The sequence below is a fragment of the Rattus norvegicus genome, chromosome 9 (genome assembly GCF_021556685.1).
Source record: "Rattus norvegicus strain SHRSP/BbbUtx chromosome 9, alternate assembly SHRSP_T2T, whole genome shotgun sequence".
NCBI classification, from domain to species: Eukaryota; Metazoa; Chordata; class Mammalia; order Rodentia; family Muridae; genus Rattus; species Rattus norvegicus.
The window spans coordinates 22750297-22822385 of NC_141542.1; the positions used below are offsets into that span (position 1 = coordinate 22750297).

The 72089-nt window shown below is 42.0% G+C and overlaps 2 protein-coding genes and 2 pseudogenes across 3 annotated transcripts; all 4 read right to left on the bottom strand.

The window, feature by feature from the left end:
* Positions 1 to 7855: 7855 nt before the first annotated feature.
* LOC148003515 (uncharacterized) lies at positions 7856 to 11324 on the bottom strand. The gene is made up of 3 exons (XM_087567919.1): positions 10985 to 11324; positions 9917 to 10042; positions 7856 to 8064 (listed from the first exon to the last, which is right to left on the bottom strand). Exons 1-3 carry the CDS (start codon positions 11322 to 11324, stop codon positions 7856 to 7858), a joined length of 675 nt encoding a protein of 224 aa, XP_087424045.1.
* A 12911-nt stretch (positions 11325 to 24235) lies between these two features.
* Positions 24236 to 32524, bottom strand: LOC148003516 (disks large homolog 5-like). The gene is made up of 5 exons (XM_087568798.1): positions 32375 to 32524; positions 31488 to 31647; positions 30026 to 30157; positions 29174 to 29357; positions 24236 to 25033 (listed from the first exon to the last, which is right to left on the bottom strand). The coding sequence occupies exons 1-5, from the start codon at positions 32502 to 32504 to the stop codon at positions 25028 to 25030; spliced, it is 612 nt and encodes a 203-aa protein (XP_087424924.1). The 5' UTR covers positions 32505 to 32524; the 3' UTR covers positions 24236 to 25027.
* Positions 32525 to 39922: 7398 nt separating this feature from the next.
* On the bottom strand, positions 39923 to 50920 carry LOC148003517 (reticulocalbin-1 pseudogene; annotated as a pseudogene).
* Positions 50921 to 62116: 11196 nt separating this feature from the next.
* LOC148003518 (disks large homolog 5-like) lies at positions 62117 to 70275 on the bottom strand (annotated as a pseudogene). Its single transcript, XR_015629378.1, has 5 exons — positions 70060 to 70275; positions 69183 to 69342; positions 68062 to 68193; positions 67211 to 67394; positions 62117 to 62903 (listed from the first exon to the last, which is right to left on the bottom strand). The product of XR_015629378.1 is annotated as a disks large homolog 5-like (transcript).
* Positions 70276 to 72089: the final 1814 nt, after the last annotated feature.

The window sequence follows — 72089 nt, forward strand, 5'->3', positions numbered from 1 at the left end:
AGGCAGTTTTTTCTTAAAAGTAAATCTACTACCTGAGACAATGCATGTGACACACATTTCGATTCCTAAGCTTTTCCCTTTTTCTGGAGGCCAATATGTTTCTTCTATACCTCTGAATATATAAAACCAAGAAATAGTTGATTAGTGTGCAGTCCTTGACAGCTGACATTGTTTCCAATTACATAGCCATGTATTTCACAAAATCAATGGTATATAATCCTATTTTTTTGCAATAAAAACTCCTTTTTCTTGGGAACATAGGGACCAACTACAGGGCATATATAAAATAATAAATTTCTTTCCCTTTTATATATAAAGTAGGGCATCCTCCCTTTCTCAAATATAACAAGAAAATTAAATTGGACATCAGTGAGCAAATGTCAACTTGGAGCTTGTGTTACTACATTGTAACCACATAGCCATCACTTCTCCAATATCATTCTTCCTGAATAGGCAAGTCTAGGCATGAGAATATTGGGGGCTGCAACATATTCCTTTACTCCTACCAAACATAAGAATCAGGAGGATGGGAAGGGAGTGGAATGGCCTGAGTTCAGGTTGAACCTCAATTTTAATGGGTCCATAAGTTGAGGAGGGAGTCCATTTGGCATTGTGATATATGGATTCTGTCTTCTTATCCTTGGTGTTATAATTCCACCTGAATGTGTGCTATAATGCCACCCCACCTCACAGATATAAGAGTGAAAATCATGTTTGACCTTTCTGGGAAGAGCTCTGCCTTTTACTACCATCTACAGTTATACAACATCACTTTACAAAGCTCAGAAGAGAGTGGTGCAGATGTGCACCCCTTAGAAGTTGAGGATCTTTTCTTCTAATTAAGGCACTTGTTTTTCCTATGTAATTTTTCCCTTGCTCTTTTAGTAATGGTGGCTGACTTCTTTCCTGGCCTGAGGTAAACTAGAGTCCAATCTTTTGGATTACTGAACCTTCTATTTTTGAGATGACAGGCCCACCAAGGGTCCTAATGCATACAGAAGGTATGAATAAGTCTCATGGGCTGGAGTAAGTTAAAAAGGTCTGTGACAACAAAGAACTGATTAAGAAAACAAGAGACCAGCTGCTCATCAAGATCACAGTTGTATGATAGTAAGAAAATGTGAATAGGCATCAGGTGAAAAGGTAAATTAATTAGGAGGTCATAGACCTAGAAGGGTTATCCTTTGCTCTCAGTGGAGGTGCCATTCTCTCTGCCATTCCTCGCCCTCTGCCACAGGACCAGAGACTTCCCCAAACAACTGGCTGGCCTTGTCAAAGACCTGGCAGGGCTTCTCCCTGTAGAATAGGACACTTAGAGTCCTTGTGGACTCACCAAGAGGTCTCCTCCACACAGGTTCCTTGTTGTCAAAGGGAAATGTTCCTGCAGAATCCTGCCATGGCAGCAGGAATTTCAACCTGGCTGCTCTTGGTCCAGCTCACTGGATGCAGGCCTGAGGCCCAGGGGTATCTGGGGAAAGAAGCAGCAGGCACTACCTCACAGCTCTCTCTTTGTTGGATGCAACTGCTAGGACTGTGATGGGATTTTTGTTTCTTTGTGTGTTTATTAGAAATACCTACAAAGCTGATTAAAGTTGTAACATGCTTTCATACCCAGCGTGCAGAATGTTTTTAAATCATTGTTGTTCCTGTTTTATGTTTGGATTTTGTTTTTTAATCCCCTCAGGAAATTTCCCTGTGCTTAGAATGTTAAGCATGTGCTTGGGAGGGATCGATTATTTAAGTTAGGCAAAGCTTTTGTTCTCACCATCCACTCCACAGATGATGCCATTTCTTACTTTCAAATAAGAAAACAGTCATAGAGAAGTAAATTAACCTGTAAGCTATCACAGAAGAAACACATCGTGATTGTGGCGTGGCACCCGAGTATTTTGTATTTCCTAAGTTATTTTTATTTTAAACTTTTTTTCTTTTTCTTTTTTTTTCTTTGTTTTTTTTTTTTTTCTTTTTTTTTCCGAGCTGGGGACCGAACCCAGGGCATTTCGCTCGCTAGGAAAGCACTCTACCGCTGAGCTAAATCCCCAACCCCTATTTTAAACTTTTTTATTGGATTTTTTGGGTACATTTCATTTTTTTTAAATCCTTAAAGGTATCTTTTATTCCTCTCCTCCCATTTACAAGGTGGAATTTCACATGTAATTGTTAGTCCAGATAGTTTGGTCAATGGCTTAGATATCACCTTGGCCTAGTTTCCTTGGCATAAGCTGTGTTAGAAGCAGACTCAAAGGTTCAGGACCAACAAATAATGAATTCCACTACATCTGGATCCCTAGCCTCACAGCCAGGAAGGGACTGGATTTCCATTCAGTATTTAAAAAAAAGATGCAGTTCATTAACATGTAAAAATATTTCTCACGTATATTAATGTGTTTACCATGATCATACAGTTTTTCAAATACCTGGCATTCATCTTTTTCCAAATCCTAAAATTTCTTTCTTATTCACATTTTCTTTTTTTGATTATTTCTTAGTATTATTATCATATTTTTAAATTTTATTTTTTTAATAGATATATACTTTTTATTTACATTTCAAACCTATTCCCTTTCCCAGCTTTTGGTCCATAAGCCACCCTGCCGTGCCCTCTCCCATATGTATGGTCCCCCAATCCATGCCACTTAGAAACCCCTTCCTAGACATTTCCCTGCAGTCAGGGTCCCACCTTGTTAAGAACAAGGGCTTCCCCTTCCACAGGTGCCCCAACAAGGCTATTCTCTCCTATATATGCAGTTGGACCCCTGGGTCAGTCCATGTATAGTCTTTTGCTAGTGGTTTATTTGGTTGGCATAGAGTTCTTATGGAGTTCAAGCCCTTCAGCTATTTGAATCCTTCTTCTAATTCCCATAAAGGGCGTCCTGTTCTCAGTTCAGTAGTTTACTGCTAGCACTGACCTCTTTATTTGATATGCTCTGGATGTGTCTGGAGATATATATCCGGTCCCTTTCAGTAATCACTTTTTAGCTTCATCAATCTTACCTAGTTTTGGTGGCTGTATATATATGGGCCACATGTGGGGCAGGCTCTGAATGGCTGTTCCTTCAGTTTCTGCTTTAGATTTGGCCTCCATATCCCCCCCTATGGATATTTTTGTTCCCCATTTTAAGAAGGAGTGGGAGCATCTGCACTTTGGTCATCCTTCTTCTTGAGTTTCCTGAGATCTGCAGATTGTATCTTGGGTAATTCGAGGTTTTGGTCAATATCCACTTATCAATGAGTGCATACTGTCAACGAGGGGTGCTGAGTACCTGGAAGAGAATGAGGGACAAGAGATGCGAAGAAGGACTCCAAGACAAGATTCTGATCAAGGCGACAATTTTATTTTTCCCCAAGGCTGAATTTGTACCATAAAATGGGTAACAGAGAGAGGAGAGAAGTAAGAAACATTTACGCACGCCAAGGACACAATATTCATGTGGTCAGGGAATCCGCTGATGTTGACAGGTTGTCAGAAAGGTCACAGGTTTGTCATATCTATTAGTCAGCAGGCTGTTGGTTTTTCAGAGAGGTTACAGGTCATGACATTTGGTATCTTAACGTCACACGTTATCATATGATTATTCATCTTGACCACCACATTTGTATTAGTCTTCTGCACCTGGCTGGGGATTTTCCATGAACCCAGACAAACTTAATGCTAACCATAATAATAACATCAATAATGGAGGGCTTCAAGGCCATCGCTCCCAACAGCATACCAAGTGTGTTTTTCTGTGATTGGATTACTGCACTGTGGATGATATTTTCTAGTTCTTTCCATTTGCCTATTTATTGAACGTAGTCATTATTTTTGATAGCTGAGTGGTACTCCATTGTTTAGATGTACCACATTTTTCAAATCCATTCCTCTGTTGAAGGACATCGGGGTTCATTCCAGCTTCTGGCTATTATGAATAAGGCTGCTATGAACTTAGTGCAGCATGTGTGTTGTTGTATGTTGGAGCATCTTTTGGATATATGCCCAGGACAGGTATAGCTCTATGCTCAGGTAGTGGAATATTCAATTTTCTGAGGAACCTTCAGACTGATTTCCAGAGTGCTTGTACCAGCTTGCAATCACAGCAACAATGGAGGAGTGTTCCTCTTTCTCCACATCCTTGCCAGCATCTGTTGTTGCCTGAGTTTTTGATCTTAGCCATCCTGACTGGTGTGAGGTGGATTCTTAGGGTTGTTTTGATTTGCATTTCCGTGACGACTAAGTATGTTAAGGATTTCTTTAGGTGCTTTCCAGCTGTCAGATATTCCTCAGCTGAGAATGTTTTCTTTAGCTCTGAACCCCATTTATTAACAGGGGTGTTTGGCTCTCTGTTCTCTAACTTCTTGTGTTTTGTGTATACTTTGGATATTACCGTCCATCAGAAGCAGGATTGGTAAAGATTTTTTTCCCAATCTGTTGGTTGCCTTTTTGTCCTAATGACACTGTCCTTTGCCTTACAGAAGCTTTTCAGTTTTAGGAGGTCCCATTTGTCGATTCTTGATCTTAAAGCATAAGCCATTGGTATTTGTTCAGGAAATTTTCCTTAGTGCTCATGTTTTCGAGACTCTTCCCTACTTTTTTTCTATTAATTTTAGTGTATCTGGTTTGATGTGGAGGCCCTTGATCCACTTGGATTTAAGCTTTGTACAGGGTAATAAGCATGGGTCAACTTGCATTCTTCTACATGCTGACCTCCAGTTGAACCAGCAACATGTGTTAAAATTCCTATCTTTCTTCCATTGGATGTTTTAACTCCTTTGTCAAAGATCAAATGACCATAGGTGTGTGGGTTGATTTCTGTGTCTTCAATTATGTTCCCCTGATCTGCCTGTGTGTATGCCAATACCATACAAACTATTGCTCTGTAATACTGCTTGAGGTCAGAGATGGTGATTCCCCCAGAAGTTCTTTTATTGTTGAGTATAGTTTTTGCTATCCTGAGTTTTATGTTATACCAAATGACGGCAAATTACCATATTCATCCTGCCAATCTATGAGCATGGGAGATCTTTCCATCTTCTGAGATATTCAATTTTTTCAGAGATTTGAAGTTCTTGTCACACAGATTTTTTACTTGCTTGGTTCAAGTAACAGCAAGTTATTTTATATTATTTGGGACTATTGTGAAGGGTGTCATTTCCTTAATTTCTTTCTCAGCCTGTTTACCCTTTGAGTAGAGGAAGGCTACTGAATTGTTTGAGTTAATTTTATACTCCGCCAGTTTGCTGAAGTTGTTGATCAGGTTAAGTAGTTCTCTGGTGGAATTTTGGTGTTGCTTAAGTAGACTATCATATCATCTTCAAATATTAGTGTTTTGATATCATCCCTTCTATTTTTTATCCCTTTGACCTACTTTCATTGTTTGATTGCTATGGCTAGGACTTTAAGTACCATATTGAAAAAGTAAGGAAAGAGTGGGCAGCCTTGTCTAGTCCCTGATTTTAGTGGGATTCCTTCAATTTTCTCAGTTTAGTTTGATATTAGCTACTGGTTGGATGTATTTTGCCTTTTCCTATATTTAGATATGGGCCTTGAATTCCTGATCTTTCCAGGACTTTATTAATAAAAGGTTACTGAATTTTGTCAAATGATTTCTCAGCATCTAATGAAATGATCATGTGGGTTTTTTTCCTTTGAGTTTGTTTATATGGTGAATTTTGTTGATGGATTTCTGTATAATAAACCATCCCTGCATCCTTGCCATGAGGCCTACTTGATCATGATGGATGATTGTTTGGATGTGTTCTTGGACTCAGTTTGCAAGAATTTTATTGAGCATTTTTTTCATCAATATTCATAAATCAAATGGTCTGAATTACTCTATCTTTGTTGTATCTTTGTGTTGTTTAGGTATAAGAGTAATTGTGGCTTTATAGAAGGAATTTGGTAGTGCTCTGTCTGTTTCTATTTTGCGGAATAATTTGGGCAGTATTGGTATGAAGTCTTCTATGAAGTTCTGATAGAATTCTGCACTAAATCCATCTGGTTCTGGGCTCCTTTTGGATGGGAGATGTTTACTAACAGTTTCTATTTCTTTATGAGTTATGGGGTTGTTTAGATGGTTTATTTGTTCCTGATTTCACTGTGGTACCTGGTATCTGTATAGAAAATTGTCCATTTCCTCCACATTTTCCAGTTTTGTTGAATATATGTTTTTGTAGTAGGATCTGATGATCTTTTTAATTTCTTCAGAATTTGTTGTTATGTCTCCCTTTTATTTCTGATTTTATTAATTTGGATATATTCTCTGTGACCTCTGGTTAGTATGGCTAAGTGTTTATTTATCTTGTTGATTTTCTCAAAGAACCAGTTCCTGGGTTTGCTGATTCTTTTGATCCTCGGTTTTGTTTCTTCTTGTTTGATTTCAGCCCTGAGTTTGATTATTTCCTGCCTTCTACTCCTCTAGGGTTTATTTAATTGTTTTCTAGAGCTTTGAGGTGTGCTGTCAAGCTGCTGAGATATGCTCTCTCTTGTTTCTTTTTGCAGGCACGCAGAGCTATGAGTTTTCCTCTTAGCGCTGCTTTTATTGTGTCCCATAAGTTTGGGTATGTTGTATCTTCATTTTCATTAAATTCTAAGAAATCTTTAATTTCTTTCTGATGTCTCCAATGACCAAGTTGTCATTGACTTCAACTTCCACGTATATGTGGGCTTTCTGTCCTATTTGTTGTTATTGATCAGCAGCCTTACTGCGTGGTTTTTTGAAAGGATGCATGGGATTATTTCTATCTTCCTGTACATGTTGAGGCTTCTTTTGTGACCGATAATATGGTCAATTTTGGAGAAGGTACCATGAGATGCAGAGAAGAAGGTATATCCTTTGGTTTTAGGGTGGAATGTTCTATAAATATATGTTAAATTCATTTGTTTCATAACTTCTGTTAGTCTTTCTATGTCTCTGTTTAATTTCTGTTTCCCTGATCTGTCCATTGATGAAAGTAGGGTGTTTAAATCTCCTACTATTATTGTTTGGTGCAATTTATGATTTTTTTAGAAAGGTTTCTCATTGTTTAGGGACACAACTGCTATATACTTGACAAATACAGCAATAACCCAGAACATCCGCAGGAAGCCTGTGACCGTTGGCCACATGAGGATGACTGTCTTTCAAAATTCATCATGATTTTTGGTAAGATCTTCCATGTCAGTGGCTTGGCTTCCCACAAACATGGTCCAGTTGTCTAGAATCTACTCCATGGACAGCATCTCATGCTTGTTTTTGTCTGACTCATACACCAGATGCCGGGCTTCAGCCTTTGCCTGGTCATAGTCCTGAGGAAGGATCCAATGGTGAATCTCATCCTAGTCCAGCTTCCCATCCTTGTTCAGATCTGGGAAATCATTGAACTGCTCCCCAGACAAAACCCAGTCTGTCTCAGGGCAATTGTCCTCGTGAGAAAAAGATGTCCACAATGTACTCATCCTGGTCCACAAAACCATCCCCGTTCTTGTCGATATCCACCAGGGTTTCCAGAACTACAATCTCCTTCATATGTTCTAAATCCTCTTAGTGCAGAAAAGCAATGAACCAGTCCTGAGTAGCTGTCAGGTCACCTTCAAGGCCTTAAACCTCCTCTCGACTCGTGGAGGCATCTTTTTAAAGTTGTGATCATCACAGCCGTCTTGGAAATCAGCAAGGTGTCCCAGGGAGTAGCCATAGGTGGCCTGCTTGTATTTTTCCCAGGAGATTTTACAACTATGTCCCTATCATAATCCTTACAGGGTTTAGCCACATTATGGTAGATGTATCTTTTTTGTACCTGTTTGATCCAAACTTTCAGGTCTTCAGTAGTAACAATGCCACGTCCATCACTGTCAATTGGGTCAACAATTTTCCCCAGCCTCTCCTGCTCTCATCCAGGCTTAGCTATCAAAGGTCTTGGAGTCCTCCTTGCCCAGGAAGACCTCATGATCGTACATGATGCTGTGCTTGTCATCTGGTGGCCACTGGCCCAGCTCTGAATCCGGACAAACCATGTGCTCCTTGCTCATCATGCTCTTGGCCCTGAACGCCAAGTCCAGTGCCAGGAGCAGCCCATGGAGAGTCCCAGGCTGACACCATGCACCACTGTCTGGATCAAAGGGAGGCAGCAGGGAAGTAGGGGCTCAGAGCAGCTTATCCGCTGTCCCTTCCCCAGAGAGGGCTTTTGTTACATTTCAAATGTTATCCCTTTTCCTGGTTTCCCATCCACAAAACCCCTTATTAATACCTCCTCCCCCTTCTACTATGAGGGTGTTACCACCCACCCAACCACCCAGGCCTACCTGCCTCCCTGTTCTGATTTCCCCTACACTGGGGCATCAAGCCTTGACAAGACCAAGGGCTTCTCCTCCCATTTGTGCCCAAGAAGGCCATCCTCTTCTTCATATGCAGCTGTAGCCATGGGTCTGTCTGTCCATGTGTACACATTGGATGGTGGTTTCAGTCCTGGGAGCTCTGGGTGTTTCTTATTGTTGTTCTTATGGGGCTGTACACCCCTTCAGCTCCCTCAATCCTTTCTCTTACTCCTCCATTGGGGACCCTGCTCTCAGCCAAAAAAATGGTTGGCTGCAAGCATCTGCCTCTGTATTTGTCAAGCTCTTTACCCCACTCTTTTGAGCAGATCACCACAGAGCAATGAAGATGTATTGTCTTGGCGTGATGATGTACAGACAAATAGATGATTTCTTAATTCTTAATGATGGTTCTATAAGAATTCCTAAGATTAGATTAGTATTTTAAGTTTTTAAAATAGGACTGCTATTATGTTTCTCTGGTAATCAAAATTGCATTGAGAACCCTGCCATTCTTAAAGTGTCATGAGTGAATCGCTTCTGCAATACCAAGCAGGCATCTACAAATTATAGCCCATCCTAAGAGGGTATAAACCAATTAACCAAAGTTCATAAAAAGAGAACTAATGATTTACTATAGGTACAAGGACTTAACATAATTGACTGGATTTGCCTATAGGTAATGTTCCTTATTCTTTTCTCATAAAAATTACAGCTTTTAACTCTCCATGAACGTGCAGAACTAGTGACAGATGGTGATGATTTATCCTGATGATTACTCTTCATGGATATGCATGTAAACATTCCCTGTCATAAACTGATTATCCAACTTATGATTTGAATTCCTGTGCAAACTTGTGGTGAACTTTTCACCATGTGATGCTGTGTTCAGAAAGATATACAAATGCTGAGGACAAAGAGAGAGAAGCTTTTTAGACAGAACTGAACTGAAGAGAACAGAACTCAAGAAGAACTTAGAAGTAAAGGCATAGCGTTGAGAGTAAGGCATTGAGAGTAAGGAAATTATTGTGTCATAAGAGCAAGAGGAAAGGAGATAAGAAGAAGAGAGCAAGGAGAACTTTTTAAGCCATACTTTATGGAGGCAAACTTTTGTCTTTTAGGAAAACTGAAGAACTTAGAAATAAAGGTTAAAATCACTGCTCTTCAGCCTTCAGCCTGGCTCACTGGCTAGCCTCTGCTCTTCAGTCAGGCTCAGGGGCTAGCCTCTGCTCTTCAGTCAGGCTCACTGGCTAGCCTCTGCTCTTCATTCAGGCTCACTGGCTAGCCTCTGCTCTTCAGTCAGGCTCACTGGCTAGCCTCTGCTCTTCAGTCAGGCTCACTGGCTAGCCTCTGCTCTTCAGTCAGGTTCACTGTCTAGCCTCTGCTCTTCAGTCAGGATCACTGGCTAACCTCTGCTCTTCAGTCCAGCTCACTGGCTAGCCTCTGCTCTTCAGTCAGGCTCACTGTCTAGCCTCTGCTCTTCAGCTGGGCTCACTGGCTAGCCTCTGCTCTTCAGTCAGGCTCACTGGCTAGCCTCTGCTCTTCAGTCAGGCTCACTGGCTAGCCTCTGCTCTTCAGTCAGGCTCACTGGCTAGCCTCTGCTCTTCAGTCAGGCTCACTGGCTAGCCTCTGTTCTTCAGACTGGCTCACTGGCTAGCCTCTGCTCTTCAGTGAGGCTCACTGGCCTATGGGGCCCTAGCACATCGCTTAACCATCTGCTCATGACTGCCTGACCACACTGACCACCTGACCGCCCTGACTTCTTAAAGTTGTCCTCTAGAAAGAGGAGAAGAAACCAAAGAGAAACACCACAGGGACCTTTTCCAATGGGCTTTTTTCAACCTTTAGTACTTTCGTTATTTCTTTAAAAAAGTGAAATATAATTTCTGCTATTCATATGGCCAAGAGAGCTGTGCAGTAGTCATTGCTTTATGGAATTTGGTGCTAAATCAAAAGATTCCTTTATTCTATTACGATGTTATCTGTTTGCTGTACGATGTATGTTTAGAAAACACAACACTAAAATCCTAAAATCTAGATGTTTTAAGACATCGGCTCATGGACAAACATAACTGCTTACCTATCTAGACTGGCCTTTTTTGCTATACTGCAGGTACAATCAATTTTCCACACTACTTCCATGATTTTCAAGAATGATTAAGAGTAAAATAAGTTGAACATAATGGCCAGAAAGGGGGTTCTGTCAAGTTGTCTTATATTGGACAAGATACCAAACTTTGACTGGTAAGCCTAAAACCACCTGTTCCCAAAACTAACAGAACTTACAGAAAATACATACTTTCTTATCATTCCTCCTCCCCAATGGTCAGTGATTTATTGAGCACCTACTACAATCCTAGCACTGTGCATCTAAGGGTGTAATGGTGAATAAAAACTTAATAAAAAGCCTCATTAAGGAATAAAGAAAAAGGAAACATAACTTTGAAACTCAGAATTCAATATAAGCAAAACCACCATTTCTTTAACTGGTGATTTCTGAAAACTTCATCATATTTTCCATGGGCTTCTACAGTAATGATACTCAGTCTTGATTTTGTAAGTCACAAAAAGCAAGTCACACTTCTTTCTTGGCTCCCTTAACTATCATTTAGAACAGAACTGTCACTGTCCATTTTGCATTGCCTCCTTCTGCCACTGCTTTCCCAGGGCGGGGGAGAGGGACCAGAAGGAGCCTAAGGACGGACGCGGGTCTCCTACCTACCTTGATTCTGCTGCTCTGGCGGTGCAGCCCGCCCTGCTTGCTGCTTGCTGTCCCTGGGGTCCAGACCCGAGGTCGGGCAAGGGGTCCACGCAAGCGGCAGGCCTCGAGGTCCCCTGGCAGGGCTGGCCTGGGCTTTGTCCTTGGACACTGGGAGGCTGCAGTCTCCGTTGGAAACGCCGCCGCTATCATAGCGCGCCCTCCCGTGGCGGAGGTGACCCCCAACGCCGCTAAGGCCCCCTTCCCTGGCCGCTTCTTCTGCTTTTTCTTTTCTTTTCTTCTTTCTCTTTTTGTTCGCGATGTGGCGCGTGAAGAGCTCGCCTCCAGCAAGGAGGACATCGTGCAGGCAGAATCACCTCTGGGCCCTGCGGGGTCGGAGAGGGAGAGAGAGGAGTCAGCTTGGGCGTCTGCGCCCTGGCTGCCGGCACCTGCGGAAGGAAAACTAGCCCAGGCACAGCTCTGCTGCCGGCACCGAATATAATGATAGAAATATTCTATATCTGCGGTGTTTCTGGCTATGGATTCTGGCTGGCTGTTTGCCTCCTGGTTTGCCTGCTGTGACTAAAGAGGCAGATTTTAGTTCTAAGTTTAGTTCATCTCAAATAGCCATGTGTGACCAGTGGGTGCCATTTGGAAAGTGTAGCCACAGAAAACTGAAGCAGTGTAACCAAAGACTCACCTAGGAGTCAGTTGACCTCCTAGAAGTGACTTGGGAAAATGTTGGCAATGATAGCCTCTTGGGGAGCTCACCTTCACCAAAAACAAACTGTGAATCCTTACTCTTCTGCAATAGTCAGAATGCAACTGGTCTCACACCCACCCCAACCCTCACCAAAGACACTTGAGAGGGAGCTAAACCCACTGTGTGCTTTAGATTTCAGTGTAGAAAGTACTTCCTTCAAAGTGGAGCAGACTGAGATTGCCAAGTCCTTTGTGTGGCTCCAGGGACTTGGGCCTGACATGGGTGAGGAGGAAATGAAGAATGACATTGAACACACATACATGGGGAAGGCTGGGTCCATGGGCTGGAGAAAATGCAGCATCCCAGAAGCTCAGCATGTTTATTATATAGAGTTGGCCAGGAAGCAGGGCTGTTGCACAGGGCAGCAAGGAGGTGGGCATTACATGCAGATAAACAAGGAGGGGAGGACTATGCATATGTAACTGACAAGGGGCAGATTTAGCTAATCTCAGTAGGAGCAGTCTCTGCAGGGAGCAGTCTTCAGGCTTTAAATGTCCAGATGGGGCCAGGGAGAAAGGTAGAGTAGACTTTTTCTGCACACACTATCAACACCATCCTGAGAAGGCTTTGTCATGTCTCTGAGGCTCAAGGGGCATGGGGGCCTTTCCGTTTTCCCCATGGATAAATGGCTTTGGGTCCTTGGCATGGTCATATCATGTTTACAGCACACATCCACTCAGGGCTGCACTTCCTCAGGGCTTCCTCTGTTCCCACAGTGAGATCTCAAAAGAAAAACAGAAACCAAACAAACAAAAAATGTGCTTAGTAAACTGGTTAATTCCCTAAACTGTACAGATCCAGTGTCCTAAGTATAGGACTTCCTCAAAGGCTACAGAAAATCCTGTGGACCTAAAATAAGCAAAAAACAAACAAACAAAAGAACCCAAAAAAAACAAAAACCAAACAAAGACTCTTGCCCCCCACAAAAAATGAATAGGAGAAAAAATTATTAAAGGTTTTCATAGAAAATTGTTTAAGAAAACCACATGGGAATTGTACTTATAGAGTTAGTGTGCTGAGATGTGAGGCCCACTCACAGCATGCAGCATTTGGAAGTCTCAGACAACTTAACAGAAGAGCACACCTAATTATTCTTTGTGACCACTCTCCACATACTACTCACAGCTTAATACTAACCTTCATAATTGAGTTGGGGACAGTATTCACCATAGCAGATAATTGAAGCATTAGTGCACACAGACACAGACACAGACACATACACACTCATACACACAGTCACACACACACACAAAACACACACACTCACATGCATACACACACACTCACACATACAAGCACACACTCACACACATACACACATAGACACACAGACACACACACAAGCACACACACATACACACACACATACATACAAAACACATACAAAACACACTCAGTAGCACACAAAAGAGAAATGTATATTCTATGAAGTTTCTTGGCATATTTTATTTGTAAGACTCAATGCTGGAGTATTCTTGGTTTTGCAAAAAGTGGGGGGAAAAGTCAGGCTTCATTTTCCCCCTTTTGAAATGACAGATATCTGTGTGTTAAACATACTCTGATGGCTGTCCAGGCTGCCTCGGCCTGTTTGACAGCATCCAGGTCACCTTGGTCAGGACAGTGTTTGCTCTTCTTATTGGCAGCTGGTTTGCATCACAAGAGATTTTCACATCCTTATCAATGTTAGAAGTTTGGTGACACAAGCAGCTTGACAAACAGTAAAATTATTGTGGTTTTGCCTTTCTGGAGGACATTAAAATTTACAAGTTTTGCATATGGCTTTTTTTCTTAGCATTTAGTCCTGCTTTAGTGCTGTTCAAATGTGGCCATGCAGCCAGCATCCCCTTGCTCCAGGCTCTCAGCACCCCATTCCTGTCACTGATCTGATACATACTTGGTCCCAGAGATGGGCAGCAGAGGTATTTGACACACAGCGTCCACTCTGCTCCACTGCTTTGCTTTTTGTAAATTCTTTACAATGGCTATTTCATGATTTATTATTACTACAAACTTGACTTGACTTGATATTTTGAGATAGGATCTTATTACGCAGCCCAGGGTGGCCTTGATTTCCCAATTCTCTGGCCTTAGTCTTCCACCATTCCCTGATTCTCAGTTTGTTTTTAGAGGTAGTTGAATGGCCCCATTTCCAAATCAAATGTTCTTCTGGCTTCATTATTTTGCCCTTTCCACAGACTTTTATTAATTATGCAAAGTAGATGGTGTTTCATGTTTAAATACTAGATATATTGACTCATCAGTCCCAAAGACAACTCTGTGAATTAAACACTCCTTATCATCCTCACTGTGCAGATAAGGGAATTGAGTCACACAAAGGTAAAATAACTTCTCCACAGTTGAACATCCAATGGGTGTGAGAGCCAAGCTTTGAGTCCAACTACAAAGTAGATTGGCCTATAATGTGTCTACTGCTGCTGTATATTCAAATGCTAAATTCTGTACCTTAAGGTCTGGTTGCTCCAAGACAAGGAGATCCTCATGTATACCAGATTTTCTTTTCTTTTTTTTTTTTTGGCCTCCTAAGTTATCCCTGATTGGTTAATAAAATCCTTACAACAAGGGCTGGTCAGAAGAGAGGGGACAGAGCAAAGTTTCCCTGGGCCTGGGGACTCAGGCAGGGTCCACAAGGAGAGGGAAAAGACATGGAGGAGAAGGAAGGAGACAGCACCCCATAGGGTAGGTGGATCGTGAGTGTATTACCATGAGGGCTAACCTGTCAGAACAGGAGTGGCCCAGGCAGAGCATGGCAAGCAATACCTCGGGGTTATTGACAGGGAAGCAGAAAAAATAGCACAGAAGGTTGATGTCTGCCCAGCTCTAATACTTTAAGGCTTATTCTAAATCTAAAAGTTTTGTGTCTTTTATTTGGGAACTAAATGATCTACGGTGGGGGAGAAACCCCCTAATAATATTTACTGTAGCAATGGCCACTCAATTATTGTGGTATTTTAAATATAACACACATTGAATTTCACAATTCAGATGCAAGGCTTTTTATATTTCCAATGTGACTGTACACCTGAGGTCATGTCTAGGTATAGAGACATAACATGGCAGAAAAACCTAGTTCATTATAAGGTCATCACACCGACCAAATGAAAGCCACAGGCTATACAGACTATGATGGATGAGGAGAAGGCTTAGTGCTCTCTGGGAGTCCCCTTCCCTAGACTTGGGATAAGACTTCCAGTAAGCGAAGACCATATTCCTCTTTCATTTCTCAAGGAGCCAGGGGTAGACCCACATATATGATTTCTTTGCCTGCAGGGTTTTTTTCCAAGCACTGCCCTGTTTGAGGACTTGGCAAAGGTAACCACCATCAGAGGAAGGCCAGCATATGAATTCTGTATAACTCTGCTCTGACAGCATATAGCACAATCCTATCAAGTACTGGAAGCCTTGCTGGAAAGATTAATCAACCTCTAGGATCAAAAGGAAACAACCCGAGGGCCATATGGCTGTAAATCAAGTCTGAAACCATAGCCCAGTATGGAAGTTCAGCCTTGGATCTTACATCAAACAGCGTTAGCATCCAAAAGAAAAACGAAAATGAAATGGCAAGGTGACTGGTAATGACCTCATGGCAAGGATATCTAAGTCATGTGGAAAGATCCCAGTGCAAAGACACATGTCCAGGAAGCTTTCACCAAGAATCCCTATTCTGTGTTCTACAACATTATATATATATATATATACACACACACAAAGAATACTCATTTATGTTCAGCTATGGGGATTGATTCTCTGGGAATCTGACTTTGAGATTGACATAGATGTATAAAGGTGTTTGACAAGTGCTCTTGGGGACCATGGCTGTGACAAAGAGGAGAGAAGAGGACAGGGTGGAGAGCACTCTGGCTCTAATGCAGTCACAAGGGTATGCAGGCAGCCGTGTGTGGGGCTCAGGAGCTGGCCTGACCCTCAAGTCTTAGCCTGCACTGGAACAAGCAGGAGGCCCGGCTTTAAAGTCCCCATTGGCTAAGGACAAGGTTCCTGGTCAGAACCTGAAAGAATAAAAAAATGCAGCTAAGAAGTCAGAAGTTTAAAAAAGCCCTAATTACCTCAAATTCCAAACCCTGCCCTCTACATGTACTAGGTGACCATAAAGTTAGATTAAAATCTCAGAGAATAATTTTGAGAAGCAGGAAGCTTATCCTTGTGATTTTTCACTGGTATTCTCGACATTTTCCAATGACGCCCTCCCTACCCGCTGGGGTTGAGGTTTCTTCCTTTAAATTCCCCTTGTGTTAGTTACTGGGCGTCGAACTCCACTGCCCCTGCGTGGGATACAAGTCTCGACCCCAGTGCACTGGTTCCTATCAATAAACCTCATGTTTATTACAGCAAGGACGGTTTCATGTGAGTTCTTGGGGGGTCGCATCATCCCGAGACTTGAGTGAGGGTCTCCCTGCTCTGGGGGTCTTTCAAACCTAGATACCACATTGTAACCACATTGCCATCCCTTCTCCAATATCGTTCTGTAGAACTAGAGTTTTTAAAAAGGTTACTCATTGTCAGAGTCCGGATGTGCAGGGCCGGACTTGCCTGAGGGAGAGCCAGAGATAGGACTTGCCAAACCAGCTATCAGCCCCAAGGACATTGACCATCTGTAGCCATCCCCTCCCCTTCCTTCACGCCCCTGACTGAGATGAGCCACCCTACCTGCCTGCCAAGCTGCTAGAGAGCACGTACTCCTTGCTGATGTAATTTTGCGCCCAAAAGTAACTGTGCACCATTTGAATTGACCAATCATGTGTCACCTCGTGAATGCTCCTATATAAACCACCGAGTTTGGAAGCTCGGGGTCGATTCCTCTGTCTCCTGTGTGAGATACGTGTCGACCTAGGATCTCGCTAAGACACGGGATCTCGTTAATAAAGCTACCTCTTGCTGTTACATCAGGAATGGCTACTCGTGATTCCTGGGGGCACCCCACCCCGCGATCGGAGCAAGAGACACGGCTCCCCATTTTTGGGGTACACTCTTTCAGTTCTTCCTGAATTTCCATCAAATCATGAGGATATTTGGGGCTACACTCTGATCTTTTACTCAGAGCCAACATAGAAATCAGGCGGATGGGCAGGGAGTGGAATGGCCTAAGGTTAGGCTAAACCTCAATTTTAATGGGTCCATAAGTTCAGGAGGGAGTCCATTTGGCATTGTCATCTGTGGCTTCTGTGTCCTTATCCCGGGTGTGCTGACTCTGTGAAACGATGCCACCTCACCTCACAGATGTCAGGGTGAAAATCATGTATGAGTTTTCTGGGAAGAACTCTGCCTTTTACTACCATCTGGAGTTATACAACATCACTATGCACAGCTCAGAAGAGAGGGGTGGAGATTGTGGAGGCCTTAGAAGTTGAGGATCTTTTCTGATTAAGGCACATATTTTTTCCTATGTAATTTTCCCCTTGCTCTTTCCCTAATGATGGCTGACTTCATTCCTGGCCTGAAGTAAACTGGATTCCAAGGTTTTGGATTAGGGAATCCCCTCTTTTTGAGATGACAGGTCCAGCAAGGGATCCCACAGCATACAGGTTCCTATTTCCAAGGAAGTTGTCGCTGCAGAATCACAGCATGGGGCCAGCAGCACAGAATATCTCCCAGCTTTCTCTCCTGCACTTGCAGCACTTTTAATAAGGCTGTTTGTTTGTTTGCTTGCTTTTTATTGGAAATGCCTACAAAGCTCGTCAAAATTAATACAAGCCTTAAATTCCAACACCCACAAACTATTGTTGTTTTTGCTTTTGTTTATGTTTTATTTCATTTCATTATTTCTGTAATTGTTGTTAGGATTCTTATTGTTTTCCTTGGTAATTCCCTCTCCCTATTCAATTTGCAAGTAGAATGTAAAGCCATGCTCTGCATGGTCCTCTTATTCATGTTAAGGATTTTATTCTTACCACCAAGACCATAGATGAGCACAATATTTACTTTCAAATCAGGAAAACAGGCAGAAAGAAGAGAGCTATGTTGTTTGGTCTCAGGTAACCAAACAATGAGGAGTGTAGGATGGCTTCCCAATGTTTTGGATTAGATAAGATTCTGTTATTGAGATGAAAGGCCTCTGCTGAAACCTTCGGTTGAGTAACAGAGAGCCTGAAAAGGCTGAAAGAGTGGTTGTACCTTGAAGGTGAAGGCTGGCCCTTCAGTGCGTCTGCAGCCTGAGGCAGAGTTCTACTGGGAACAGAAGAGCACTTGGCCAGAGATCATAGGGGACAGCATTTTGGTTGAACCATGAGACCTGGATGAGCAGAGGCCTCCACAGTTGTGACAAAGGGAAGCAGAGTCACATAGATGAGAGGGAACAATGGATCTTTGATCTGCCTGTTCTCTGCTACATTAATCTTTGCTGTATACATAGTATATGTAAATGACAAGGGCATTCTACTTTATCACATCTAGTCTCTCTAGATGTTAAAGCATGTGCAAGTGTAAACAGAGTAGAGTTAGTTCAGCAATACATTGTGTTCCATTTTGTTAAAGACATTTATTTTATTTCCATTTATATATTTTTTTCTTTTTCTTCACTACTGATACCTAATTACTCTCACACAATCCTTCCCCAATTCTCCTGGCACAGTCTTCTCTGAGTGTATGAGGGCCAACTTTCTCAGTATCTCCCTACTTTTACCAAAGCCTTTTCTGGTGGCATTGGTGAGGATGCTGGTTTTGAATGCCTTGGACTTGGCTTTCTTCGTGCTCCAGTTTGCTGGCTTTGGAAAGTTGGTGAATAACTGTCTGTGAACTTGGTACTTTATCCAGATGGTACACAAGAGGCAATGGTTTGTTAATATTCTTGAGAGTATATTAAATCAAACCTTTCCTACTAATATCCTAACAATAATAAAGGTAATAGGAGGCTATACATCTATTCCATTAGTTTTCAGTTCTTCTCAGATCTGCAATGTAGAAGCCCACAAAGCTGGCAAAGTGAAGTGAGGTCACGCAGGGTTCCTAAGAGCACAGTCCTACTTTCTTAGAGTAACTCCTACGGACTTACCATATCCATACACCCATAGCTCTATATGCACTGGACCCCAAGGAAGTGCTCAACATTCATTGCTTTTGTCACTCAGTTTGCCACAAATGTTAGAAATCTGAAAAGTTCAGGAAACTTGAAGGTGTGAATAAGTCCCAGTGACTGGAGTAAGCTCAAACAGTCTGTGACAACAAAGAAAAGATTGAGCATCCAAGAGACAAGACGCTCACCAGGACCACAGTTGTATCCCAGTAAGAAAATTTTAACATTAAGGCTTCAGGTGAAAAGATAAATTAGGAGTTCTAGGCCGAAAACTTTTATCCTCTGGCCTCAGGGTTGCAGCCATTCTTTCAGACTTTCCTGGCCTCTCACAGGATCAGAGTTCTCACCTGGAAGCAGGAATATCTGGAAGGTGCACAATACATATCCACAGACTCCTCTTGGGTACAAACTGATAGGCAATTTCAAGGCTTAAGTCATTCTCTCTGTCTCTTTCTCTGTCTGTCTGTCTCTCTCTCTCTTTCTTTCTCTCTCTCTCACAGTTTGCTGCTGCATACACACTGCATTCTTTTGTGCACTCTGCCTTTTTTATTGCAGTTTTCTCTTTTCAAACTCCCACAATCATGCACACGTCTGTTCATTACCCTTTCACTCACACACACAATCTTCATACACAGCTCATACATATCTCACACACACCACATGCACTCTCCTGTCATACACACACACAATCTTCATACACACCTCATACATATCTCTCACACACACCACATGCACTCTCCTGTCACGCACACACACACTCTTCATACACACCTCATACATATCTGACAGACACCACATGCACTCTCCTGTCACGCACACACACAGTCTTCATACACACCTCATACATATCTCACACACACCACATGCACTCTCCTGTCACGCACACACACACTCTTCATACACACCTCACACATATCTCACACACACCACATGCACTCTCCTGTCACGCACACACACAATCTTCACACACACCTCACATTCTCTCCTCACTCATTCTCACATGCTCTCCTCATGCTCTCTCCCTGGCTCTCACATTTGTTCTCAGACTCGCTCTCTCATTAGCTCCCTCATTCACTCTCCACATTCTCTCTCCACTCACTCTCCACTCACTCTTCACATGCTCTTCTCATGCTCTCTCATTTGCTCTCACATTTGTTCTTACATTTGCTCTGTCATTTACTCTCTCATTCACTCCCTCATGCTCTCTCTCATTTACTCTTCACATGTTCTGTAGCCTTTCTCTTGCCCCAGTCCTTTATTCATGATGCAAAAGTGGGTAGAAAAATGACATTTTTTAATCATTGCCAAATCAGATGCAAAGAATGACTACATCTCACCAAGAACTTAGAACTACAACTGTTCCCCAAAGTTTCAGGCTTCCCCTATACCCAGGCCTGTGGCCAATATAATAATAATTGTAAACTTATCATTATTTAAACTTTAATTCTTTACTTTTATACTTCAGAGTCCAAAGCTACGAGGTCAGCTAATTGCATTTTCCTGAGACTCTCTAATGATAAATGACATAGGCAAAACTGCCAGGCAGTGGCCAGAAAGAATCAAGGTAACCCTTAGCACACTAATTCCACTAGCGTTCTGTTCCTTGCACACAATGACTCTCATAAGAGTTCCAGTAGTTTGACTTAGTTTACTAGTATATAATTTTATATATTCTATACTTCCTTAACTAGTCTGTAATGTTATATAAGACTTATTTCCCAACTTCAATAACTTCCTTTCCTAGTGCCCGATTGTTGACTCTAATGCATTTTCTCTTATTTTCTTCAAGCTGTCTTTGCAAGTCAAACCTTAATCTGGAACTTCAATTGTGCAGTTATTACATTTTTTTCCAAGATAAGAATACATAATATGCACCTGGGCCGTTAGGGCTATGCTGTGCTGTGCCCCTATTCATCAATTTCCAATTGTCTAAGAACCATAACCTCAAGGAACATCTAGTTTCTCAGAATTCACCAGAAAGACGTAGGAAAGTCAGACATAATAGAATAATTGTACACACCAAGGCCACCTGATAGGCAGTCACACACAAATGAAATCTATACAGCCGTTGTCCAGGGCTAAGGTTTGGAGAAATGGAAACAACCAGTTTTTAAGAAGAGCTACTGCGGGCTACTGAGATGTCTCCATCCCGAACTGCTGCAGGCAGCCTCTTATTTCAGATGGTGGGTTCATGGAGAGATGTGTCTCCTGCTTCTCAGGTTTCCAGAAGCCACCCTACTTCACAAGGAGCGGCTGCAGGCTTCTGAGATGTTTCCATCCCGGCCTACTGCCTGCAGTCCCAGTCATTGTATGTTGTCCCCAGAATTAGCCAGAGCAATCAGACAAAAAGAGGAGATCAAAGGGATACAGATTGGAAAGGAGGAAGTCAAAATATCACTATTGCAGACGACAGAAGAGTACACTTGATTCACCCCAAAAGTTACACCAGAGAACTCCTAAGCCTGATAAACAACTTCAGCAAGTGCCTGGGTGTAAAATTAACTCAAACAAAGAAGTAGCCTTCCTCTACACAAAAGATAAAGAAGCTGCGAAAGAAATTAGGGAAATGACACCTTTCATAACAGTCCCAAATAATATAAAAATACCTCATTGTGACTTTTATCGAACAAGTGAAAGATCTGTGTGACAAGAACTTCATGATCTGAAGAATGAAATTGAAGAAGATATCAGAAAATGGAAAGATCTTCTATGCTCATGGCTTGGCAGGATGAAGATAGTAAAAATGGCCATTTTACCCAAAGTGACCTACAGATTCAATGCAATCCCCATCAAAATTCCAATCCAATTCTTCATAGGGTTAGACAGAACAATTTGCAAATTCACTTGGAATAACAAAAGAACCCAGGATCACTAAAACTATCCCCAACAATAAAGGACTTCCCTGGGAATCACCATCCCTGAACTCAAGCAGTATTACAGAGCATTAGTGATAAAAACTGTATGGTATTGGTACAGAGACAGACAGATAGACCAGTGGAATAGAACTGCAGACCCAGAAATGAACCCACACACCTATCTATGGGCACTTGATTTTTGACAAAGGAGACAAAACAATCCAGTGGAAAAAATATACTTTTTCAGCAAATGGTGCTGGTTCAACTGGAGGTCAGCATATGGAAGAGGACAAATCATCCCCTTCTTATTGCCCTGGACAAAGCTTAAGTCCAAGTGGATCAAGGACCTCTACATCAAACCAGATACACTCAAACGAAGAGAAGCAAAAGTGGGGAAGAATCTTGAACACATGGACACTGGAAAAAATTTCCTTAACAAATATGAATGGCTTATGCTCTAAGATCAAGAGTAGACAAATGGGATCTCATAAAACTGCAAAGCTTCTGTAAGGCAAAGGACACTGTGGTTAGGACAAAACACCAATCAACAGATTGGGAACAGACCTTTACTAATCCTACAACTGATAAAGGGCTAATATCCAAAATATACAAAGAACTCATGAAGTTGGACTGCAGGGAGACTAATAAACCTATTAAAAATTGAGGTTCAGAGCTGAACAAGAATTCATAGCTGAGGAATAGGGAATGGCTGAGAAGCACCAAAAGAAATGTTCAACATCTTTAGTTATAAGGGAAATGCAAATCAAAACAACCCTGAGATTTCACCTCACACCAGTCTGAAGGCCTAAGATCAAACACTCAGGCGACAGAAGACGCTTGCACGGATGTGAGAAAGAGGAACACTCCTCCATTGTTGGTGAGATTACAGACTGGTACAACCATTCTGGATATCAGTCTGGAGGTTCCTCAGAAAATTAGACATTGCACTAGCTGAGGACCCAGCTGTACCTCTCTTGCACATATACCCAAAAGATGCTCCAACATACAACAAGGCACATGCTCCAGTATGTTCATAGCAGCCTTACTTATAATAGTCAGAAAATGAAAAGATCCCAGATGCCCTTCAACAGAGGAATGGAAACAGAAAGTGTGGTACATCTACACAATGGAGTACTACAGTGATATCAAAAACAATGACTTCATGAAATTCATAGGCAAATAGAATGAACTAGAAAATATCATCCTGAGTGAGTTAACACAATATAAAACACACACATGGTATGCACTCATTGACAAGTGGATATTACCCCAAATGCTCGAATTCCCCAAGATTCACAGACCAAATCAAATTCAGGAAGGATGACCAAAGTGTTGATGCTTCACTCCTGCCTTTAAAGGAGAAGAAGAAACACTATTGAAGGGATGGGGAGGCAAAGTTTACCACAGCGCCTGGAGGAATGGCCATTCAGAGTCTACCCCACATGTGACCTATACATATACAGCCTTCAAACTAGATAACGTGGATGAAGCTAAGAGGTGTAGGCTGATAGGAACTAGATATAGATGTCTCCTGAGAGGCACAGCCAGAGCATGTCAAATACAGTGGCGAATGTTAGCAACAAACCATTGAACTGAGAACTAGACCTCAGTTGGAGGAATTACAGAAAGATTGAAAGAGCTGAAGGGACTTGCAACCCCATAAGGACAACCATGCCTGCCAAGCAGAGATCCCAGAGACTAAACCACTACCCAATCACTATACAGGGACTGTGCCATGGCCTCATCTGCATGTGTATCAGAGGATGGTCTTCTTGGGCACAAATGGAATGAGCAGCCCTTGGTCCTGCCTAGGCTGGGAAAGTGGATGGCTGGTGAAGGGAATACTTTTATAGCAGAGGTGGAGGGCGATGGTATTCAGACTTATTTCTGGAAAACAAGGAAGGAATAACATTTGAATTCGAAATGAAAAATATCCAACTAAAAATCAACAACAACAAAATGGTATTTTGAGCTTTGAATCAAAATAAGCCACAGTCAGGAAACAGAGAATTGTATGCCTATGGTTTTCTTCAAATATGCTCAGGGCCCAGGTAGGTTCTGGGTCCAGGCTGGACCAAGTAGGTTCCTGCCACTGACTGCTCTTCTATTCCTGTTTCCAGAGGCACCATGCAGATTAATATTGGACCAGAGATGTGGGCAGAGCTGGTCAGCAGTGGCTTTCTTTCCTGTGGTCTCAGGATTATCTGCATTCCTGGGTGTTCAGCATTTTCTGCCCCGGGATTTGGGTGCAGGATTCCCGATGGCTTTAAACTCCCTTATACCATGTTTATATGTCCTGGGAGGTGTTACAGAAAAATTAATGTTTATCCTATTAATTTGGTCAAAACTCTCATCGACAGAGTATAATTTAGAGGTAACTATATATTTGACAGCAAGCATACACAGTGGGTAATGTATGCATGATGAAGTTGAAATTCAGAGTTGGAAACACAGTGCACAGTGACTGTATAAATGCCTGTGAATCTCAGTCTGACTGGGAAGTGATTTGATGCCCAGTCCCCATGAGAATTCAGAGATCCATCCATCCCTGATAGCTGTGGGACTTCAGATGTTGACACTAATGATCAATAAAGAAGGTTCTTAAGAGTGAAGAGTTTGAGATTACTCCTTTATTGACCAGAATACATCCAATTTACTTGATAGTAACCAGATGCAGGTAGTCAATATATACAGTCTATATCCTTATCAAAATAGAAAAGCAAATGAACAAAACAACAACAACAGATTAATAACAAATCTTCAAATGAATAGAAGGAAAACCAAATAACCAAAACAATTAAAAATTAACCAAACTTTAAATAGAAGAATTGCGCTAATCATTCTTTTGCTGCTCCTTTTGCAGAATAGACTTATAGCCTGTGGCTTGCCTTGGAGACATAGTATACAAGCAGTTAGTGATGGTAACAATCTTTTCGAGAGGAGTGGAAGTAGGTCTGTTTTGTTGGAGTGGAGGTATTAAGGAAAAAGCCTACCAATACTGAGTATAAATGATATTACAGACTTTGTCACAAAGTCTTTCCAATATTGTGAACTGATCTCCACGAAACTCTTCTGGATGACCCATCAGGACAAGTACAAATTTACACGTGCACAGTCTTTCTGGATGACCAGCAGCTCTTGATTGATGTGCATCAGCACTTCTCTGAGTCCCTCAAAAAGTGCACACTTGTTGAAGAGGCTGAGGTGAAAGTACGGCCTATTCAATCCAAAGAAGTTAAACTAAAGGAGGAAAATGCAGTCCACAATTGCTATGGACACTACAGATGAGACGCAATAGTGGTGTATTTGCTGTGCACACTTAGTTCTCCTCCTGTAGCTCTTCTCTCCAAGGGAGATCTTGTCCTGGTCCGTGTCATGTTCGAGTTTCTGCTGGAGAATTTCAGACCTAGCAGAGCAATGGAATAAAGATTTATTGAGTGGTTGTCAATTCAGCTCTCCCTCTTACATCAGCTCTATTCAGTTGGACAATCCAGCATGACCCGTCAGCTGAGGTCAGTCCCTGCATCCCCAAGTGAAATAGAGTACCTACGCTTGGATTTATATCTCAGCTTTTAACACTGCTAGAATTTCAACTGTGGACTATGCACTGTGCTGGGATTAAGAGAAAAATGAGCATTTTTCCCCACTGGTCCAGGTATATGACATTGAATAATAACATTGTAGCTGGGTCGGAATCTGAGTTCAAGAGAGGTATGAGCAACCTAGAATACCATGTGGATTCCTTCTGGAGAACATGCCCAGAATTGAGGTAAAATTTCTGATTATGTTAGCACTGAAGGAACCTGTCTAGTTTCCATTTGTAACCACTGTATCTGCAAATACACAGAGAAGCCATCTCACATCAAATCCATGGGAATTGCATAGATCCTGTAATCACTGAGAATGTGCTCCATGCAAATCTTCCCAGCGTACACATGGACATTAAAGGTGCTTGTGATGTAGAAACAGAATAGCCCCCCTGTAAGTCTATGGCTAGTGTAAGGCAATTTGTGAGAGGACAGAAGAGAAAATGTCCTCAGATCTTTCCTGAGAGATCATAGGAAGAAAGGAGTAGAACATAGCAAGAAATACAGAGGATCATATATATTGTTTCATGGGCAAAATTCACATGAACTGTACCAGAACAATACTCTGAGTAGCTCCTTAGCTGCCTGAGGCTGAAATCCAGGTGGGGTGGTCATCCACCCAAAAAGGGTATTTATTTGGGAAGGATATTCAAATGGCTTCTTCCAGCCTGTGTTCCTACCTGAACATTAATGCTTAATGTAAAGATTCCCCAGGATTCGCTGGAGGTATAAAAACAAATGTTGAGTGTGATATGTACATAGTGGCCAGACCTATAGACAGCTCAGTCAGTGATGTGCTGTCCTCCCATAAACTGTCATAGACTCAGGGTTCTTTCCCCATTAACAATCTGGCTTAGCAAGTCCCAAAGGCTGTGTAGAGCTGTCTTGTTGCTGAGCAAAGGATCATATGTTGGTGGTGGACTAGACTCTTGTTCTTGTTCACTCTTTCAGACTTTCCCCAAAGTGTGCAACTTCTTCTAATCGGAGCTGTCTTTACCATAGCCTGAGTGACTTCATGCCCAAAGCTAGAATCATAGGAAATCTCCATAACCAGGATCCAAATCAACAAATTTTCTCCCCGTAATGTGATTGTTCCAGAGATAATTTGAATAAGTAAGTAAAAGCTTGCATGGATTATCTAACACTGAATCAGAATCTATGGAAGGGCTCCATCGTATGGTACACTTTTACTCCTTGGCTGATGGACGTCTGGATAGATTCTCCTTCAAGGTTACTCTGGGACCACTACAACATTGATGCTCCCTAGTTGCAATGGCAATACCTACTCCTTGTTGTGGAATCACTGGGTTAACTAAAACTTCTGTTCCACTTTCTGAACATGGCTTCTCATAGGGCTACCTGTTCTTACACTGTCAGACCCATTTGAAGCTCATCATTACTCCTAACCCATTGAGGCTGAAATTAACTGAGAGAAAATGATGTTGATCGACAGCACTTGCAGAATGCTACACAGATAACATAGAGGAGCGCTTTGGATTAACTGTGCACCTAAAGGGGTTCCTGAAACTGCCCTGTTCTTGCACCACAGCATAGCTATGGGACTTTTTCTGGATGACGATACAATTCCAAGCAACTCAAATTCTCAATGAATAAAATCCAAGCCAAACTCCTAGGGGAAGTTGTAGTGTGCCAAGGTAGCTCGAAAGAAATGGTAGCAGACAATGTGGAAAGCAACCTTGGAGAAGACACAGTGAGTGACATAAGCTTCCAGTGGGCTTTCACAATTCACAAAGAACAGAGAAGCAGAATAAACTCATGGATTTTATAGAGAAGCCTTGCCCTTACCTTCCAGTACTCCATTCCTTTGATGTGCTCCAAAGGATTTCAATGCAGATCAGTAGTTTTGCCCCTAATCACTTGAAAATCTAACTTTACAGGTGTTTTTGTGTCCTCTTTTTGGGGGTTGCATTTCTAAAGGATTGTAGTGTCCTGTTTCTACACCATAACAAAAAGGGACCTGCAAGCTCTAGGCCTGCAATTTGTTACCCCTGTGAAACAGGACTCACTTGAACATATTTCCACTCCTCCCCCAGACTTCACAAGATAATTCTGTTCTGAAATTTTTGGAAATAGAATAAATTAGTAATTTAAGAGTCCTTTTGCTGTACAGAGCTAGATGGAGATGCCAAATGACTGGGCCGCTCTATTTCATGTTTCATGGATGTAAAGTGAACGCTTAGAGTACTTTTCTCATGAAACTTGGAAATAGAGGGAAACACACGTTCACTACTGCAAACACACACACACACACACACACACACACACATATATATACCCACACACACACCACACACACACACACACACAAACACAGACACACAGATACATTCTCGCATGCACAAATGAAAACTTTGCTCTTATGCAGCACATTTCCTGTTGAGTGAGGAATTAGTGGGAACAATGCTGTGTACAAGTCTCTTAGACTCAACAAGATGTGCTGCCCTGGCCTGTACTCATTTCCACTTCAGGAAACCTTTCTATGCAGATACTTGCTGGTCCGACAAGTAAGTTACATGTTCTGCACAGATAGCCTAAACAACACAACATCAAATCCCCAAGAGAGAGATTTCTAGGAAAAGACTCCATCGAGCTCTATGCTGACTCATCATAGGCCCCTCACTAAAACTACCCTGTTTCCTTCATAGAAGACTTTGGAAGCATCAGAGAAGACAGTAACTCATGGTCAGTTACCAGGAACATTTCATCACATTAGAGTTCCTGTGTTATTAAAACAACCTCAGTGTCAGTCAGAAAACGGCTAAATAAATAACATACAGTGAATTTTCTGAAATGCAGCACTGTGTACAATATTGAGAGGGAATCTATCCTGAAAGAATGCAGTGCCCATGATATAGTCAGCAAAGCAATGTCAGCAGAGGGTTGCACTCTAGGATTCCATGCAATATCATGGTGAAGCCAATAAGACAATCCAGAATCTTCCCGGGGGATAACTCTGTTCAGGTAAAGTGAAGAAATCTAATCCTTATTTTTAAAATAGCTGAATGGTTTAAGAATGTGTTGAGACAAATAAGAGAGGGGGCTCCACTTGACACTGGACGAATGATGCAAAGACTGCTGGCCAGCACAAAACAGGAAGCTTCATGTTTGTTGAGAGAACTAGGCTTAAAGGACTAAGTTAGATAATGACTGGACAAAACTGCATGTCATGAACTGGCCTCCCCGCATGCTCCCTAAGATGCAGGTCAGCACAGCAATGCAACTTTCTTGGTGAGAATTGGGGGTACATACAGATAACTTTGTTCTTGAAGTCTCAAGTCTCTCATGCCAACCCTCAGCCTTTGAGAAACCTTTTCCACGTCCTTGCTCTTCTAACCAGCTTCAGGTTGTAAGGCCCAGTTATGAACTCTCCAGGAGCACTCAAATAAGACAGGACTGACATGCTGATACATAGGCTTTGTAGTTACCCAAGATCTATGAAGCATGAAGACACCATCTTCATATACAGGGACATGAGGGGAGGAAGAACAAAAGCCACCACAAATGACAATGAGAACCATTTCTTTGGCATTTCCACCAGGCTCTCCTCCTTGAAAACTACTTACTTCCTGAGTCTCACACCATCCCTGAAAAGAAAATGAGCTCCAGGCTTTTGCTTCATCCCTCAAAGCCCTGTTCTAGTCTAAAAGGGACTCACACATAGCACCCTCCATACATAATGGCTTGTAGTGCTGTGCTGTGTGATCAACCTATCTCCCTTAATAAACTGCAGATTCTCGAAGAGCAGGAGCATTTGCTTTCCAAACATGCAGTTTCTTGAAAAGGGGCTATCTCCACAGAAAGCCTTGTAAACCATCACATGAATGAACACTTGGATGAGACCTAGGACAGGACATGGATTAGTCAATAGACAGTTACATTGGTTTGTCTATGGTTATGGTAAGACCTGAGGACAACCTGACCCTGAGCCCTAACCCTACCTGCTGTTGCTTGGCTCTGGGGTCACAGATGTTCATTCCGGCCTCTTCACAGAACCTCTTTGTCTCCACAGAGGATGCTGGCAGTTCAGTCTGCTCCACCAGCAGTTCTCTCTTCTCATTCAGCAAAATCTGTATATTGTTCTTCAATTGAGCTTGTTCACGCAGGAGCTGGGAGTGCCTCACGCTGAACCACAAACAAAAAATGGTAAATCCCAGCCAGCTTCTATTTGCCTGTCACTCATGCAAGTCTAGTCATCCCTTCAAGTGTCCTCATCCTCAGAAATCCCCAGAATAGAGCCACACTATACAGGTTAGCACCAATTAGAGGAGGTCAAATCCAGAATCCACATTCCACATGAATCAAAGTACTTCTGAAAATCCTGACACTAAGACGGTTTATATGAATCAAGGAAGAAGAGATGGTCCATAAGGGAGCTCGTATGTCCATGGTATGGTGAAACCATCTTCACGTTGTGGGGAAAGCTCCTCTGAGGGGTAGTTGATGACCCAATAGCTGTACAATCTTTCCATGTGTTTCTCATGGATCACAGATATTTAAATCTCCTGTCAGAGTCCTAGAGATTCAGAATTGATTGATATTCCCATCATGGTGCAAACCTTTTCTATCTAGAGGATCTTTAACGGGGAAAATAACAATTGGAGGGTCTTCGGCACCCTTCACATGTACAACAACTGAGTCCAAGAGCTACAAATCCAAGACTCTTGCCAGGAGGCAGGCTTCTTGTTAAGAGTCAGACACTACAGAACCAGAGCCCTGACTTTTGTTAAAGTCATACAGGACAGAAGCATTCCCTGCCTAGTGCTGGTTTCTCATCTCTGTCAGCGACTCACCGGTAGGAACTGTTCACTTGTATGAGCTCCTTGTACCTCTCCATGGCATCACTTATTGAGTTGGTCATCATTTGCATAGCCATCATTCTCATCTCATGTTCGGATTGAAGGACTGGCAATTCGACGTGCAGCCTGGGTTAGGTCATGGCCAAAGGAACAAATAATGTTTTGAACTCACGATTTCAGAATTAGGTGAAATGTAAATAAAAATGTATAATAAAAAATTTCAAATTCAAGGAATGTTGGAAGGGAAGAAAATGGCAAAGTCAAAAACCAGACCAAAACCCAACAGTGAGACTCAATCCACAGAAAATATTTCTCTGTAAATAAGCAAACATTTGTTTTGAAATAAGGACTCCTTGGAATCCTGAGAGATATGGTTCTGCAAAGACTCACTATATAGGAGGGGGCAGAGCCTGAGAGCTGCCTGTTTGGTAATAACAACTGTCAAGACCACAGTGACCATTTCTAGGTCACAATAAACAATCCCTGGATAGTTAAAAAAATAAAAAACTAAAGACCAAAGCAGGTGAAACAAATTAGGTGAAATCAGACTGTTCTCTCTATTACTTAAACTCAGTATGTACCACATACTTGCTCCTTCAAAGTATTTGTACTGGTTAAGTTTATTATCCTGGGCACAGGACAACAGAGCCACGGTACCAGTTGGAGGGACCTGACCTTCAAGAGCTGGCAAGGCGAGCATGATGGAATTGACTAGTTCAGGAAGAAGATTCCCCCAGTCTGTGCCACAGCTTTGGGCCCAAGAGAAAGCTGTGATGACATTTCTCTTGTTTTGAAAGCAGGTATACTCAATCCTTTGTTTCTATCGTTACATGAATTCCCAGAGGGCATAACTAAGTTTGACCAGGAAGAGGATTTATAGCACCTCCTCCCCTCGGGAGAGTCCTGGGTGCCACCAAGGTATACAGAAGGAGCAAAGTGCTCTGTTGATCAGTGTGGGCCTCCACGTAATCATCACTATCATGACCTGCAAACTGTTGATCAACCAAATCCTCAGACCCCATCAAAGGTCCCAGACGTCCTGATCCTGAGTAAAACACCACATATACTTCCACATACATACATACCAACCCATATCCAAACACATTTAGAATGTCAACTACATGCATGGAGGTGCCATAGAATCAGTGTATAATGAACAAATTCAGAGGAAAGAGTGATGACGTGCAGGCATTTCATTCACACACACAGTTGCAGCAAGTGTGACAAGGTCCTTCCAGCTGATGACAGAACCAACGCTAATCCAAGAGGCTCAGGGTCAAGTACAAAAGAGGTTGACCCTAAACACACAGCACCTAGCTTATCTCACAAGCAAATGCCTGCCAAAGCTCCTTAAAATCCAGGATGAGAGGTGAAACTTTCTCGTGCTATGAGTAAATCTTGAGGTAGCAGAGAGAAAGCGCAAGACAGTGAACAGGTTACTGGGCATAATGACTACCTGTGGTCCCACTCATCATAGATATAAAGATCCAGGATTTGATAAAGTTCATCCCTCTCGAATTGACACTTCTGGATTTCAAATTTGAGTTCCTCCAGTTCCTTTAGACACTCCTCTTGCTTACTGATGACATTTTGGGATGATGCCTTCCTATCAAAACCTGTAGACAGATAAACCCAAGTGAATTTGCATATTTGATGGCCCATGGGCAGAAAAGGTCATTCTGAATCCGAAAAGGAGGTTGAGGAAGGGGAAATGGTAGAGACTGGGTGAATCCCTGGAAGAGCAGAAAAGCTTTCTTAAAGGTTGATTCTTAAGCTATGTCCCTCTTCCCAACCTCTAATGCCATACACGTGCCACACTCACTATTACACAACCCCCGGCACTGAAAGTTATAATATGACTGAGACATAAACATCTGCGATAATGTTATCTCACATCAGATGTGGTGCAGATAATCCTGGAGTTCATAATGACTTCATAATGCTTAGCACCATCAAGCTCTAACCAAGTGTGGTCCAGCCCAAAGTGTCTGAGAACTCAATTCATGACTAGGGGTGCATCCTTCCTTGTTCTCGCCATCAGACACTTATGTAACCTACAGTAATCTAGAGGATGAAGTGCTTCAACTCCCAACCATGGATGGTCACATTGTTAATCTCACAGTGCCTCCTGCTATTCGTTGACACTCACAGTTAAAAAGTTTCAAGAAAAGACACTGAAGTCTTAAAACTTTATGGCTTTCTCTCAAATTAAAGATCAGGAACTCCTGACTCTTGGTTTGCCTTTGAAAAATCCCAAGGCTCCTGCTTTTAAGGCCTAGTCTTAGAAGGCACATCTCAAACCTACCTCCTTGAGGATGTTCCCCAACTCTGCCCAGGACTCACCAAGCCTTCCCCAGAATGATTTCCTCCTTCCTGTGTCACTAGAGAGGGGGTCAGCTTCTCTCTGACCTGGTGTGATCTCTCCTTGATCAACACTTTCCTTCCGAAATAGCCTGAGCAGCTGGCGAAACATGCCTGCTTGTGAACCCCAAGGGAACTGAAGTAATATCCCAAAGGCAGTTGGTGTCACCACAACACTGGTGACATCACAGAAGATTCTAGGGATCTCTTAGATACAATAGAGTGTCCAGTGAACGGCTTACTGGTGATGTCACTGGAAAGTTCTATGGCCTACCTACTAACCAGCTTTCCCCACACTGATGAATTTATGTGGGCACCCTTTCCTCCAGTCTCCCATGTGTCACTGGGAATACCATTTGGCAACCTCTATTTCAAAGCTAGATATGTCTCTCTGCTTCATTAGAAGTCAACAATGCTTTTGATGGGGAGGGTTGCTTACAACCCTGAATTGGAGAACAGAGTTTTCTTAGCACCCAAATCTCTAGGGACCAAGGAAGAGGGAGATTTTTCTTAAAAGTAAATCAACTACTTGAGACAATGCATGTGACACACATTTCCATTCCTAAGCTTTTCCCTTTTTCTGGAGGCCAATATATTTCTTCTATACCTCTGAGTGTATAAAACCTGAAAATATTTGCTTACTGTGCAGTCCTTGACAGCCAACATTGTTTCCATTTACATATCCATGTATTTCACAAAATCAATGGTCTATAATCCTATTTTTTTTGCAATAAAAACTCCTTTTCCTTGGGAACATAGGGATCAACTACAGGGCATATATAAAATAATAAATTTCTCTTTCTTTTATATATTATGTAGGACATCCTCCCTTTCTCAAATATAACAAGACAATTAAATTGGACATCAGTGAGCAAATGTCAACCTGGACTTTGTGTTACTAAATTGTAACTACATAGCCATCACTTCTCCAATATCATTCTTCCTGAATAGCCAAGTCTAGGCATGAGAATATTGGGGGCTGCACCATGATCTTTTCCTTCTAGCAAACATAAGAATCAGGAGGACGGGAAGGGAGTGGAATGGTCTGAGTTCAGGTTGAACCTCAATTTTAATGGGTCCAAAAGTTCAGGAGGTTGTCCATTTGGCATTGTTATATATGGATTCTGTCTTCCTATCCTAGTTGTTTTAATTCCACCTGAATGTGTGCTATACTGCCACCCCATCTCACAGATGTAAGATTGAAAATCATGTTTGACCTTTCTGGGAAGTGCTCTGTCTTTTACTACCATCTGGAGTTACACAACATCACTATACAAAGCTCAGAAGAGAGGGGTGCAGATGTGCGCGCCTTAGAAGTTGAGGATCTTTTCTTCTGATTAGGGCACTTATGTGTCCTATGTAATTTTCCCCTTGTTCTTTTACTAATGATGGCTGACTACTTTCCTGGCCTGAGGTAAACTGGAGTCCAATCTTTTGGATTACCGAAGCTTCTATTTTTAAGATGACAGGCCCACCAAGGGTCCTACTGCATACAGAAGGTATGAATAGTCTCATGGGCTGGAGTAAGTTAAAAAGGTCTGTGACAACAAAGAACTGATTAAGAAAACAAGAGCCCAGCTGCTCATCAAGATCACAGTTGTATGATAGTAAGAAAATGTGAATAGGCATCAGGTGAAAAGATAAATTAATTAGGAGGTCATAGGCCTAGAAGGGGTAGCCTTTGCTCTCAGTGGAGCTGCCATTCTTTCTGCCATTCCTCGCCCTCTGCCACAGGACCAGAGACTTCCCCAAACAACTGGCTGTCTTTGCCAAAGACCTGGCAGGGCTTCTCCCTATAGAATAGGAAATGCAGAGTCCTTGAGGACTCACCAAGAGGTCTCCTCCACACAGGTTCCTTGTTGTCAAAGGGAAATGTTCCTGCAGAATCCTGCCATTGCATCAGGAATTTCAACCTGGCTGCTCTTGGTCCAGCTCACTGGATGCAGGCCTGAGGCCCAGGGGTATCTGGGGAAAGAAGCAGCAGGCACTACCTCACAGCTCTCTCTTTGTTGGATGCAACTGCTAGGACTGAGATGGGATTTTTGTTTCTTTGTGTGTTTATTAGAAATACCTACAAACCTGATTAAAGTTGTAACATGCCTTCATACCCAGCGTGCAGAATGTTTTTACATCGTTGTTGTTCCTGTTTTATGTTTGGATTTTGTTTTTTCATCCCCTCAGGAAATTTCCCTGTACTTAGAATGTTAAGCATGTGCTCAGGAAGGATCGATTATTAAAGTTTGGCAAGGCTTTTGTTCTCAGTATCCACTCCACAGATGTTGCCATTACTTACTTTCAAATAAGAAAACAGTTATAGAGAAGTAAATTAACCTGTAAGCTATCACAGAAGAAACACATCATGATTGTGGAGTGGAACCCCAGTATTTTGTATTTCCTAAGTTATTTTTATTTTAAACCTTTTTATTGGATTTTTTGGGTACATTTCATTTTTTTCTAAATCCTTAAAGGTATCTTTTATTCCTCTCATGCCATTTACAAGGTGGAATTTCACCTGTGATTGTTAGTCCAGATAGTTTGGTCAATGGCTTAGATATCACCCTGGCCTAGTTTCCTTGGCATAAGCTGAGTTAGAAGCAGACTCAAAGGTTCAGGACTCAACAAATAATGAATTCCACTACATCTGGATACCTAGCTGTATTTCCATTCACTATTTAAAAAAAAAGATGCGGTTCATTAACGTGTAAAAATTTTCTCAAGTATATTAAAGTGTTTACATGGTCATACAGTTTTTCAAATACCTGGCATTCATCTTTTTCCAAATCCTAAAATTTTTTTCTTATTCACATTTTCTTTTTTTGATTATTTCTTAGTATTATTATCATTTTTAAAGTTTTAGTTTTTTAATAGATATATATTTTTCATTCAAACATTATTCCCTTTCCCAGCTTTTGGTCGATAAGCTGCCCTGCCGTGCCCTCTCCCATATGTATGGTCCCCCAATCCACGCCACTTAGAAACCACTTCCTGGACATTCCCCTGCACTGACGGTCCCACCTTGTTAAGAACAAGGGCTTCCCCTTCCACAGGTGCCCCAACAAGGCTATTCTCTCCTACATATGCAGTTGGACCCCTGGGTCAGTCCATGTATAGTCTTTTGCTAGTGCTTTATTTGGTTGGCATTGCTGTTCTTATGAGGTTGCAAGCCCTTCGACTCTTTGAATCCTTCCTCTCATTCCCATAAAGGGTGTCCTGTTCTCAGTTCAGTAGTTTACTGCCAGCACTGACCTCTTTATTTGACATTCCCTGGATGTGTCTCTCAGGGGAGATGTATATCCGGTCCCTTTCAGTAAGCACTTTTTAGCTTCATCAATCTTGCCTAGTTTTGGTGACTGTATATATATGGGCCACATGTGGGGCAGACTCTGAATGGCTGTTCCTTCAGTCTCTGCTTTAGATTTGGCCTCCATATCCCCTCCTATGGATATTTTTGTTCCCCTATTTTAAGAAGGAGTGGGAGCATCTGCACTTTGGTCATCCTTCTTCTTGAGTTTCCTGAGATCTGTAGATTGCATCTTGGGTAATTCGAGGTTTTGGTCAATATCCACTTATCAATGAGTGCATACTGTCAATGAGGGGTGCTGAGTACCTGGAAGAGAATGAGGGACAAGAGATGTGAAGGACTCCAAGATAAGAGTCTGATCAAGGTGACAATTTTATTTTTCCCCAAGGCTGAATTTGTACCATAAAAAGGGTAAGAGAGAGGAGAGAAGTAAGAAACATTTACCCACGCCAAGGACACAATATTCATGTGGTCAGGGAATCGGCTGATGTTGACAAGTTGTCAGAAAGGTCACAGGTTTGTCATATCTATTAGTCAGCAGGATGTTGGTTTTTCAGAAAGGTTACAGGTCATGACATTAGGTATCTTAATGTCACACGTTATCATATGATTATTCATCTTGACCACCACATTTGTATTAGTCTTCTGCAGCTGGCTGGGGATTTTCCATGAACCCAGTCATACTTAATGCTAACCATAATAATAACATCAATAATGGAGGGCTTCAAGGCCATCGCTCCCAACAGCATACCAAGTGTGTTTTTCTGTGATTGGATTACCTTACTGTGGATGATATTTTCTAGTTCTTTCCATTTGCCTATGAATTGAACGTAGCATTGTTTTTGATAGCTGAGTGGTACTCCATTGTGTAGATGTACCACATTTTTCGAATCCATTCCTCTGTTGAAGGGCATCTGGGTTCATTCCAGTTTCTGGCTATTATGAATAAGGCTGTTATAAACTTAGTGCAGCGTGTATGCTGTTATATGTTGGAGCATCTTTTGGGTACATGCCCAGGACAGGTATAGCTGTGACCTCAGGTAGTGCAATATCCAATTTTCTGAGGAACCTTCAGACTGATTTCCAGAGTGCTTGTACCAGTTTGCAATCCCAGCAACAATGGAGGAGTGTTCCTCTTTCTCCACATCCTCGCCAGCATCTGTTGTCACCTGAGTTTTTGATCTTAGCCATCCTGACTGGTGTGAGGTGGATTCTTAGGGTTGTTTTGATTTGAATTTCCCTGATGACTCAGGATGTTGGGCATTTCTTTAGGTCCTTTTCAGCTGTTCGATCGTCCTCAGCTGAGAATGTTTCCTTTAGCTCCGAACCCCATTTATTAACAGGGGTGTTTGGCTCTCCGTACTCTAACTTCTTGTGTTTTGTGTATACTTTGGATATTAGCCCTCCATCAGATGCAGGATTGGTAAAGATTCTTTCCCAATCTCTTGGTTGCCTTTTTGTCCTAATGACACTCTCCTTTGCCTTACAGAAGCTTTTCAGTTTTATGAGGTCCCATTTGTCGATTCTTGATCTTAAAGCATAAGCCATTGGTATTTTGTTCAGGAAATTTTCCTTAGTGCTCTTGTCTTCCAGATTCTTCCCTACTTTTTTCTATTAATTTTAGTGTATCTGGTTTGATGTGGAGGCCCTTGATCCACTTGGACTTAAGCTTTGTACAGGGTAATAAGAATGGGTCAACTTGCATTCTTGTACATGCTGACCTCCTGTTGAACCAGCACCATTTGTTAAAAATGCTATGTTTCTTCCATTGGATGCTTTAACTCCTTTGTCAAAGATCAAATGACCATAGGTATGTGGGTTCTTTTCTGTGTCTTCAATTATGTTCCACTGACTGCCTGTCTGTATGCCAATACCATACAAACTATTGCTCTGTAATACTGCTTGAGGTCAGAGATGGTGATTCCCCCAGAAGTTCTTTTATTGTTGAGTATAGTTTTGCTATCCTGGGTTTTATGTTATACCAAATGACGGCAAATTACACTTTCTACGTTTATAAAGAATTGAGTAGGAATATTGGTGGTGATGGCATTGAATCTGTAGATTGTGTTTGGCAAAATGGCCATTTTTTACCATATTCATCCTGCCAATCTATGAGCATGGGAGATCTTTCCATCTTCTGAGACCTTCTTCAATTTCTTCAGAGATTTGAAGTTCTTGTCATACAGATTTTTTACTTGCTTGGTTCAAGTAACAGCAAGTTATTTTATATTATTTGGGACTGTTGTGAAGGGTGTCATTTCCTTAATTTCTTTCTCAGCCTGTTTACCCTTTAAGTAGAGAATGGCTACTGAATTGTTTGAGTTAATTTTATACTTGGACAGTTTGCTGAAATTGTTGATCAGGTTAAGTAGTTCTCTGATGGAATTTTGGTGTTGCTTAAATATACTATAATATCATCTTCAAATATTAGTGTTTTGACTTCATCCCTTCTAATTTTCATCCCTTTAACCTACTTTCATTGTTTGATTGCTATGGCTAGGACTTTAAGTACCACATTGAAAAAGTAGGGAGAGAGTGGGCAGCCTTGTCTAGTCCCTGATTTTAGTGGGATTCCTTCAATTTTCTCAGTTTAGTATGATGTTAGCTACTGGTTTGATGTATTCTGCATTTTCCTATATTTAGATATGGGCCTTGAATTCCTGATCTTTCCAGGACTTTATTAATGAAAGGGTATTGAATTTTACCAAATGATTTCTCAGCATCTAATAAAATGGTCATGTGGGTTTTTTTCCTTTGAGTTTGTTTATATGGTGAATTTCGTTGATGAATTTCTGTATATTAAACCATCCCTGCATCCTTGCCATGAGGCCTACTTGATCATGATGGATGATTGTTTGGATGTGTTCTTGGACTCAGTTTGCAAGAATTTTATTGAGCATTTTTGCATCAATATTCATAAATCAAATAGGTCTGAATTTCCCTATCTTTGTTGTATCTTTGTGTGGTTTAGGTATAAGAGTAATTGTGGCTTCATAGAAGGAATTTGGTAGTGCTCTGTCTGTTTCTATTTTGCAGAATAGTTTGGGCAGTATTGGTATGAATTCTTCTATGAAGGTCTGATAGAATTCTGCACTAAATCCATCTGGTCCTGGGCTCTTTTTGGATTGGAGATGTATAATAACAGTTTCTATGTCTTTATGAGTATGGGGTTGTTTAGATGGTTTATTTGTTCCTGATTTAACTGTGGTACCTGGTATCTGTATAGAAAATTGTCCATTTCCTCCACATTTTCTAGTTTTGTTGAATAAGTTTTTGTAGTAGGATCTGATGATCTTTTTAATTTCTTCAGATTTTGTAGTTATGTCTCCCTTTTATTTCTGATTTTATTAATTTGGATACTCTCTCTGTGACCTCTGGTTAGTATGGCTATGTGTTTATTTATCTTGTTGATTTTCTCAAAGAATCAGCTCCTGGGTTTGCTGATTCTTTTGATACTCGGTTTTGTTTCTTCTTGTTTGATTTCAGCCCTGAGTTTGATTATTTCCTGCCTTCTACTCCTCTAGGGTTTATTTAATATTCTTCTAGAGCTTTTAGGTGTGCTGTCAAGCTGCTGACATATGCTCTCTCCTGTTTCTTTTTGCAGGCACTCAGAGCTGTGAGTTTTCCTCTTAGCGCTGCTTTTATTGTGTCCCATAAGTTTGGGTATGTTGTATCTTCACTTTCGTTAAATTCTAAGAAGTCTTTAATTTCTTTCTTATGTCTCCAATGACCAAGTTGTCATTGCCTTCAACTTCCATATATATGTGGACTTTCTGTCCTATTTGTTGTTATTGCTCAGGAGCCTTAGTCCGTGGTTTTTTGATAGGATGCATGGGATTATTTCTATCTTCCTGTATCTGTTGAGGCCTGTTTTGTGACCGATTATATGCTCAATTTTGGAGAAGGTACCATGGGATGCTGAGAAGAAAGTATATCCTTTGGTTTTAGGGTGGAGTGTTCTATAAATATATGTTAAATCCACTTGGTTCATAACTTCTGTTAGTCTTTCTATGTCTCTGTTTAATTTCTGTTTCCCTGATCTGTCCATTGATGAAAGTGGGGTGTTTAAATAGCCTACTATTATGGTTTGTGGTGCAATGTACAATTTTTTGATTTTTAGAAAGGTTTCTCATTGGGGACACAACTGCTATATACTTGACAAATATAGCAATAACCCAGAACATCCGCAGGAAGCCTGTGACCGTTGGCCACATGAGGATGAGTGTCTTTCAAAGTTCATCATGATTTTTGGTAAGATCTTCCTCATCATTGGTGGCTTGGCTTCCCACAAACATGGTCCAGTTGTCTAGAATCTCATCCTTGGACAGCATCTCATGCTTGTATTTGTCTGACTCATACACCAGATGCCGGTCCTCAGCCTGTGCATGGACATAGTCCTGAGGGTCCAGTGGTGAATCTCATCTTAATCCAGCTTCCCATCCTTGTTCAGATCTGGGAAATCATTGAACTGCTCCCTAGACAAAACCCAGTATGTCTTAGAGCAATTGTCCTCATGGGAAAAAGATGTCCACAATGTACTCATCCTGGTCCACAAAACAATCCCCGTTCTTGTCGATATCCTCCAGGATTTCCAGAACTACAATCTCCTTCATATGTTCTAAATCCTCTTAGTGCAGAAAAGCAATGAACACGTCCTGAGTAGCTGTCAGGTCACCATCAAGGCCTTAAACCTCCTCTCATCTCGTGGAGGCATCTTTTTAAAGTTGTGATGAACACAGATATCTTGGAATTCAGCAAGTTTTCCCAGGTAGTAGCCATAGGTAGCCTGCTTGTATTCTTCCCAGGAGATTTTTTCCTCTATGTCCCTATCATAATCCTTCCAGAGTTTAGCCACATTTTGGTTGATGTATCTTTTCTGTACCTGTTTGATCCATACTTTCAGGTCTTCAGTAGTAACAAGGCTGCCTCCATCACTGTCAATTGGATCAACAATTTTCCCCAGCCTCTCCTGCTCTCATCCAGGCTTAGCTATCAAAGGTCTTGGAGTCCTCCTTGCCCAGGAAGACCTCATGATTGTACAGGAAGCTGTGCTTGTTCTCTGGTGGCCACTGGCCCTGCTCTGAATCAGGACAAACCATGTGCTCCTTGCTCATCATGCTCTTGGCCCTGAACGCCAAGACCAGTGCCAGCAGCAGCCCATGGGGAGTCCCAGGCTGACACCTTGCATCACAGTTGTGTACAAAGGGAGGCAGCAGGCTCAGATGAAAGGGGGTGTGGGCTCAGAGCACCTTAGCCACTGTCCATCCCCAGAGAGGGCCTTTGTTACATTTCAAATGTTATCCCTTTTCCTGGTTTCCCATCCACAAAACCCCTTATAAAACCCCCTCCCCTTTCTACTCTGAGGGTGTTACCACACCCACCCAAACACCGAGGCCTACCTGGCTCCCTGTTCTGGTTTCCCCTACAGTGGGGCATCAAGCCTTGACAAGACCAAGGGCTTCTCCTCCCATTTGTGCCCAAGAAGGTCATCCTCTTCTACATATGCCGCTGTAGCCATGGGTCTGTCCATGTGTACTCTTTGGATGGTGGTTTCAGCCCTGCGAGCTCTGGGTATTTTTAGTGCTGTTCTTATGTGGCTGTAAACCCCTTCAGCTCCCTCAATCCTTTCTCGTACTTCTCCATTGGGGACCCTGATCTCAGCTAAATGGTTGGCTGCAAGCATCTGCCTCTTATTTATCATGCTCTTTACCCCACTCTTTTCAGCACATCACCACAGAGCAACGAAGATGTATTGTCTTGGCATGATGATGTACAGACAAATAGATGATTTCTTATTTCCTAATGATGGTTCTATAAGAATTCCTAAAATTAGATTAGTAATTTTAAGCTCCTTTATAATGGGACTGCTATTATGTTTTCTCTGGTAATCAAAATTGCATTGAGAACTCTGCCATTCTTAAAGTGTCACGAGTGAATTGCTTCTGCCAAACCAAGCAGGCATCTACAAATTAGAGCCCATCCTAAGAGGGTATAAACCAATTAACCAAAGTTCATAAAGAGAACTAATGATTTACTATAGGTACAAGGACTGAACATAAATAATTGACTGGATTTGCCTATAGGTAATTTCACTTATTCTTTTCTCATAAAAATTACAGCTTTTAACTCTCCATGAATGTGCAGAGCTAGTGACAGCTGGTGATGGTTTATCCTGATGATTACTCTTCATGGATGTGCATGTAAACATTCTCTGTAGTAAACTGATTATCCAACTTATGATTTGAATTCCTGTGCAAACTTGTGGTGAACTTTTCACCATGTGATGCTGTGTTCAGAAAGATATACAAATGCTGAGGACAAAGAGAGAGAAAGCTTTTCAGACAGAACAGAACTGAAGAGAATAGAAGAGAACAGAACTCAAGAAGAACTTAGAGGTAAAGGCATAGCGTTGAGAGTAAGGCATTGAGAGTAAGAAAATTATTGGGTCATAAGAGCAAGAGGAATGGAGATAAGAAGAAGGGAGCACGGAGAACCTTGTAAACCAAACTGTATGGAGGCAAACTTTTGTAGAAACTTTTAGGAAAACTGAAGAACTTAGAAATGAAGGTTAAAAATCACTGCTCATCAGCCTTCAGCATGGCTCAGTGGCTAGCCTCTGCTCTTCAGTCAGGCTCAGTGGCTAGCCTCTGCTCTTCAGTCAGGCTCAGTGGCTAGCCTCTGCTCTTCAGTCAGGCTCAGTGGCTAGCCTCTGCTCTTCAGTCAGGCTCACTGGCTAGCCTCTGCTCTTCAGTCAGGCTCAGTGGCTAGCCTCTGCTCTTCAGTCAGGCTCAGTGGCTAGCCTCTGCTCTTCAGTCAGGCTCACTGGCTAGCCTCTGCTCTTCAGCCTGGCTCACTGGCTAGCCTCTGCTCTTCAGTCAGGCTCACAGGCTAGCCTCTACTCTTCAGTCAGGCTCAGTGGCTAGCCTCTGCTCTTCAGCCTGGCTCACTGGCTAGCCTCTGCTCTTCAGTCAGGCTTACTGGCTAGCCTCTGCTCTTCAGCCTGGCTAACTGGCTACCCTCTGCTCTTCAGTCAGGCTCACTGGCTAGCCTCTGCTCTTCAGCCTGTCTCACTGGCTAGCCTCTGCTCTTCACTCAGGCTCACTGCCTAGGCTCTCCTCTTCAGCTGGGCTCACTGCCTAGCCTGCACTCTTCAGCTGGGCTCACTGGCCTATGGGGCCCCAGCACATCGCTTAACCATCTGCTCATGACTGCCTGACCACACTGACCACCTGACCTCCCTGACTTCTTAAAGTCATTCTCTAGAAAGAGCACAAGGAACCAAAGAGAAACACCATAGGGACCTTTTCCATTGGCTTTGCTTAACCTTAAGTGCTTTCATTATTTCTTTGAAAGAGTGAAATATAATTTCGGCTATTCATATGGCCAAGAGAGCTGTGCAGTAGTCATTGCTTTATGGAATTTGGTGCTAAATCAAAAGATTCCTTTATTCTATTATGGTGTTATCTGTATGCTGTACAATGTATGTTTAGAAAACACAACACCAAATTCCTAAATCTAGATGTTTTAAGACATCAGCTCATGGAGAAACATAACTGCTTACCTATCTAGACTGGCCTCTTTTGCTATACTGCAGGTACAATCAATTTTCCACACTACTTCCATGATTTTCAAGAATGATTAAGAGAAAAATAAGTTCAACATAATGGCCAGAAAGGGGGTTCTGTCAAGTTGTCTTATGTGGGACAAGATACCAAGCTATGATGGTAAACCTAAAACCACCTGTTCCCAAAACTAACAGAACTTACAGAAAATACATACTTTCTTATCATTCCTCCTCCCCGATGGTCAGAGCTTTATTGAGCATCTACTACGATTCTAGCACTGTGCATCTCAGGGTGTAATGGTGAATAAAAAACTTAATAAAAAGCCTCATTAAGGAATAAAGAAAAATGAAACGTAACTTTGAAACTCAGAATTCAATATAAGCAAAACCACCATTTCTTTAACTGGTGATTTCTGAAAACTTCATCATTTTTCCATGGGCTTCCACAGTAATGATACTCAGTCTCGATTTTGTAAGACACAAAAAGCAAGTCACACTTCTTTCTTGGCTCCCACAACTGTCAAAGGGAACAACACTGTCGCTGTCCATTGTGCTTCCCTATCAATCCTGCTATGGATGGTAATACATTCCAGTCTTTTCAATGTGAAAACAGGCCACCACTTGAGGGGAAAGGTTATTACAATTACCCAAACCGGTATATTCTCTAAAATTTTCACATGACATTTCACTGATATCACAATGCAAATTCACCACAAATATTTTTTTTCAGGGCTGGGGATTGATCACCACAAATATTTAACCAATGAAAACAGAAATATTGAATAGCTCTGCAAATAGGATCAATAATCATATACACTTGAAAACAACTATCATGGAAACAAATGACGTAAAATACTAGGAGAAAAGATACATCATTAAATGGTACAGAAGCAGCAAAAAAGACACTACATTTCTTGGTTTAAAAATTAGGTGATACACTTGATCTTTAAAGATAGACAATGTACTTGATCTTTAAGCCCTTCAACTGTGCCCTGTCCACATAGAAACTGCAGTAGATGACAATCTTTTGTAAGATTTATTTATTTATATGTCAGACAATGCATCTGTCTTCAGACACACCAGAAGAGGGCATCAAATACTGACCAGACTGGTAAAAAAAAAAAAAAAAAAACAAAAAGAAAAAAAACTCCAAAAAATAAAACTCTTATAAAGAATCTAACGATACTAGCAAAAGATGCAAAAATATTAAAATCTCAATGAAAAAAAAGCCCAGATGAAATACTGTATATTTTCTCAACTCTAGGATAATGTATTTTTGTACAACTATCAATAAAAGGCCTGAATTTTGAAGAATTCAAAAGTAGTGCAGTATAATTATGCAGTGGTCAATACTGTTGCATACCATTTTACATAACTGCATATACTCTCATTCTTTTGTTCCGTGGTCTAGCAACGAACTCGGGTAGATTTATGGGGAACTCGGGTAGATTTATGGGGAACCATTGCACTGTAGACTTAAACTGGATTAATTTGGGGATGAGTAAGTCGTATTTTGTTAAAGTTGCTTTAAAAATAAACCGTTGGATATTAGTACGGCAAGTAATTCTCCCTGAAGGAAAAACCGGACACCAAGAACCTAGACCACTGCTGTCCAGGAGAAATTTCTAGATGATAGAAATATTCTATATCTGCTGTGTTTCTGGCTATGGATTCTGGCTGGCTGTTTGCCTCCTGGTTTGCCTGCTGTGACTTAAGAGGCAGATTTTAGTTCTAAGTTCAGTTCATCTCAAATAGCCCTGTGTGACCAGTGGGTGCCATTTGAACAGTGTAGCCACAGAAAACTGAAGCAGTGTAACCAAAGACTCACCTAGGAGTCAGTTGACCTCCTAGAGGTGACTTGGGAAAACTTTGGCAATGATAGCCTCTTGGGGAGCTCACCTTCACCAAAAGGAAACTGTGAATCCTTTACTCTTCTGCAGTCGTCAGAATGCAACTGGTCTCACACCCACCCCAACCCTCACCAAAGACACTTGAGAGGGAGCTGAACCCACTGTGTGCTTTAGATTTCAGTTTAGAAAGCACTTCCTTCAAAGTGGAGCAGACTTAGATTGCCAAGTCCTTTGTGTGGCTCCAGGGACTTGGGCCTGACCAGGGGTGAGGAGGAAATGAAGAATGACATTGGACAAACATACATGGGGAAGGCTGGGTCCGTGGGCTGGAGAAAATGCAGCATCCCAGAAGTTCAGCATGTTTATTATATAGAGCTGACCAGGAAGCAGGGCTGTTGCACAGGGAAGCAAGGAGGTGGGCATTACATGCAGATAAACAAGGAGGGGAGGACTATGCATATGTAACTGACAAGGGGCAGATTTAGCTAATCTCAGTAGGAGCAGTCTCTGCAGGGAGCAGTCTTCAGGCTGTAAATATCCAGATGGGGCCACAGAGAAAGGTGGAGTAGACTTTTTCTGCACACATTATCAATGCCATCCTGAGAAGGCGTTGTCATGTCTCTGAGCCTCAAGGGCATGGGGGCCTTTGCCTTTTCCCTGTGGATAGATGGCTTTGGGTCCATGGCATGGTCATATCATGTTTAAAGCACACATCTATTTAGGGCTGCACTCCCTCAGGGCTTCCTCTGCTCCCACAGTGAGATCTCACAAGAAAAACAGAAACCAAACAAAGAAGGAATGTGCTCAGTGAACTGGTTAATTCCCTAAAGTATACAGATCCAGTGTCCTAAGTCTAGGACTTCCTCCAAAGCCACAGAAAATCCTGTTGACCGAAAATAAGCAAAAAAAAAAAGACCCTTACCCCCCCAAAAAAATGAAAGGGAGAAAAAACTATTAAAGGTTTTCATAGAAAATTGTTTCAGAAAAACACACGGTAATTGTACTTAATAGAGTTAGTGTGCTGAGATGTGAGACCCACTCACAGCATGCAGCATTTGGAAGTCTCAGACAACTTAACAGAAGAGGACTCCTAATTATTCTTTGTGACCACTCTCCACATACTACTCACAGTTTAATATTAACCTTCTTGATTGAGTTGGGGACAGTATTCACCATAGCAGATAATTGAAGCATTAGTGCACACAGACACAGAAACACACAAAACACACACACACACACACACACAAAACACGCACACTCACACACACACAAAACACACACTTACACACACACAAAACACACACACTCACACACATATTCACACACACTCACACACATATTCAAACACACTCATACACAGAAGCACACACACATACACACACACTCACACATACACACACACAAAACACACACAAAACACATACCAAACACACACACACTCAGTAGCACACACAAGAGAAATGTATATTCTATGAAGTTTCTTGGCATATTTTTATTTGTAAGCCTCAATGCTGTAGTATTCTTGGTTTTGCATAAAGTGGGGGGAAAAGTGTGGCTTCATTTCCCCCCCCTTTGAAATGACAGATATCTGTGTGTTAAACATACTCTGATGGCTGTCCAGGCTGCCTCGGCCTATTTGACAGCATCCAGGTCACCTTGGTCAGGACAGTGGTTGCTCTTCTTATTGGCAGCTGGTTTGCATCAGAAGAGTTTTTCATATCCTTACCAATATTAGAAGTTTGGTGACACAAGCAGCTTGACAAACAGTAAAATTATTGTGGTTTTGCCTTTCTGGAGGACATTAAAATTTACAAGTTTTGCATATGGCTTTTTTTCTTAGCATTTAGTCCTGCTTTAGTGCTGTTCAAATGTGGCCATGCAGTCAGCATCACTTTGCTCCGGGCTCTCAGCACCCCATTCCTGTCACTGATCTGATGCATACTTGGTCCCAGAGATGGACAGCAGAGGGACTTGACACACAGCGTCCACTCTGCTCCACTGCTTTGCTTTTTGTAAATTCTTTACAATGGCTATTTCTTGATTTATTATTACTATGAACCTGACTTTTATTGCTATTTTGAGATAGGATCTTATTATGCAGCCCAGGGTGGCCTTGATTTCCCAAATCTCTGGCCTTAGTCTTCCACCATTCCGTGATTCTCAGTTTGTTATTAGAAGTAGTTGTATGGCCCCATTTCCAAATCAAATGTTCTTCTGTCTTTATGACTTTGCTCTTTCCACAGACTTTTATTAGTTATGCAAAGTACATGGTGTTTAATGTTTAACTACTAGATATATTGACTCATCAGTCCCCAAGACAACTCTGTGAATTAAACACTCGTTATCATCCTCACTGTGCAGAAAAGGGAATTGAGTCACACAAGGTAAAATAACTTCTCCACGGTTGAACATCCAATGGGTGTGAGAGCCAAGCTTTGAGTCCAACTACAAAGTAGATTGGCCTATAATGTGTCTGCTGCTGCTGTATATTCAAATGCTAAATTCTGTACCCTAACACCTGGTTGCTCCAAACAAGGAGATCCTCATGTATATCAGATTTTTTTTTTTGCCTCCTAAGTTATCCCTGATTGGTTAATAAAATCCCTACAACATGTGCTGGGCAGAAGAGAGGGGACAGAACAAAGTTTCCCTGGGCCTGGGGGCTCAGGCAGGGTCCATGAGGAGAAGGAAAGGACATGGAGGAGAAGGAAGGAGACAGCACCCCATAGGGTAGGTGGATCATGAGTGTATTACCATGAGGGGCAGCCTGTCAGAACAGGAGTGGCCCAGGCAGAGCATGGCAAGCAATACCTCCGGGTTATGGACAGGGAAGCAGAAAAAATAGCACAGAGGGTTGATGTCTGCCCAGCTCTAGTACTTTAAGGCTTATTCTAAATCTAAAAGTTTTGTGTCTTTTATTTGGGAACTAAATGATCTATGGTGGGGGAGAAAACCCCTAATAATATTTACTGTAGCAATGGCCACTCAATTATTGTGGTATTTTAAATATAACACACATTGAATCTCACAATTCAGGTGCAAGGCTTTTTATGTTTCCAATGTGACTGTACACCTGAGGTCATGTCTAGGTATAGAGACAGAACATGGCAGAAATACCTAGAACATTTCAAGGTCACCACACCGACCAAATGAAAGCCACAGGCTATACAGACTATGATGGATGAGGAGAAGGCTTAGTGCTCTCTGGAGTCCCCTTCCCTAGTCTTGAGATAAGACTTCCAGTAAGTCAAGACCATATTCCTCTTTCATTTCTCAAGGAGTCAGGGGTAGACCCACATATATGATTTCTTTCCCTGCAGTGTTTTTTCCAAGTGCTGCCCTGTTTGAGGACTTGGCAAAGGTAAGCACTGTCAGAGGAAGGCCAGCATATGAATTATGTATAACTCTGCTCTGATAGCATGTAGCACAATCCTATCAAGTACTGGAAGCCTTGCTGGAAAGATTAATCAACCTCTAGGATCAAAAGGCAGCAACCTGAGGGCCACATAGCTGTAAATCAAGTCTGAAACTATAGCCCAGTATGGAAGTTCATCCTTGGATCTTATGTCAAAGAGCATTAGCATCCACAAGAAAAAAGAAACTGAAATGGAAAGGGGACGGGTAATGAACTCATGGCAAGGATATCTAAGTCATCTGGAAAGATCCCAGTGCAAAGACATCTAGCAAAGACACATGTCCACGAAGCTGTCACCAAGAATCCCCATTCTGTGTTCTAAAACATTATATATACACACACATTGAATACTCATTTATACTCAGTTATGTGGATTGGTTCTCTGGGAACCTGACCTTAAGATAGAGATACATGTATAAAGGTGTTTGACAAGTGCTCTTGGGGACCATGGCTTTGACAAAGAGGAGAGAAGAGGATAGGGTGGAGAGCACTCTGGCTCTAATGCAGTCACAAGAGTATGCAGGCAGCCCTGTGTGGGGCTCAGGAGGTGGCCTGACCCTGAAGTCTTAGCCTGCACTGGAACAAGCAGGAGGCCCGGCCTTAAAGTCCCCATTGGCTAAGGACGAGGTTCCTGGTCAGAACCTAGTTACTACATTGTAACCACATAGCCATCCTTTCTCCAATATCATTCTTCCTGAATTTCCAAGTCCAATCATGAGGATATTTGGGGCTCCACTCTGATCCTTTACTCAGAGCAAACATAAAAATCAGGCAGATGGGCAGGGAGTGGAATGGCCTAAGGTTAGGCTAAACCTCAATTTTAATGGGTCCATAATTTCGGGAGGGAGTCCATTTGGCATTGTCATCTGTGGCTTCTGTGTCCTTATCCCGGGTATGCTGACTCTGAGAAACGATGCCACCTCACCTCACAGATGTAAGGGTGAAAATCATGTATGACTTTTCTGGGAAGAACTCTGCCTTTTACTACCATCTGGAGTTATACAACATCATTATGCACAGCTCAGAAGAGAGGGGTGGAGATTGTGGAGGCCTTACAATTTGAGGATCTTTTCTGATTGAGGCCCATATTTTTTCCTATGTAATTTTTCCCTTGCTCTTTCACAAATGATGGCTGACTTCATTCCTGGCCTGAAGTAAACTGGATTCCAAGGTTTTGGATTAGGGAAGCCCCTATTTTTGAGATGACAGGCCCAGCAAGGGATCCCACTGCATAATGAATCCTATTCCCAAGGAAGTTGTTGCTGCAGAATCACAGCATGGGTGCAGCAGCACAGGATGTCTCCCAGCTTTCTCTCCTGCACCTGCTGCACTTTTAATAAGGCTGTTTGTTTGTTTGCTTGCTTTTTATTGGAAATACCTACAAAGCTGGTCAGAATTAATACATGCCTTAAATTCCAGCACCCACAAAATATTGTTTTTGCTTTTGTTTTTGTTTTATTTCATTTCATTATTGCTGTAATTGTTGTTAGGATTCTTATTGTTTTCTTTGGTAATTCCCTCTAGCTATTCAATTTGCAAGTAGAATGTAAAGCCATGCTCTGCATGGTCCTCTTATTCATGTTAAGGATTTTATTCTTACCACCAACAGCACAGATGAGCACAATATTTACTTTCAAATCAGGAAAACAGGCAGAAAGAAGAGAGCTGTGTTGTTTGGTCTCAGGTAACCAAACAATGAGGAGTGTAGGATGGCTTCCCAATGTTTTGGATCAGGTAAGCTTCTGTTATTGAGATGAAAGGCCTCTGCTGAAGCCTCCAGTTGAGTAACAGAGAGCCTGAAAAGGCTGAAAGAGTGGTTGTACCTTGAAGGTGAAGGCTGGCCCTTCAGTGCCTCTGCAGCCTGAGGCAGAGTTCTACTGGGAACAGAAGAGCACTTGGCCAGAGATCATAGGGGACTGCATTTTGGTTGAACCGTGAGACCTTAATGAGCAGAGGCCTCCATAGTCCTGATAAAGGGAAGCAGAGCCACATAGATGTGAGGGAACAATGGATCTTTGATCTGCCTGTTCTCTGCTACCATAATCTTTGCTGTATACATAGTATATGTAAATGACAAGGGCATCCTACTTTATCACATCTAGTCTCTCTAGATGTTAAAGCATGTGCAAGTGTAAACAGAGTAGAGTTAGTTCAGCAAAACATTGTGTCCCATTTTGTTAAAGACCTTTATTTTATTTCTATTTATATATTTTTTTCTTTTTCTTGACTACTGATACCTAATTACTCTCCCACAATCCTTCCCCAATTCTCCTGGCACAGTCTTCTCTGAGTGTGTGAGGGCCAACTGTCTCAGTACCTCCCTCCTTTTACCAAAGCCTTTCCTGGTAGCATTGGTGAGGATACTGGTTTTGAATGCCTTGGACTTGGCTTTCTTCATGCTCCAGTTTGCTGGCTTTTGGAAGTTGGTGAAGAACTGTCTAGGAACTTGGTACTTTATCCAGATGGTACACAAGAGGCAATGGTTTTGTTAATATTCTTGAGAGTATATTTGAATCAAACCTTTCCTACTAATATCCTAACAATGACAAAGGTAATGGGGGGCTACACATTTATTCCATTAGTTTTCAGTTCTTCTCAGAGCAGCACTGTAGAAGCCCACAAAGCTGGCAAATTTAAGTGAGGTCAGGCAGGGGTCCTTGTAGAGGGCCGCAATAACATTCGCCACCACTAGATGGCGCTGGCTTCCACTGCGCCCCACGTGGTAGGCTAGGATAGACTCTGCCATTGCAAGATGGCGCCAGCCTTCGCCGCATCAGCCGGCCACCTTTCAGGAAGTTAACTGTGCGCATGTGCAAGAGTGCCTTTGTGCCAGGTCTTTGCCCACTCCAGGGCGTGCCTTATGAGATCATGGGTAACAACCAATCAGGTGTGGGTGCGCCGCACTAGGGTTTTATAAGCGCGCCATGTTGGCGCGGCATGGTTTTTCCTCTTCTAAGATTAATAAAGTGGTCACAGTAAGGATTTCTAAATGTCCGCGTGCTCCTTGCCGGCGAAAAGTCGTGCGCGGGACATTTGGTGCCGAGAACCCGGGACCCAGAAAGCTACATCATCGCCGGTGCCAAGAGGAAGCCTCCGTTTCACGGAAGAAATCCAGAAACTGTGGAATGCAGGTAAAAAACTCTGAGAGACTATGTTTAGCCTTGATCTGCTCCAGCTCAGTCCCCTGCCAGATGCGGCAGGTGCGGCTATGGTTGCTCTGGCAACCCTCGAGTTGTTTCTATTGACCTTTGAGTTTCTAGCTATCGCCAAAGGGCATCAGAGGTCGCGTGGGAACTGCCCAGCTATAACAGCAAAGCGGAGAGTGTTGGGGGAAGGGCGAAGCGACAAAGGGTCAGAAACAGAGGGTAGTGAAAAGTTGCAACGAGAAAGGATCCTGATCGATCTCAAGGACCAGGCCCCCCTGCGGTCTTACCACCGCCAGAGGTGAAAGATTGGGGAAAGAACGTCCCGGGTGAGAAGGGAGGAGGTAAAAGGAACACAGTATTTTGGGAGAAAAACTTTGTCTTGGTGCTTATAAAAGGTGTTATTAAGCTCCCGCGCTGGCTCTGGGGACGCCGAGGCATCCGGGCGCTGACTCGACAGCTTTACAGAGTCATACTGATCAGATTTGATAGAGGCAGTCCGCCTGAAAATTTATTCAGGAGAATCAAGCAAAAGGACATTTCAGTGCCCGTGCACAGCCTGATAGAGTTAATATAATTGGGTTGTGAGTAAAAATACTCAGGGCTGTGTTTCACTTCCATACCATTGGCGAATGTTCGTTGTGCCGCTCAGATAATATATCTCAGTATCTTACAGGAATTGGGTTTCAACACGTTGGTGGACTAGTCCAGGAATTGAGACAATCCATCGCCCATATCAACTCCACTCGAGTGGATAGTCACTGTGAACACCATCTGGCTTTTTCCCCTCTTTGTCTATTGTTTGTCTCTGGTGCACCAGGATGTCCCCATGTCTGTCAGTGTATGTCTGTGGTTTTTGTTCCTCGTTGTCTAAATGTTTTATGTTTCATGTTCAAAAGAAAAAATGGTAAAAACTTTACCTGCTGGTCGTGCACACCTTGACTTGGTTTTAACTCGTTTCAAAAAGGAACAAATGAATAAAAAACAGTTTCAATCAGGCCTTTAGGGCCCTGCACCTGTAGCTAGGAACATAGGTCAGCTGGAGAAGCTGCCCAGAAGCTAAGCGTCTACACGAGCTGATCTTAAAAACGCCAACAGCTTCTTCATACAAGAGTTGATAGCTGTTTCTCTTAGAAAAATCCCTGACTTATTACTTGACTCAACAGGTGACAAGGTGCTTCTCGTAAAATCATAGCTAAAAGGGTAAAAATGGTGTTTGGTCTAAATATTAAAGATAGGTGTAGCCACTTCAATTTTGTTTCTCATTGGTTTTAAATGTGTAAATATGCTCTACTTGCCTTGGTTATGGACTATTGGCTTTCAAGTTATTGGATATGGTTAAAAAGGTATAATATTGGTAACAGAAAGTTGACATAAAGCTGGTAATCTGGATGGAGTCATTCTAGATAACATGTGACATGAGCCAACCTAGGGAAACAGGTCTAAATTGAGGTAATATTTTTATGGAACTCTTATCCTAGAAACCAGGCTTCTAAAAGAATTTAGGACATTGTCCCTTGAGGTATTGGAGACTACACCATCGTGCGTCCAAATGTAAGAATTGACAGTCAAACTTTGTAACATAATAGATAGACCTGGGGTGCCTTGGAGACTAGATTGTTTGTTGGAGGTTGAGTTTTGCTTTCCAAAGTTGTGGCTTGCCCTGAAGTTATCCGTATTCTAATGCTAATTTCCACTGCCAAGAGAACAGCTGCCTAGTCACGTACTCAGAACTCAGGTGACCTTGTGGCTGTGTTCTGGTGTTACAAAGAGAACTTAAAGATTGTTATTTAGGATTGCCAGTGTTACATTGACTAACTCAAACATATTTTTAATTAAGGAAAAATCAAACAGGTAGAGATTGTTACAAGATTTACGAAGGACTGATGAGGTTTTGGAACTTGTGAGAGCATTACAGCCAGTTTACTTACTCCAACTGCCATTTCAGGATAGATTTAGAGGATTGCTAACAGCCTCATGTTAGATAATTTTGTTGCTTCTTCAGTGTAAGAAGTTAGAACTTAAATCTTTCAATGTATATAGAAATTTTTACTACAAACCTTTGCTCTTAAAATGAGCTTTAATATTTGGGGAGTAGCTGTCACACTACTCCGGATAAGAATATTTGAAGCTAATTTTAAACTTCTAAAGATATGTCAATTGGCTAAGTACCTCACCTTACCAGAGGACTTCGGTCTTTGTTATGCACATTGGAGATAAAGCTTCAGCTGTGTTAGTACAGAGTTGTGGACTAGAGTCATGGAAGTATTTTGAATAGAAACCTGGTAAAACATATCTTATTCCAAACAACAGTTAATTGGTTACTACTAAATACTGATATTTGGCCTATTACATATACAACTTTTTCAGGCAAAATTGATAATTTTACTCTTTACATGCTTTTGTACTTCCTGCATATTTGTGCGTACAACCCATAGGAAATGCGCTTAGTGCATTTATAGGTGGTTCATCTAATGAAAAGGCTACATATATGATTAGATCACTTGTTTATTCTCCTGAGTTTCTGCTGCTTCAGCACAGATTATTAAATTCCATGCTTTAGCCGCTGTTTTTAAAATGTTAAAAAATCAAGCTTTCAATTCATATACTGATAGCCAATGTGTGGTTTGTTGTTTACAATTGATTTCAATTACTTAATGCTTTATTAGAGACAAGTTTTCTACATGAAATCAGTGAGTGATTTCAGTGTAAATGTCTGACAACTCACTGTCCCTTCAGTGCTCTGGCTCAGACAACTAAACAAAACCATAGACCCAGCTCTTTAAAAATGGTAATAGAGTTGCTAACACACCCTCACGAAAAGAGGAAAACTACATTTGCTTACTTTCAACTCCCAGCTTCACCCTGCCAGCTCAGGGATTTCTAGTAAGACTGAATCTGGACAATATTTACAAGATTTGACATTTCTAATTAATGCTTATGTTTAGGTAAATAAAGTTTGTGAGGTGCTAGAGAAATGGCTTAGTGGTTAAGAGCACTAAATACTGTTCTTTTATAGGACATTTAAGAACTCAAACTGGATTGCCTGGGCTCTTTAGCAAGGGAGGACAGATACCAGACAGATTATAGTCCTTACATAAGAACAATTAGTAAAAAAATCTCATTCTTTATATATCCAATACAATTATGCTGGAGACAATAATTTGGTATACAGGTCAATTTATAAATACAAGTGCTCAGTGTCCTCAATTTAATCCTCGAGGACTTACCTTAATAAATAATATCTTTCCTATATCTTAATAAATAAAAAGGGGGAGTTATCCCTGTATGTTAAATAATGCTCCTTTTATTTCAATTTTAAAATTTTGGATGCCAAAGTTTATGGCACCCTACAACTAGGCATACTTCTGCCTAGGTGAAATAGAGAGATCCACTTATTGACATGTTCCTGTCCAGATATTTTATATGGGGAAGAGGGAATGTTTGTGTTTTTTCTACAGGATGCTACAAGAGTGTGCCAGCTGCCTGAGTGGTTGCTGAGACTTGCTGATCCTGGTTATTCAGCTCTCCTGGTTCGGGTCCCCGGAGTCATTCCTCTGCCCTGAGAGGAAGATAGAAGATTCCCCTTCATCCTTTGTCATCACAGAGATTTTGCCGTTGCTGCAGGCAGTGTTACCGCTGCGTGTGTTCCCGTTCCACTGTGGCCTATGCTCAGACTCTGTACACTGCTGCTTGCTGACTCCAACTGTTACCCCTGTCCCTTCATTTCCCTGGTGACTCTTTCTGCCTTAACTGGTAACTGGTGTTGTCATTTTACAGACTGTAGCTTCACAGAAAGCCACCTGTGTAAAGCTACAGTGACTGGAGAACTCTGTCCTGGAAAAGACCTTGACACTTTCGCTGCTATTGTAGCAGCCTTTACTGCTGCAGACATTGTGTCTGCAGTGTCTGGAGTTATCCTCCCCCAATCTATTGTTAGACAAGTACAGTGGGTGAACTTTCTGGAGTAGTTACTAACAATTGGGAGTTCTAAATTTTATAGGAGTGGCTTGACTACGGTCCTTTGTGGTAACAGCTGAGGAGGACCAAATGAGGTACCCACTACTTATCGGGAGTGGCTCTGTTTGATGCAGCCCTATGCTGTGGATCAGTATTCATACCATGGTTGGTTTGCAAACTCAGATCTCAACCGTAACGTGACAAGGCCGTTATCACTCAAGCACTTGTGGCCATTGTACAAAGGGCCTCACCTGGAATTTGGTTATCTTGTTCAGGATTTACTCTGTATCTGAGTTCCCTGCTCCTGCACCCCATGGATCTGTGGGTCCATTGCACTGGGAGGAGAGGGACTCTCTCTGTATCTGAGTTCTCTGCTCCTGCACCCCATGGATCTGTGGATCCATTGCACTGGGATTGAGAGAGACTCAGTGTTCCTTTGATCAGCCCTTGCACATCGCTGAGGTTTCCTCATTGCACGCGATAGGGTGATCATGATTGCTATAAATTATATAAATTATAAGGGTGAGATGTAGAGGGCTGCAATAACATTCGCCAGCACTAGATGGCGGTGGCTTCCACTGCGCCCCACGTGGTAGGCTAGGATAGACTCTGCCATTGCAAGATGGCGCCAGCCTTCGCCGCACCAGCCGGCCCCCTTTCAGGAAGTCAACTCTGCGCATGTGCAAAAGTGCCTTTGTGCCAGGTCTTTGCCCACTCCGGGGCGTGCCTTATGAGATCATGGGTAACAACCAATCAGGTGTGGGTGCGCCGCACTAGGGTTTTATAAGCGCGCCATGTTGGCGCGGCGTGGTTTTTCCTCTTCTAAGATTAATAAAGTGGTCACAGTAAGGATTTCTAAATGTCCGCGTGCTCCTTGCCGGCGAAAAGTCGCGCGCGGGACAGGTCCTAATAGCACAGTCCTACTTTCTTAGAGTAACTCATAGGGACTTACCATATCCATACACCCATAGCTGTATATGCACTGGACCCCAGCGAAGTGCTCAACATTCATTGCATTTGTCACTCAGTTTGCCACAAATGTTAGATATCTGAAAAGTTCACCAAATTTGAAGGTGTGAATAAGTCCCAGTGACTGGAGTAAGCTCAAACAGTCTGTGACAACAAACAACTGCTTGAGTATCCAAGAGACAGGACGCTCACCAGGATCATAGTCTTTTCCCAGTAAGAATATTTTAATATTAAGGCTTCAGATGAAAAGATAAATTAGGAGTTCTAGGCCAAAAAGTTTTATCCTCTGGCCTCAGGGTTGCAGCCATTCTTTCAGCCCTTCCTGGCCTCTCACAGGATCAGAGTTCTCACCTGGAAGCAGGGTTATCTGGAAGGCACATAATACATATCCACAGACTACTCTTTGGGTACAAACTGACAGGCAACTTCAAGGATTAAAGTCATTCTCTCTCTCTCTCTGTTTCTGTCTCTCTCTCTGTCTCTCTGTCTTTCTCTCTGTCTCTCTCTCTCTGTCTCTCTCTCTCTCTCTCTCACACACACACACACATTTTGTGGCTACACACACTTAACATTCTTTTGTGCACTCTGCCTTTTTAATTGCAATTTTCTTTTCTCATACTCCCACGATCATGCACACGTCTGTTCATTACCCTTTCATTCTCACACACACTCTTCATACACACCTCACACATATCTCACACACAACAAATGCACTCTCCTGTCACTTACACAAACACTCTTCATACACACCTCACACATATCTCACACACACCACATGCACTCTCCTGTCACGCACACACACAATCTTCATACACACCTCATACATATCTCACACACACCACATGCACTCTCCTGTCACGCACACACACAATCTTCATACACACCTCATACATATCTCACACACACCACATGCACTCTCCTGTCACGCACACACACAATCTTCATACACACCTCATACATATCTCACACACACCACATGCACTCTCCTGTCACGCACACACACAATCTTCATACACACCTCACATTCTCTCCTCACTCATTCTCACATGCTCTCCTCATGCTCTCTCCCTGGCTCTCACATTTGTTCTCAGAATCGCTCTCTCATTAGCTCCCTCATTCACTCTTCACATTCTCACTCCACTCACTCTTCACATGCTCTTCTCATGCTCTCTCATTTGCTCTCACATTTGTTCTTACATTTGCTCTGTCATTTACTCTCTCATTCACTCCTTCATGCTCTCTCTCATTTACTCTTCACATGTTCTGTAGCCTTTCTCTTGCCCCAGTCCTTTATTCATGATGCAAAAGCGGGTAGAAAAATGACATTTTTTAATCATTGTCAAATCAGATGCAAAGAATCACTACATCCCACCAAGATCTAAGAACTGCAACTGTTCCCCAAAGTTTCAGGCTTCCCCTATACCCAGGCCTGTGGCCAATATAATAATAATTGTAAACTTATCATTATTTAAACTTTAATTCTTTACTTTTATAGTTCAGAGTCCAAAGCTCCGAGGTCAGCTAATTGCATTTTCCTGAGACTCTCTAATGATAAATGACATGGGCAAAACTGCCAGGCAGTGGCCAGAAAGAATCAAGGTAACCCTTAGCACAGTAATTCCACTAGCTTTCTGTTCCTTGCACACAATGACTCTCATAAGAGTTCCAGTAGTTTGACTTAGTTTACTAGTATATAATTTTATATATTCTATATTTCCTTAACTAGTCTGTAATATTATATAAGACTTATTTCCTAACTTCAATAACCTTTTCCTTTCCTAGCGCCCGATTGTTGGCTCTAATTCATTTTCTCTTATTTTCTTCAAGCTGTCTTTGCAAGTCAAACCTTAATCTGGAACTTCAATTGTGCAGTTATTACATATTTTCCAAGATGAGAATACACAATATGCACCTGGGCCGCTAGGGATATGCTGTGCTGTGCCCCTATGCATCAATTTCCAATTGTCTAACAATCATAACCTCAAGGAACATCTAGTTTCACAGAATTCACCAGAGCAGAAGTAGAAAGACGTAGGAAAGTCAGACATAATAGAATAATTGTGCACACCAAGGCCACCTGATAGGCAGTCACACACAAATGAAATCTATACAGCCCTTGTCCAGGGATAAGGTTTGGAGAAATGGAAACAACCAGTTTTTAAAAAGAGCTACTGTGGGCTACTGAGATGTCTCCATCCCAGACTGCTGCAGGCAGCCTCTTATTTCAGATGGTGGGTTGATGGAGAGATGTGTCTCCTGCTTCTCAGGGTTCCAAGAAGCCACCCTACTTTACAAGGAGCTGCTGCAGGCTTCTGAGATGTCTCCATCCCGGCCTACTGCCTGCAGTCCCTGCCATTGTATGTTGTCCCCAGCATTAGCCAGAGCAAGCAGACAACAAGAGGAGGTCAAAGGGATACAGATTGGAAAGGAAGATGTCAAAATATCACTATTGCGGACGACAGAAGAGTACACTTGATTCACCCCAAAAGTTACACCAGAGAACTCCTAAGCCTGATAAACAACTTCAGCAAGTGCCTGGGTATAATATTAACTCAAACAAATCAGTAGCCTTCCTCTACACAAAAGATAAACAAGCTGAGAAAGAAATTAGGGAAATGACACCTTTCATAACAGTCCCAAATAATATAAAAATACCATAGTGTGACTTTTATCAAACAAGTGAAAGATCTGTGTGATAAGAACTTCATGATCTGAAGAAAGAAATTGAAGAAGATCTCAGAAAATGGAAAGATCTTCCATGCTCATGGCTTGTCAGGATGAAGATAGTAAAAATGGCCATTTTACCCAAAGTGACCTACAGATTCAATGCAATCCCCATCAAAATTGCAATCCAATTCTTCATAGGGTTAGACAGAACAATTTGCAAATTCACTTGGAATAACAAAAGAACACAGGATCGCTAAAACTATCCCCAACAATAAAGGACTTCCCTGGGAATCACCATCCCTGAATTCAAGCAGTATTACAGAGCATTGGTGATAAAAACTGTATGGTATTGGTACAGAGACAGGAAGATATACCAGTGGAATACAATTGCAGACACAGAAATGAACCCACACACCTATCTATGATCACTTGATTTTTGACAAAGGAGACAAAACCATCCAGTGGAAAAAATATACTTTTTCAGCAAATGGTGCCAGTTCCACTGGAGGTCAGCATATGGAAGAGTCCAAATCATCCCCTGCTTATTGCCCTGGACAAAGCTTAAGTCCAGGTGGATCAAGGACCTCTACATCAAACCAGATACACTCAAACGAAGAGAAGCAAAAGCGGGGAAGAATCTTGAACACAAGGACACTGGAAAAAATTTCCTGAACAAAACATGAATGGCTTATGCTCTACGATCAAGAGTAGACAGATGGGACCTCATAAAGGTACAAAGCTTCTGTAAGGCAAAGGATACTGTGGTTAAGACTAAAAAGCAACAAACAGATTGGGAAAAGACCTTTACTAATCCTACAACTGATAGAGGGCTAATATCCAAAATATACAAAGAACTCATGAAGTTGGACTGTAGGGAGACTAATAACCCTAATAAAAATTGCAGTTCAGAGCTAAACAAAGAATTCACAGCTGAGGAATATGGAGTGGCTGAGATGCACCAAAAGAAATGTTCAACATCGTTAGTTATAAGGGAAATGCAAATCAAAACAACCCTGAGATTCCACCTCACACCAGTCTGAATGCCTAAGATCAAATACTCAGGCAACAGAAGATGCTTGCATGGATATGAGAAAGAGGAACACTCCTCCATTGTTGGTGAGATTGCAGACTGGTACAACCATTCTGGATATCAGTCTGGAGGTTCCTCAGAAAATTAGACATTGCACTAGCTGATGACCCACCTATACCTCTCTTGCACATATTCCCACAAGATACTCCAACATACAAGAGGGCACATGCTCCACCACGTTCATAGCGGCCATATTTATAATAGTCAGAAAATGAAAAGATCCCAGATGCCCTTCAACAGAGGAATGGAAACAGAAAGTGTGGTACATCTACACAATGGAGTACTACAGCGATATCAAAAACAATGACTTAATGAATTTCATCGGCAAATAGAATGAACTAAAACATATCATCCTGAGTGAGTTAACCCAATCACAGAAACACACACATGGTATGCACTCATTGATAAGTGGATATTAGTCCAAATGCTGGAATTCCCCAAGATTCACAGACCAAATCAAATTCAGGAAGGATGACCAAAATGTAGATGCTTCACTTCTTCCTTTAAAAGAGAAGAAGAATCCCTATTGAAGGGATAGGGAGACAAAGTTTACAACAGAGCCTGGAGGAATGGCCATTCAGAGTCTACCCCACGAGTGACCTATACACATACAGCCTTCAAACTAGATAAGGTGGATGAAGCTAAGAGGTGCAGGCTGACAGGAACTGGATATAGAAGTCTCCTGAGAGGCACAGCCAGAGCATGTCAAATACAGTGGAGAATGCTAGCAGCAAACCATTGAACTGAGAACTGGACCTCAGTTGGAGGAATTACAGAAAGATTGGAAGAGCTGAAGGGACTAACAACCCCATAAGAACAACCATGACTGCCAAGCAAAGTTCCCAGAGACTAAACCACTACCCAATCACTATACAGGGACTGTGCCATGGCTCCATCTGCATGTGTATCAGAGGATGGTCCTCTTGGGCACAAATGGAATGAGCAGCCCTTGGTCCTGCCTAGGCTGGGAAAGTGAATGGATGGTGAAGGGAACACCTTTATAGAAGAGGGGGAGGGCGATGGTATTCAGACTTATTTCTGGAAAACAAGGAAGGAATAACATTTGAATTCAAAATGAAAAATATCCAATTAAAATTCAACAACAACAAAATGGTGTTTAGAACTTCAAATAAAAAAGCCACAATCAGGAAACAGAATTGTATGCCTCTGGTTTTCTTCAAATATGCTCAGGGCCTGGGTTGGTTCTGGACACAGGCTGAACCAAGCAGGTTCCTGCCACTGACTGCTCCTATATTCCTGTTTCCAGAGGCATCATGCAGATTAATATTGGGCAAGAGATGTGGGCAAAGTTGGGCAGAAGTGGCTTTCTGTCCTGTGGCATCAGGAGTATCTGCATTCCTGGGTGTTCAGCACTCTCCACCACGGGATTTGGGTGCAGGCTTCCTGATTGCTTTAAACTCCCTTATGCCACGTTTATATGTCCTGGGAGATATTACAGAGAAATTAATGTTTATCCCATTAATTTGTTCAACACTCTCATCCACAGAGTATAATTTAGAGGTAACTATATATTTGACAGTAAGCATACACAGTGGGTAATATATGCAATTTGAAGTTGAAATTCACAGAGTTTGGAACACAGTGAACAGTGACTGTATAATTGCCTTTGAATCTCAGTCTGACTGGGAAGTGATTTTGATGCCCAGTCCCCATGAGAATGCAGAGATCCATCCCTCCCTGATAGCTGTGGGACTTCAGATGTTGACACTAATGATCAATAAAGAAGGTTCTTAAGAGTGAAGAGTTTGAGATTACTCTTTTTTTCACCAGGATACATCCAATTTACATGATAGTAACCAGATGCAGGTTGTCAATATATACAGTCTATATCCTTATCAAAATAGAAAACCAAATGAACAAAACAACAAGACATAAATAACAAAACTTCAAATGAATAGGAGGAAAACCAAATAACCAAAATAATCAAAACTCAGCCACACTTAAATAGAGGAGCTGCGCTAAGCATTTTTTGCTGCTCCTTCTGCAGAATAGATTTATAGCCTGTGTCTCTCCTTGGAGACACAGTAGACAAGCAGTTACTGATGGTAATAATCTTTCCAAGAGGAGTGGAAGTAGGTCTGTTTTGTTGGAGTGGGGGTATTAAGGACAAAGCCATCCAATACTGAGTAGAAATGATATTACAGACTTTATCTCAAAGTCTGTCCAATGTTGTGAACTGATCTCCATGAAACTCTTCTGGATGACCCACCAGGACAAGTACACATTTACACGTGCACAGTCTTTCTGGATGACCAGCACCTCTTGATTGATGTGCATCAGCACTTCTCTGAGTCCCTCCAAAAGTTTACACTTGCTGGAGGGTGGGGAGGTGAAAGTACGGCCTATTCAATCCAAAGAAATAAAACTAAAGGAGGAAAATGCAGTTCACAATTGCTATGGACATTACAGATGAGATGCAATAGTGGTGTATTTGCTGTGCACACTTAGTTCTCCTCCTGTAGCACTTCTCTCCAAGGGAGATCTTGCCCTGGTTTGTGTCTTGTTCGAGTTTCTCCTGGAGAATTTCAGACCTAGCAGAGCAAAGGAATAAAGGTTTAGTGAGTGGTTGTCAATTCAGCTCTCCCTCTTTTTTTTTTTTTTTTTTTTTATTAACTTGAGTATTTCTTGTATGCATTTCGAGTGTTATTCCCTTTCCCGGTTTCCGGGCAAACATCCCCCTACCCCCTCCCCTTCCTTATTGGTGATCCCCTCCCAACCCTCCCCCCATTGCTGCCCTCCCCCCCACAGTCTAGTTCACTGGGGGTTCAGTCTTTCAACTCTCCCTCTTACATCAGCTCTATTCAGTTGGACAATCCAGCATGACCTGTCAGCTGAGGTCAGTCCCTGCATCCCCAAGTGTCATAGAGTACCTGCTCTTGGATTTTTATCTCAGCTTTTAAAACTGCTAGAATTTGAACTGTGGACTATACACTGTATTGGAATTTAGAGAAAAATGAGCGTATTTTTCCACTGGTCCAGATATATTATGTTGAATAATAACATTGTACCTATGTCTGAATCTGAGTTCAAGAGAGGGATGAGCAACCTACAATACCATGTGGATGCCTTCTGGAGAAGATGCCTAGAATTGAGGTGAAAGTTCTGATTATGTTTGCAGTGAAGGAACCTGCCTAGGTTCCATTTTAAGCACTGTACCTGCAAATGCACAGAGAAGCCATCTCACATCAAATCCATGGGAATTGCATGGATCCTGTAATCACTGAGAATGTGCTCCATGCAAATCTTCCCAGCGTACACACGGATATTAAAGGTGATTGTGATGTAGAAACACACCAGCACCCCTGTAAGTCTATGGCTAGTGTAAGGCAATTTGTGAGAGGACAGAAGAGAAAATGTCCTCAGATCTTTCCAGAGAGATCACAGGAAGAAAGGAGTAGAACATAGCAAGAAATCCAGAGGATCATATATATTGTTTCATGGGCAAAATTCACATGAACTGTACCAGAACTATACTCTGAGTAGCTCTTTAGCTGCCTGAGGCTGAAATCCATGTAGGTGGTCATTCACCCAAAACGGGTACTTATATAGGGAAAGGATATTCAAATGGCTTCTTCCAGCCTGTGTTCCTACCTGAACATTAATGCTTAATGTAAAGACTCCCCAGTATACGCTGGAGGCATAAATACAAATGTTGAGTGGGATATGTACATAGTGAATAGAGCCTATAGACAGCTCAGTCAGTGATGTGCTGTCCTCTCATAAACTGACATAGACTCAGGGTTCTTTCCCTATTACCAATCTTGCTTTGCAAGTTCATAGGGCTGTGTAGAGCAGTCTTGTTCCCCAGCAAAGGATCATATGTTGTTGGTAGACTAGACACTTGTTCTTGTTCACTGTTTCAGACTTTCCCCAAAGTGTGCAGCTTCTTCTAATCTGAGCTGTCTTTACCATAGCCTGAGTGACTTCATGCCCAAAGCTAGAATCATAAGAAATCTCCACAACCAGGATCGAAAACAACAATTTTTCTCCCCGTAATGTGATTGTGCCACAGATATTTTGAGTAAGTACGTAAAACCTTGCATGGATTTTCTCAGACTGAATCAGAATCTATGGAAGGGGTCCACCCTATGGTACACTTTTACTCCTTGCCTGATGGACGTCTGGATAGATTCTCCTTCAAGGTTACTCTGGGACCACTACAACACTGATGTGCCCTAGTTGCAATGGCAACACCTACTCCTTGTTGTGGAATCACTGGGTTAACTAAAACTTCTGTTCCACTTTCTGAACATGGCTTCTCATAGGGCTACCTGTTCTTAAACTCCCAGACCCATCTGAAATTCATCATTTCTCCTAATTCCATTGAGGCTGAAATTAACTGAGAGAAAATGATGTTGATTGACAGCACTTGCAGAATGCTACACAGATAACATAGGGGAGCGCTTTAGATTATCTGTGCACCAAAGGGGCTCCTGACACTGCCCTGTTCTTGCACCACAGCATAGCTATGGGGCTTTTTCTGGATGACAATACAACTCCAAGCAACTCAAATTCTCAATGAATAAAATCCAAGCCAAACTCCCAGTGGAAGCTGTAGTGTGCCAAGTTAGCTGGAGAGAAATGGTAGCAGGCCATGTGGAAAGCAACCTTGGAGAAGACACAGTGAGTGACACACCCTTCCAGTGGGCTTTCACCATTCACAAAGAACAGAGAAGCTGCATAAACTCATGGATTTTAGAGAGAAGCCCCCCTTACCTCCCTGCACTCCTTTCCTTTGATGTGCTCCAAAGGATTTCAATGCAGACCAGTAGTTTTACCCCTAATCACTTGAAAATCTAACTTTACAGGTGTTTTTGTGTCCTCTTTTTGGGGGGCTGCATTTCTTTTTTTTGGGGGGGCTGCATTTCTACAGGACTTTATTGTCCTTCTTTTACACCATAACTAAAAGGGACCTGCAAGCTCCAGGCCTGTACCATTTGTTACCACTGTGAAACACGACTCACTTGAACATATTTCCCACTCCTCCCCCAGACTTCACGAGATAATTCTGTTACGGTATTTTTGAAAACAGATTAAATTAATACCTTAAGTGTCCTTTTGCTGTACAGAGCTGGATGGAGATGCCAAATGACTGGGCAGCTGTATTTCATGTTTCATGGATGTAAAGTGAACTCTTAGAGTACTTTTCTCATGAAACTTGGAAATAGAGGGAAACACAATCACTACTGCAAACACAAACACACACAAACACACAGAAATACACAGATACTCACTTGCACGCACAAATGAAAACTTTGATCTTGTGCAGCACATTTCCTGTTGAGTGAGGAATTAGTGGGAGCTATGCTGTGTACAAGTCTCTTAGACTCAAGCAGGCTGTGCTGCCCTGGCCTGTACTCATTTCCACTTCAGGAAACCTTTCTATGCAGATACTTGTTGGTTTTACAAGTAAGTTACATGTTCTGCACAGATAGCCTAAACAATACAACATCAAATTCCCAAGAGAGAGATTCTAGGAAAAGACTCCATCAAGCTCTATGCTGACTCATCATAGGCCCCTCACTAAAACTACCCTGTTTCCTTCATAGAAGACCTTGGAACCATCAGACAAGACAGGGACTCATGGTCATTTACCAGGAACTTTTCATCACATTAGAGTTCATGTGATGTTAAAACAACCTCAATGTCAGTCAGAAGGAGGCTAAAGAAATAACATACCCTGACTTTTCTGAAATGCAGCACTGTGTACAGTATTGAGAGGGAATCTATCCTTAAAGAATGCCATGCCCATGATATAGTCAGCAAAGCAATGTCAGCAGAGGGATGCACTCTAGGATTCCATGCAAGATCATGGTGAAGCCAATAAGACAATCCAGAATCTTCCCGGGGGATACCTCTGTTCAGGTAAAGTGAAGAAATCTAATCCTTATTTTGAAAATAGTTGAATGGTTTAAGAATGTGTTGAGACAAATAAGAGACAGGGCTCCACCTGGAACTGGACCGGTGATGCAAAGACTGCTGGACAACACAAAAAAAGGAAGCTTCATGTTTGTTGAGAGACCTAGGCTTAAAGGACGAAGTTGGATAATGACTGGAAAAAACTGCATGTCATGAACTGGCCTCCCCGCAGGCTCCCTAAGATGCAGATCAGCACAGCAATGCACCTTTCTTGGTGAGAATTGGGGGTATATATGGATAACTTTGTTCTTGAAGTCTCAAATCTCTCATGCCAACCCTCAGCCTTTGAGAAACCTTTTCCACATCCTTGTTCTTCTATCCAGCTTCAGATTGTAAGGCCCACATACGAACTCTCCAGGAGCACTCAAATAAGACAGGACTGACATGCTGCTCCTCAGGCTCTGTAGTTACCCAAGATCTATGAAGCATGAAGTCACCATCTTCATATACAGGGACATGAGGGGAGGAAGAACAAAAGCCACCACAAATGAGAACCGGTTCTTTGCCATTTCCACCAGCCTCTCCTCCTTGAAAACTACTTACTTCCTGGAGTCTCACAAGATCCCTGTAATGAAAATGAGCTCCAGGCTTTTGCTTCATCCCTCAAAGCCCTGTTCTAGTCTAAAGAGGGGCTCCCACATAGCACCCTCCACACACATGGCATGTAGTGCTGTGATATGTGATCAACCCATCTCCCTTAATAAACTGCAGATTCTCAAAGTGCAGGAGCATTCGCTTTCCAAACATGCAGTTTCCTGAAGAGGGGCTATCTCCACAGAAAGCCTTGTAAACCATCACATGAATGAACACTTGGATGAGACCTAGGTCAGGACATGGATCAGTCAATAGACAGTTACATTGGTTTGTCTATGTTTATGGAAAGACCTGAGGACAACCTGACCTGGAGGCCTAATCCTACCTGCTGTTCCTTTGCACTGGGGACACAGATGTTCATTCCGGCCTCTTCACAGAGCCTCTTTGCCTCCACACAGGATGCTGGCCGTTCAGTCTGCTCCACCAGCAGTTCTCTGTTCTCATTCAGCAAAATCTATATATTGTTCTTCAATTGAGTTTGTTCATGCAGAAGCTGGGAGTGCCTGATGCTGAACCACAAACAAAAAATGGTAATCCCAGCCAGCTTCTATTTGCCTGTCACTCCTGCAAGTCCAATCATCCCTTCAAGGGTCCTCATCCTCAGAAATCCCCAGAACAGAGCCACACTATACAAGTTAGCACCAATTAGAGGAGGTCAAATCCAGAATCCACATTCAACATGAATCAAAGTACTTCTGATAATCCTGACACTAAGACGGTTTATATAAATCCAGGAAGAAGAAATGGTCCATATGGGTGCTTATATGTCCATGATATGCTAAAACCATCTTCACGTAGTGGGGAAATCCCCTCTGAGGGGTAATTGAAGTCCCAATAGCTATACAATCTTTCCATGTGTTTCTCATGGATCACAGATCTTTAAATCTTCTGTCAGAGTCCTAGAGATTCAGAGTTGATTGATATTCCCATCACGGTACAAAACTTTCTATCTAGAGGATCCTTAATGGGGAAAATAACAATTGGAGGGTCTTCTATAGCCTTCACATGTAGGACAACTGAGTCCAAGAGCTACAAACATAAGACCCTTGCCAGGAGGCAGGCTTCTTGTTAAAAGTCAGACACTACAGAACCAGTGCCCTGACTTTGGTTCAATGTCATACAGGACAGGAGCATTCCCTGCCTAGTGCTGGGTTCTCATCTCTGTCAGCGACTCACCGGTAGGAACTGTTCACTTGTATGAGCTCCTTGTACCTCTCCATGGCCTCACTTATTGAACTGGTCATCATTTGCATAGCCATCATTCTCATCTCATGTTCGGATTGAAGTATTGGCAATTCGACATCCAGCCTGTTGTGGGGCATGGCCCAAGAAAAAAATAACCATCTGAACTCAGGATTTCAGAATTAAGTGAATTGTAAATTAAAAAAACCCAATAAAAAATTGAAATTTAAGAAATGTGGGGGGAGGGAAGAATGTGGCAAACACAAAGACCAGAGCAAAAACACAACAGTGAGACTCCAACAACAATTCTTTCAAGGAAATATTTCTACGCAAATCAGCAAAGAGTTATTTTGAAATATGGACATTTTCTAAGACTGTAGAGATATGGTTCCCCCAAGACCAACTGTACTGCAGTGGCTTGGGTCTAACAGATAGTTGTGATGATATTTCTTTTGTTTTGAAAACAGGGATTCTCAAACCTTGTTTCCTATTGTTCCATGAATTCCCAGAGGGAATAACTACTTTAACAGGGTAGAGGATTTGTAACCCCTCCTTCCCTCAGGAGGGTCCTATCTACCACCTAAGTAAACAGAAGATGCAAAGTGCTCAGTTGATCCATGTGGGCATCCCCACTATCATGACCTGCAAACTGTCCATCACACATATCCTAAGATCCCATGAAACTCCCCAGACTCCCTGACCGAGAGCTTAAAACCCACAAACACTTTCACATACTTACATACCAATCAATATACAAACACAAGCAGAATCCCAACTACATGCATGGAGGTGCCATAGAATCAGTGTATAATGAAAAAAATTAGAGGAAAAGAGGGATGACGTGCAGGCATTTCATCCCCTCACTTAGAGGCAGCAAGTGTGACCAGGTCCTTCTAGCTGTTGACAGAACCAATGCTAATCCAAGGAGCTCAGGGTCAAGTACAAAAGAGGTTGACCCTAAACACACAGGACCTAGCTTGTCTCACAAGCAAATGCCTTCCAAATCTCCTTAAAATCCAGGATGAGAGGTGAAACTCTCTTGTGCTAAGAGGAAATCTTGGGTTAGCAGAGAGAAAGCACAAGACAGTGAATAGGTTACTGGGCATAATGACTACCTGTGGTCCCACTCATCATAGATATAAAGATCCAGGATTTGATAAAGTTCATCCCTCTCGAATTGACACTTCTGGATTTCAAATTTGAGTTCCTCCAGTTCCTTTAGAAGCTCCTCTTGCTTACTGATGACATTTTGGGATGATGCCTTCCTACCAAAACCTGTAAATAGATAAACCCAAGTGAATTTGCATATTTGGTGGCCCATGGGCAGAAAAGATCATTCTGATTCCGAAAAGGAGGTGAGGAAGGGGAAATGGTAGAGACTGGGTGAATCCCTTAAAGAGCAGAAAAGCTTTCTTAAAGGTGGATTCTTAAGCTATGTCCCTCTTCCCAACCTCTAATGCCATACACGTGCCACACTCACTATTACAGGACCCCTCACCCTGAATAGTATAACCTGACTGATACATAAACATCTGGGACATTGTTATCTCATATCAGATGTGGTGCAGTTAATCCTGGAGTTCATACTGCTTAGCACCATCAGGCTCTAATCATGTGTGTTCCACCCAAAGTGTCTGAGAACTCAATTCATTTCTCGGGGTGCATCCTTCCTTGTTCTCACCATCAGAGACTTATGTAAACTACAGTAATCTAGAGGAAGAAATGCTTCAACTCCCAACCATGGATGGTCACATTTTTAATCTCACTGTGCCTCCTCCTGCCATTCATTGACACTCACAATTAAAAAGCTTCCAGAAAAGAAACTGAAGGCTTACCACTTTCTGGCTTTCTCTCAAATTAAAGATCAGGAACTCCTGACTCTTGGTTTGCCTTTGAGAAATCCCAAGGCTCCTGCTTGTAAGGCCTAATCTTAGAAGGCACATCTCAAACATACCTCCTTGAGGATGTTCCCCAACTCTGCCCAGGACTCACCAAGCCTTCCCCAGAATGATTTCCTTCCTTCCAAGGAAGATGAGAGGAGGTCATCTTCCTTCAGCCTTGGTGTGGTCTCTCCTTGATCAACACTTTCCTTCTGAAATAGCCTGAGCGGCTGGCGAAACATGCCTGTTTGTGAACCCAAAGGGAACTGAAGGTATATCCCAAAGGCAGTTGGTGTCACCACAACACTGGTGACATCACAGAAGATTCTAGGGATCTCTTAGATACAATAGATTGTCCAGTGAAGGGCTTACTGATGATGCCACTGGGAAGTTCTATGACCTACCTGCTAACTAGCTCTCCAAAAATTGATCAATTTCTGTGCGGACCCTTTCCTCTAGTCTCTCATACATCACTGGGAATAGCATTTGGCAACCGCTATTGCTAAGCTAGATGTTTCTCTGTGCATCATTAGAACTCAACAGTGCTTTTGCTGGGGAGGGCTGCTTACAACCTGAATGAGAGAACAGATTTTTCTTAGCACCCAAATCTCTAGGGACCAAGGAAGAGGGAGTTTTTTCTTAAAAGTAAATCTACTACTCGAGACAATGCATGTGACACACATTTCGATTCCTAAGGTTTTCCTTTTTATGGAGGCCAATATGTTTCTTCTAGACCTCTGAGTGTATAAAACCTGGAAATATTTGCTTACTGTGCAGTCCTTGACAGTTGACATTGTTTTTATTTACATATCCATGTATTTCACAAAATCAATGGTCTATTATCTTATTTTTTTAGAATAAAAACTCCTTTTTTCTTGAAACATAGGGATCAACTACAGGGCATATATAAAATAATAAATTTCTGTACCTTTTATATATTAAGTTGGACATCCTCCCTTTCTCAAATATAACAAGACAGTGAAATCGGACATCAGCGAGTAAACGTCAACCTGGACCTTGTGTTACCACATTGTAACCACATAGCCATCCCTTTTCCAATATCGTTCTTCCTGAATTTCCAAGTCCAATCATGAGGATATTTGGGGCTACACGCTGATCTTTTACTCAGAGCAAACATAAAACTCAGGCGGATGGGCAGGGAGTGGAATGGCCTAAGGTTAGGCTAAACCTCAATTTTAATGGGTCCATAAGTTCAGGAGGGAGTCCATTCGGCATTGTCATCTGTGGCTTCTGTGTCCTTATCCTGGGTGTGCTGACTCTGTGATATGATGCCACCTCACCTCACAGATGTCAGGGTGAAAATCATGTATGAGTTTTCTGGGAAGAACTCTGCCTTTTACTACCATCTGGAGTTATAAAACATCACTATGCACAGCTCAGAAGAGAGGGGTGGAGATTGTGGAGGCCTTAGAAGTTGAGGATCTTTTCTGATTAAGGCACATATTTTTTCCTATGTAATTTTTCCCTTGCTCTTTCACTAATGATGATTGACTTCATTCCTGGCCTGAAGTCAACTGGATTCCAAGGTTTGGGATTAGGGAAGCCCCTCTTTTTGAGATGACAGGCCCAGCAAGGGATCCCACTGCATACAGGTTCCTATTCCCAAGGAAGTTGTTGCTGCAGAATCACAGCATGGGGGCAGCAGCACAGGACATCTCCCACCTTTCTCTCCTGCACCTGCAGCACTTTTAATAAGGCTGTTTGTTTGTTTGTTTGCTTTTTATTGGAAATACCTACAAAGCTGGTCAAAATTAATACGTGCCTTAAATTCCAGCACCCACAAATTATTGTTGTTTTTGCTTTTGTTTTTGTTTTATTTCATTTCATTATTTCTGTAATTGTTGTTAGGATTCTTATTGTTTTCTTTGGTAATTCCATCTAGCTATTCAATTTGTACATAGAATGTAAAGCCATGCTCTGCATGGTCCTGTTATTCATGTTATGGATTTTTTCTTACCACGAACACCACAGATGCACACAATATTTACTTTCAAATCAGGAAAACAGGCATACAGAAGAGAGCTATGTTGTTTGGTCTCAGGTAACCAGCCAATCAGGAGTGTAGGATGGCTTCCCAATGTTTTGGATCAGGTAAACTTCTGTTATTGAGATGAAAGGCCT

Excerpts from the sequence above, each read along its gene's own strand:
- LOC148003515 (XM_087567919.1), bottom strand. The coding sequence starts at position 11,324 with ATGTCCTCCTTGCTGGAGGCGAGCTCTTCACGCGCCACATCGCGAACA. Across the intron at positions 10,043-10,984 it reads GAGCAGCAGAATCAAGGTAG|AGGACAACTTTAAGAAGTCA; the intron begins GTAGGAGACCCG and ends TCCTCTTTCTAG. Across the intron at positions 8,065-9,916 it reads TGAAGAGCAGAGGCTAGCCA|ACAGTGGTGCATGGTGTCAG; the intron begins GTGAGCCAGTCT and ends CCTTTGATCCAG.
- LOC148003516 (XM_087568798.1), bottom strand. The coding sequence starts at position 32,504 with ATGTTTCGCCAGCTGCTCAGGCTATTTCGGAAGGAAAGTGTTGATCAA. Across the intron at positions 30,158-31,487 it reads TATGATGAGTGGGACCACAG|GCTGCACGTCGAATTGCCAG; the intron begins GTAGTCATTATG and ends GACCTAACCCAG. Across the intron at positions 29,358-30,025 it reads CAAGTGAACAGTTCCTACCG|CGTGAGGCACTCCCAGCTCC; the intron begins GTGAGTCGCTGA and ends TTTGTGGTTCAG.